The 72,089-nt window shown below is 36.1% G+C and overlaps 2 protein-coding genes across 3 annotated transcripts; both read right to left on the minus strand.

Annotated features, from left to right (window-relative positions):
- Nucleotides 1-3,266: 3,266 nt before the first annotated feature.
- On the minus strand, nucleotides 3,267-28,345 carry LOC124367518 (TLC domain-containing protein 2-like). Of its 2 annotated transcripts, XR_006922908.1 has the most exons (7): nucleotides 27,928-28,345; nucleotides 24,205-24,287; nucleotides 20,404-20,486; nucleotides 18,288-18,459; nucleotides 16,144-16,248; nucleotides 10,032-11,085; nucleotides 3,267-10,000 (listed from the first exon to the last, which is right to left on the minus strand). XR_006922908.1 is itself a non-coding variant. In XM_046824400.1 (6 exons), exons 1-6 carry the CDS (start codon nucleotides 28,143-28,145, stop codon nucleotides 10,964-10,966), a joined length of 783 nt encoding a protein of 260 aa, XP_046680356.1. In that variant the 5' UTR covers nucleotides 28,146-28,345; the 3' UTR covers nucleotides 3,267-10,963. The 2 variants fall into 2 exon arrangements, 1 of the variants encoding a protein (XP_046680356.1); XM_046824400.1 differs by having other exon boundaries at nucleotides 3,267-11,085.
- An 18,719-nt stretch (nucleotides 28,346-47,064) lies between these two features.
- Nucleotides 47,065-63,852, minus strand: LOC124367519 (neurogenic locus notch homolog protein 1-like). Its single transcript, XM_046824401.1, has 15 exons — nucleotides 63,827-63,852; nucleotides 62,961-63,152; nucleotides 61,901-62,110; nucleotides 61,613-61,798; nucleotides 60,619-61,209; nucleotides 60,026-60,214; nucleotides 58,570-59,328; nucleotides 57,992-58,360; nucleotides 51,989-52,189; nucleotides 51,436-51,684; nucleotides 50,847-51,038; nucleotides 50,414-50,649; nucleotides 49,758-50,028; nucleotides 49,180-49,602; nucleotides 47,065-48,422 (listed from the first exon to the last, which is right to left on the minus strand). The coding sequence occupies exons 5-15, from the start codon at nucleotides 61,169-61,171 to the stop codon at nucleotides 48,184-48,186; spliced, it is 3,681 nt and encodes a 1,226-aa protein (XP_046680357.1). The 5' UTR covers nucleotides 61,172-61,209; nucleotides 61,613-61,798; nucleotides 61,901-62,110; nucleotides 62,961-63,152; nucleotides 63,827-63,852; the 3' UTR covers nucleotides 47,065-48,183.
- Nucleotides 63,853-72,089: the final 8,237 nt, after the last annotated feature.

Here is a 72,089-nt window from a genome sequence, read left to right on the forward strand (position 1 = left end):
ATTTACCATCATAAAGTGAAACAAGAATAAGACATCCAGAAAATCTTGTTTTCTTTACAGTCCTTGAACGAACCCATCAATAACGAACTTTAAAATAAACTGTACATATACATATGTGTATTCTAATTCACTACTGTATCTAGTGTTATTGCATTTAGCAGTGCATTTTACTTTGGAGTCTCAAGGAAATTTATTTTTTTTTATAACATTTCAATAGCTCCTTTGTTTAAAGTTCATAGTTAAAGCACAACAGGTTCGAAGATAACTGATATCACTGTTACAAAAAATCTGAATCAGGCATTTAGCAGGTATCTGTTCCTATCTTCAGTGCACAACAGTCAAGAAGATATTGCTGAACCTGCATAAGTTAATTTTAAAGGCAGAAAACCCAAATGGAAGAAAGGAAATAACGAACATACAACACTTAGAGTAATTCACGTGTGCAGACAAGGAACGACTGAATAGAAGTTCCATCACTTAAGAATGAAACAGATTCTCTCAACTGACAAAACCGGAGTGGCAAGGGTAGTAGAATGCTCCCAGCGTTACTTTTTATTCCATTCTCTTGTAGTTGATGTTAAGACCACTGTACGAGTTCTACGTTCTATAAAAAAATTATTACCTCTTTAAAAATACCTATCTAAAAGATATTGTTCTAAAAAAATGACAGAACAGAGCGGGAGCAAAAGGCAATTCGAGGGTGCAGCTCTTACTATTGCATATTGGAAGAGTCATCAAATACAATTTTGAACAAATAGGATTTTCTGAAAATCTATGATGACCTTTGGTTGATTTCATGGATTAAAATTAAGTTTTACGGCCAAGGAGGGATTTTTGTTATGTTAATCGTTCAAATCGTATGAACAATTAGGTCTATACAATGTAGATGGCTAATCCTTACCAACTACTTAATAAATAAACAAACACTCATTCTAACTTCCCTAATGCTGATTTGTCAATCTTTCTTTTGCCATTGTTTATTAGTCATCAATATTCAGTCAATATTTCACTTCACAACTAGTCACATCCTTCAAAATCCAGTCATATTTACCTCAAAAATTATACAAGAAAAACACATGTTAATGTTCATTTGCACACTTAAAATTTTCAAAATTTACTGGTTCGATGCCGTTGGGAGCAGTCGTGGGTTTGGGAGGTGAAATATTAGTTTGAACAAATCTTTATATAATAATACATGATTTCAAACAATTGCTAACCCATTTATAGTTAGTTGATAGCTGAAACAAAAACTAATTTTATCCAAATTCCAGCATGGGAATTTTATGTGGGCATTTCATTATGTTACCACTTCTAGTACTTAAACATCTTATTTAAGTAATTTTCATGGTGCTATTCGATGTATAAAACATATATTCCTATGAAGGAAATATGCTAAAACAATATTCCAGCAGCTTTTACGGTTTATGATGTTTCATTTTTTATGGTTTGTTAGACAGTGGGGTTAATTAAGATCACAAAATGCTTTAACTGAAATTTTAACACGTGAAATACAACTAAAATGAAAAGTAATTAACATATTGAGCTTGACTAACATATACATTAGAATGGTGCAACCGATTTAGGGTTTGAAAAATAATTGTGTTTTTTATAAATTTATAGTTCCTGAAACTGTCATCTATACTATTATATAAAAATCTAATGGTGTCTGTCTGTGTGTTACTCAATCACATAAAAAACTGCTGTACCGATTGTACTGAAATTTTACATGGAAATTCTTAGGGTCCCTGGTTAAAATCTAGGCCTATTCTTATTTTGAAAATCTCTTCAGACTACGCCCCACTGGTGTCTAAAAGTTGCAAAAAATCCCATCTTGTTCTCTAAGGTTCCTGGATTACAGCAAACAAATACAAATTGAAAGAGCCTGTAAACGTAATCAACTTTATTTTTCAACATTGTTTTATAACAGCACAACCATATGTTGTCCACGATGATGGCTTATTTTCGGACTTAATTTGCTATCAAACTTTTTAAATAGTAATAGCAAAAAATCGTAATCTTTTTTAATGTTTAACGTTATAGTATAACAAGAAATGTATGTAGGCTTCGCAATTTTGGACACAATAAATTATTTCAATATATTTTAAATGTTTTTCCGAGTACCCCAATTAGTACAAAAAAATTACCTTAAAATTACGCAATTGTGCACCCGACAAGGCACACGATAGTCTAAAGTATTAATTTATTATTAAGCATGGGATCACTTTTAACAAACCACCATGACAGGCAAACAATAAAAATGCAATAATAAAATGCATATCAACATGTACCACATCGTGCACACGGCGCACTTTACGAAAGCCGGGTGTGTACCTGATGGCAGGTGTGAAAGATCGCTTATATCCGATGGGATACAAGTCGTTGTGAAAGTGTTATTTTAATCACTATTTGTTTATATTTAGTCTTGAAAGCATAGAGTAAACTTGATAGTAACAACCCTTCTCATTTCAACCTTTTCTGCAAAAGTTGTTGAGCACAAAGGAAGAAAATAAAAGTTTGAGTACAAATATAATTTTAGCTGTACAATTTAGCAAATCAATTTAGCAAATATTAAGTATGCAGTGGTTGGTAAGTACTGTGATGCAAATATCAAAAAAGGTACTACCTAACTTTTACTATAAATTTAAAAACTGTTTTAAAACCCATCTTAGTTGTCTTTTGTCAGAAGTAGGCTTTTCAGACTTATTTATATATATATATATATATATATATATATATATATATATTTTGTTTTTGATCAGGGAAACAACACAAAATCAACTATGGCACAAAAAATACTGAAGAGTAAATTACAATGGTCATAAATAGACACTTTTCGACACATTTTCTTGATCTTGAAAACAAGGCAAACTCAACATTGGCGTCAGAGATATAATTCACTCGAACCAGAAGTGCAAAGCCATGTGTGCTAGAATATATTTAATTAAAAAGTATAATTACCTTCAGTAATAAATTTTAAAAAAGTCACTCCCTAAAGCTTTAAAAATTCAAAATTTTATCTTTAGCTGTTTTAATTTGGTCTTGATTAGAAATTCTCAACTTTAAATGTCTGTAATTTCGTGTGGAGTGATCAAAAAGCTTTTTTCTACTTTCTCTGTATTCAGGGAAATTATCAAACGAAACGTAAAAAAATATTTTTCAAACCCAAAATTGATGTTTTTCCCACTTGATCTACACTGAACACTGCTCACACTACGATTTGTAAGATCTATCTACAAATGAGGAGGAAGTGTTAATAAAAGACAACACAGGTGGAAAAAGAACTTTACTGATGGAAATAAAAAGAACTTGTATAGTACAGAATGCAGCTAAGTGCTTGTTATCACAGCTTAACATGACGAGGGCACTTGGCGAGAGGTTACTATACTATGGCACTACAAACATGTTCACACAGTGGTTACGGACAAGCTTTTTAATGGGGTTTGTTTATACAAAAATAATTAAATTAATTACATAAGGATTGAAACTATTCTTATTGGTTCACAACCTATAATTATAAATGTAAGGACAACAACATCTTATTTTGTGAACAAACAGGATTACAGAAATTCAACACAGAGAAAACGTAAATTTATTCTGAAGTGGAAGGTTAGTATTTGTATCCGATTTATAAATTTTTCTTTAATTTGAAACAAAAACATTTTAATAATCTAGTGACCTAATCCAATTAAAATTTCATGTTATAAAAATCAATGCACAGCCTCTTGTCCAAGTGGAATGTAATTACGTATGGTATTCACTACCTATAGTATTTTTTTACGTATTCAATTCACAAAGTTAGTATTTTTTTACGTGTTCAATTCACAAAGTTATTTTTTTATTTAAGGTTCATTGATTGTGAGGTTCCAACAAACATGAGCTTCTTCAAAATGGAGCAAACCATTATATATAGTAGGAGGTAGTTTCTTGAAATAGAACCACAATACGTAGACAACACAGAGTACAAACGTATTGTGAAAAAGTCTGATGGAAGCACTAATGCTTAATAGAGAGCACCAAGATAAAACACTCAAATACGAGGCACGTCCAGAAAGTAAGTGTACTGGTACTCTCACAGCTGTAGGGAATACTTTTTCGACATGTTGGCAACACTGCCGCGTAGTGACGGCGCGAATTTCGCACTAGGCGAGAAATACGATTGACATTTTTCGCGAGAGATGCTACTGCGTCAAGAGTTTTTAACACACTAACCTCGGATTGGTCTCATTTTGAAGGGGAGGATTCTAGCTACGCCGCAGTGTTGCCAACATGTCAAAAAAGTATTCTCTACAGCTGTGAGAGTACCAGTACATTTACTTTCTGGACGTGCCTCGTAGAATACAGATTATTTGAGTGATTATTATTGTGAGCACAAATACAATTGATTGGTTGAGAGATTGATTTATCGAGAGCACAACAAATAGCACACTACGACATGGATCATTAATTATTTGAAAGGAGTGATGACTTTGTTTAGGCTGAGTGCCAAGTAACATTCCTTTCTTTACTTCAAAAGTTATAAAAAGGTTGGTTTGAAGTTGTGATTTGCTCCGACACGGAATATGCAGCCATGCTTTACAGTGAAACTTGGTTTACTCAAACTTTTGAAATACTGAATAATTTTAAATCTCTAATGTGAAAAACTGGACGATTCTAACTTTTAAAACATAAAATATACAATAATTTTTTGTATTTACTTTAAAAATCTGTCAACAAATTTGGAGCATCACAGTTCACAAATGTATTTGATCAAGATGTGGCATGAAAGGAATAGGGATCCTGCTTAAAATAAACTGACAATGTGAATGCCAACATTTTTCTTGGGAATGTAGTAACATTTGTTAAAGAATATTTCTTCTGAAACATTTTTGTTGTGATCGGCTGATTTTTCATTAATAGGAAATACATATAACAACTTTTAGAGAAAAAAAATTAACCGCCCCTAGTAAATTGACTTTCCAATCTTTTTCACCTTATCTAAAAATAAAAATGAGGGTTTGATCGTGTTCACGAATATTTAAGAAGAAAGTACAAATTTTAAGAATAGCAAAAATGACAACACCCAAGACAATAGCATAACGCTGTTCTAAAAAGTAGATAAAGCAGTTTCAACTTTTGCACATTTGAGAAACAAGTTATTTCTATTTACTGTGTTAACACAATGAATGTATAAAATTAATACATATAGAAATGAATACAGAAGGTAAATATTTGTCATACAAAACTTTACTGAACACAACATTAACTAAATATGTATAAATAGGAAACATAAAATAACAATAATAATACATGAATACTAATATAAGATAAGTAGTATTATAAATCTACACCACAGACAGAATTTCAATATTCCAAACCGTTTTATCTTCTTATACCTGTAATAAAGTTCACCACTTACTTAATTTAGATGAAAAGTCTTAGCGACAGAAAAGTGTTCAATATCAGAATATGTTTGCCTCTATCCTTCTAAATGTAAATAAAGTGGAACCTTGATATGAGGACAGTTTGATAAGTCAGTGACTTTTTGAATTTCCCGCGCAGTAACTTTAAAGTAACTGCTACGATTACTCACACTCCACCATAAACACAACCATGTGACCACTTCAAAAGAGTGTTTATCGATGTTCAGTGGTAATCCAGATGAGTTTTGGCGCCGATTTGTAACTGTGGATGAAACGTGGATCCATCACAACATGCCAGAGACAAGGGACAATCAAAACAGTTGCTCGGGGTAAATGTGGACCAAAGAAAGCCAATGTGAGTCTGTCAGTCAACAAGGTCATGGTCGCAGTTTTTTTAGGTGCACGGGGTGTCATTCACATTGATTACCTTGAGAAGGGTAAAACGATCACCTGCGAATATTATTCAGAACTTTTGAAAAGATTCAACATTGATTTGAAACAAAAACAGCCGCATTTGGCAAAGAAGTGCTGTTCAAGACAATGCATGTGTACACTTGTCTAGGCACAATGGCAAAAATCCATGAATTCAGCTTTTGAATTTTCAAACCTCTTTTATAAAATATTTTCCTTTCAAATATCACATTAGTTTTTAGACTGTAACTCCACTAACAGACAGACGTTACACGTACCCGGTTAAAAATGCAAAGTAGGATTGTATGATAAACAAACTATAACTTTTTTCTTTTAAATAAAAAATTTGTGATGATTTTTTCAATTTCAATTTCTAAAATTTCAGTTTTGTCCAATTTCACTAGGACTAATAGTACATAATTTGCAGTATGAGCAGTCCTCCCAAAATAAGCTTTATTTGTTATCACCTGTTATTACTCTTAAGTACTTTCTGTCAACAACATAAACGCAGACTGCTATGACGGATTCCTCGTTGTGTTGATGTTGTACAGAACCTTTTTATTGGCTTTGTGTTACGTAAAAAAACATAGCTTGTAACATTTTCCCAATGGGTAAAATTGGCAAGCACAGTGTGCCAAAGCGCCTCCAAGTCAAAATTTTAACAGGATTAACATATTTGTTAGTTAAATACTTTATAAAATTATGCAAAACAAAGAATGTAACCTCTTGCAGGCTTTCTCCAAACTTCTAGCACATTGACCTTGACACTCCACTAAGGAAAGTAAATTTTAAAGTCTGCTTAAATAAGACTCATCCTCATATAATGTGTTCACTTAAACCTAGTTCGTAATTTAAATGTCAGGTTTGTTACATGAGTAAAAGATCAGATTGAAGATCTCAAAACGTTGTATGTGTTTAACAATACAAAATGTCCAAAGGATTTACCAGCTTTTATAACAGACCTGATTTTATTTTCATACATCTTAGGAGTGCCGATGGCCGAGCGGTCTATGACGTCAGACTTTGGATCTGATTTAGAGATAGCGCAGGTTCAAATCTTGTCTGCTATTGTAGCACTTTTTATCAGTACCATCAACCTTATACTGTATCAACTCTTCTCCTTATTCTGCCTGATTGCACAGGCCAATGGCCCATGAGGACAAGAAGAATAAGGCTTAAAGAGGATAGACCTCTTCTTAAAATATATATATATATATATATATATATATATACATTCGTACACACAATTTTCTAGTGGTCTCACTGATAGTTTTCTGATTTTTATAGTTTTTTTTTAATTTGCCAGTCTATCAATATGAATATGCAACATGGTCGTTCCACCTATGGATATTTTGTTACTTACTTAAATCTTACTACAGCTTCTCTTTATCAATAAACTACACTTAAAACATTTTTATCTAAAAACTTGTATAATCTCTGAAACATCTTATTCAATTTCAGCAGTTCTGGAGTTTAATACACCAGTGTGTACATAAGTTCACAAAAGTAGACATTAAAATCCTCTTGTTTTAGGCTATTGAGTGAAATGTGCAGATTTTGTGATAATGTATTATGTTAATTGAACAAACAATAATTTCTTTCCAGTTTTCAAACACCTGTGAGATGAATAGCCTGAAATGTCTACTTTTATGCAATCCGAATATAGCAGATTGTTATTTAAATAACAAAAGGATTTAAAGCAAAGCAAAAAAATAATTAATTTCACTTAAAGGAAATATTTATAGCATTTAATTAAGCATAAAATTGTACTCTTACAACAAACAATTTTAACCTCTAATAGGCATATAAAATTTATATCTAAACTCATCTCGTATTTAACAAATAAAATAAAATACTAATAGTTTTCTATAAAATATACAAATATCTAGTTATTTTCAATGTAAAAATTCTTTGGTATTGAACAAATATATTGCTGCTAAATAAAAATAATTTGTTACATTAAAAAATACAACTCATAAATAGGAGCTTCTGTAACTCTATAGTTTATACAATTTGTCATTTACATTTGATTTGAACTCTTGTGCATGATCAGCTTAATTGTGCTTAATTCCACAACATTTATTCCTAGTACCCTAATCCTCATCAAAAACAAACATAAAGCATGCAATTTTGATTGTGTAAACTAGTGTTTTGTTATTTTTGCATTCACATCAAATCATCTGATGTATATGATTTGCGTTAATCAAATCAAAAACCTATAATATTTTTACTACTGTAGTTAAATCAGAAATAACATTTATTTACAGCACATAAATTTAGAAATTTGCCAAATTTGTAGATAGGAGTATGTAATACTCTTGCATATCCAATAGTACTTACAATACACATATTTATGCTGATTTTAATTTTTCACTGGGTTTTTTATTTCTAAATTGATGAACTTTTAGGCCTAGCGTGCAGGCGTCATAGCAATAAAAAAATTAATATAATAGGACCTAATGTACTTGGACTGGATGGACAGCACTGGACAACTACAGTAGGGGTCATGAAAGAATGCACTTGGCTGTGACCAATAGAATGGACAGGCTTGTGCGACAACTCATCAACTGCCGCCTGGCACGGTGCAGCAGGGGACAAATTTGGCAACGTTGTTCAGTCCTCGTTGGCTACTCCAAGGTCACGTGCCAAATAGGCTCCTCCCTCAACTGCACTTTCTGGTGGTCCCTACTGTAGTACCTATGTCTCAATAACAGAGATGATAAACTTCAAGCATTTATGGACGATAATGTTTATTGTTATTTTTTATTGTTCAAAGATTTCAACAGTCTTTAGTTTTAGTTAAAAAGTACACAGAAATTACAAAGAGATAAAGGAGAAGAGTCATAAATGTTGTCTGTGACAGTGTCATATTTCAGATGCTGCATTTAGTGGAAGATGAAATGGAGCTGAACTTATATAAAAATAGTGTTTTCAAAATACAATATTTCTTAACAACAAAAGATCTTTTCTAAAAAGTGGTCAAAGCAAATATACACGATTAACCACAAAGCTCAGCTCCCACAGTCCCTGCTTTATGAAAGTGTGTGTATTTCGTATGCTCATTCCAGCCTAGTGTGCGTATTATCAAAATTGCATCTGTTCATTCTGTCCATCCAATCTTCACCTAGGAATAATGACATCCCATATTGATTTTTGATTTGCCACAGTGCATACACAAGAAAACACCTTTTTCCTTGGTTGACAAGGGTAAATATGGATAGAAAATAAAAAGTTAAACACAAATCAATGTTATTTCATTAAAGATCGAAAACATAATCAACTTGTGAAATTATCAGTTTCACTTAGCCTCTATAAATAGGTGGGACGTGTTTATCAAATAATGTAACTAGCAATAATTTTGTTTGTGTAGTATCACACATCTGTCTTCATTTCCTACAGCAAACAAGAAATGAGCATTTTCACCTGCAGGTAATATATATGATGATAATGAGAATCATGAACTAACTATGATTGAACAAAACATGTTGCAAGAGAGCAAAACATAATAAATCTCGAGGGAGGTCTCTTCTAAAATCTAGAAGGCCAATTGTCTTAACACTTGGTAAGAGACACTTTTAGATTTCACATTTGTTTAGACACTTGCAAATTAATTAACCTACCTTAAAAATACTTAGAATGTAAATGTCACTGATAGTGCAAAAATGTATGAGGACAATTATTAATTATGTAAAGGGAACTCAACCGTTCTGACAGAGTCAACAGGCAAATGCACCCGTTTTAATTTATAATGCAAATAAAATAAAAAATAGCTTACTCAGTTTCTACTACTTACTTTTTTATATGGTTCCTTTCACAGCTTTTGAAAAAAAAGAAAAAGAACTGAAAAGACAGCTTGGAATCCTAATTCCTCAGTATTGATAATTGCATTATTACAATTTTTAATTGCACACAACAAATATTTGTACTAAGTGGTAAATTAGGAGGCAGTGTACACTGGTTTTTCTTAGAGTAAATATCCCAACACCTACCTCCTAATATACTTCTAATCTCAAATCTACTGATAAAAACGCAGAAAAATCAACAATTGGCAAATATGAAAACGAGTGTAAATTTATGGCAGTAATTTATCTCTAATTGAAAGTTTGGTTCAATTAGTTAGTTCTACGTTTTCTTTCAGGATTCTATTAATGAGAAGGGTGTGTTTATTAATTTTGAAGACATAAACTATACTCCAATTGCATATAGCTTAGCATTTGATACATCCAAAGTTGGGCTTATGCTTTAAATTATATTTTCCATTTTAAATATTAATACTGGTTCATGGATACATTCATAAGCACATTAATACTTTAGAAACCCAGAATTCTCATCACACTCTTCACTGCTTTATCATTAACTGTATAAATGAGTCAACAATAAATGAAATTATGATGTTTATTGTTGTTGTCAGACCAACTTAATAGATTAGCTGTGTATTTAGTTTTAGTAAGCCAAAAAGAGAACTTAAAGCTGTTTGGCAAATAAATAAATACTATATTGGTTTACTGATTTCACATAAAAAGCAACAACTTTATATACTATATACAGTGGTGAAAGCAACACTTCGTCACATAACAGTTGTTAGTCATCAATCACTTTGTATTATTTATGAACAACAAAACATTTACTCGGCTCTAATGTTATAAACAAACAAGCAAACGTTCTAAGGACAACTCTAAAATGAATACAAACTAATCCAATCATCTATTGGATCACTTAAAAAATATTCCTACAAATTTGCTCTTGACGTCTAGTAATACTATAACATTTTTGTGTCAGTTTTTGTAAAAAATCTTTATTGCGAGATTTAATTTTAGAAATATCTACAAATCTCATCAGGCCTCGACACACAATAGGGGTGAAACAAAACTATCGGTGGCTGAGGCTATCACGCCCGTGATCACTATTCTAATATGCAAAAATACGATTGTGTATCTATTCTAGATGATCGTAGTGTCAAATTTACCAATAAGGTATTGAACGCTTAAAACACTAGTGAGTTTGCACCATTAAATTACAAGGAAGGCCAATATTGTGCAACGCCTTTTTTCTAAATCACTAGGACTACAGTGTTTTAGAGAGTTTCCGAAACGAGATTCACTTGCTGAACCCGTACTCGGAACTCTGCGAGATCACGGCGAGAGTGGTGGGGCTTAACTAGCCTTGGTGTGCAGCACCTGGAGGTCTGGGTTGTGCTGGGTCGGCCGCTGTTGGTAGTCAGACTTCAGCACCCTCAGCAGCAAAACAATATTCATCACCATTATCACGGCCAGAGCTGTCAACATCACATTCAGAAACGTCACAACTGTTTGGTGCTGTTGTATTATTAATATATTAATAAATAAATTCAGGAAAGTTAGTATACACACACACACACACACACACATTTAAAAATTGTATAGAACTTTTAAAATGACTGGAGGACACACATTTTCCATCTTCCATTGCCATGGTGGAAGTCTAGTACCATAAAGGATTTTAGGGCTAAGGTGATCAATCCTAAAAACTTATAATATCCTTGATAATACTGATGTCATTAAAAACCACACAACCTTTAAGTACTAACATTTAGATATCTAAATTAAATTTACTTTAATTTTCCTGAATTTGTACACCATTATTATGAGAGCATGAGACAGCTTTTTTGTAAACTTAATGTGTAAACTGTCGAACCACACAGTTTGAACATATGCCAATAGTTCAGTTTAGAAGTTACTCGCATCTAACTGACCTCCACCTCTGTTTGTGCTTTTATCTCTTTGAAGTTTATTTTGAGCACACTCCAACAGCCGCTTAGTTTCAACTCCATACACTTTCTGTTTACATGAATGTTAATTGCATCGGCTTAGCACCTGACGATCTGTTGTTTAACCTTTACTACTGGCCCTTATTATTTTCCCAATATTATTCAGGATTTCTTAGAAATGAATAATTAGTTCAAAGCAAATGGTCTTTTACTCAACACTGGACAAACTCAGGACAGTCATTTTTCACCCTAATTATAGCAATAGTTCTAAATCTGACATCTTCCTTGATGCAACATTTGACGTAACAAAAACTACAACTTTTTAGGAGTTCACATTGATGGGAATCAACAAATTGACATGTCATCTACCATAAGGTAATTAATTACTTAGGTAATTAATTACTGTACACACAATTTTTGTTATGTGACACAACATAAAAAATAAATAAATATTCTGTCACAAGAGTGATTGCATCAGGTAGAATTGTATAAAATCCATCTGTTACAAATATGTTGTTGTTAAAATCCTCAAGTTTGCACCTCAAATTTCTTAATACATCTACAGAAACATTACTGTAAAAAAGATAGTCCAGTTCCTTTAACCCGGATCACTCGCGCCCTTCAAAATCACGTCATCACTCGCGCGTTTAGATTTTTTTTTAACAAATGATATTGTGGGTTTTTTTCAAAATAAAAACGCAGTATATTTGTTCTAAATCTGATATATATTGAAACAAACTATTTTGAAGCAATTAAATAGGCACTTTACTATTTTAAAAATGTTTAAATATAATGCTTATTTAACTAATAAAAATACATATTCTATACAATTTTAAATTATTCCTATTTTACATTGTTAAAGAATATATGTTCCCTATTCCATGTTGTCTTCCCTTTCCCTGCATTGCTGGCAAGTAAGTGTTGTCCTTGCAGTGTGCTCCTTGCAGATGGCAGACGTACAGGACGTGACACTGGTGTTGGGTAAACCGGTTCTTCCGCAAGGGACAAAAGGCACAGCGCCGTTTAGTGTTGTCTTGGTTCTGTCTAGGTGGTGGCGGCGGCGGTGGAAATTGGCCCACTCGCTGGATCTTTTGCCTAAGTCCAATAGAAAGGTTGGTTAGGGAGACTCTCCTTTCAAGGTGTGGCATCGCTAGAGACCTGGCGAGCTGGAGTCAGGTAGAAACGTCTTGTTAAGTTCTCCTGTGTATTTGCTTTGTATATAATTTTGAGAGTTTATTCCTCCCTATATTCAACAAAGCGAAGAATAGTGTCAACGGCCACCTGTTGCTTATTCGAGAGACATTGTACTCACTTTTGAGTCGATCCACAACATCAACGCCTCCTTTAGTGTAATTATAAAAGGTAATTAACTTCAGGCTTGCTGCTGGTTTCATCAATTGTATCGTCTTTTGTGCATTGTTGAAAGCATAAGCACATTTTTACCCTTTTTTGGCACATATGATGCCCAGAAGACATTTGTTGGGTGGTTTCCCAAATGCAAAAAACTGAACTACCTATTGGACGCCCTTCAATGGATGTTAGCTCTGTTGGAAGTTGAGGTTTGTTTTTTCTTATAGTGCCGACTATGGTCAATCTATGATTCATAAACAAGTTGTTGGCTAACGGTACACTGGTAAAGAAATTATCCATAGTGACATTCCGCGCCTGTTCTGTCAATGGGCTCTATAAGGCGCATTACAACACTATGAGCATCATTTGGTACAAAAAAAACGGTCCATGAGGTTGCGTTTGCCAAATAAACCTCTAGCTTTGCTGTGTAAAATGTTCTGGCATCACAAAGTGCGTACACTTTGATGCCATATTTAGCAGGTTTATTTGGTATATATTAGACCAGTACTGGAAGAAAACAGGAAGAGAGGAGCAATGTGGTTTTAGGAAAGGTAGGTCAACGGTGGATGCTATTTTTGTGATGAGACAAGTGTTAGAAAAGAGGTGGGAATACGGAAAAGATACAATGGTAGCGTTTATAGACCTACAGAAGGCATATGATAAGGTACTGAGAGAAAGGATATGGGAGAGTATGAGAAAGAGAGGATTGCGTGAGGGAATAGTAGAAAGAAAGAATAAAGAACCTGTACGGCATATGTAAAAACAGGGTAAGAATTGAAGAAAAAATATACAGATACTTTTAAAACAGAGAGAGGAGTAAGGCAGGGGAAGCATATTGTCACCTTTCCTTTTCAATATTATAATGGATGAAATTATTCTAGAAGTACAAGGAAACAGAGGAGCAGAAGAACTTAAGACAATAGCATATGCGGATGACATAAATGATATGGGAAAATAGGGAAGAAGAGTTAGAACGAGAGTTAAACAAATGGGCAAAAGTGGCGAAGAAATATGGTTTAGAGATGAACATACAAAAATGTAAAGTAATGAAAGTAGAGAGAAGGGATGGAAATAACAAAGACGTGTTAGTTGAAGGAAAAAGACTTGAAAAGGTGAAGGAATTCTGTTATTTAGGAAGTATCATAACAGATAGGGGCACAATAAGAGAAGAGATAGGAAACAGAATATGGAAGAGTGGAAGTTTTTCAATATGGTAAAGAAGATTGTGTGGAGTTGGAACATTGGGAAAGAATCAAAAGTATTGATGTATAAATCTTATTTCCAACCAATTTTATTATATGGAGCAGAGACGTGGACGTGGACTAAAAATGATTTTAAGCAGATTGCAAGCTGCAGAAATGAGATTTTTTAAGAGGGATAGAGAAGACTACAAGAAGAGATAGAATAAGGAACGAAATAACCAGAGAAAGATTGAAGGTAGTTTCACTGCAAGAGACATGGAAGGAAGAAGAATACAGTGGATGGGGCATGTGAAGAGGATGGGAGATAACAGAATGCCTAGAATAGCACTGGAGAAGGAGGAAGGAGGAAGAAGACACAAGAGGAAGACCGAGAGGAAGATGGGAGGACCAAGTGTGGAAAGACATAGAGAGAAGGGGACTACAGAAAATACAGGTGGATGAAGAGGAGACATGGAAACGATAGACTAAAGTGGAGGAGGCTGTGTACGACGACCCGTGAGAACGGAAACGTCTAACGATGATGATGATGATGATGATGATTTGGTATATAAACCCTAAATTTGCAACTACCCCGAAAAGCCTCCAGCATCTCGTCTACCGTTGCATACTCGCTTATAGTGTATGCATCTGTACATTTTTGAACAAATGTCTCAAAAACTTTACGAATTGGGGCTAAATTGTCCTCTGCTTTTCGAGCAACCCTGGTAGTTTTGTCATCAAATCTTAAGGCTTGAACTATTATTTGGAACCGCCTTTTTGAAATTACGGCTGAAAAAAATTCTGGGGTGGTGCCATCATCTTTTCCACAGCTCATCTATATTGATATGATTCCCTTTCTTCACTCCCGCCATGTAGAGAACGCCAAAAAATGCTTTCATCTCAATGATGTCTGTTTGGGAAATATCTCTCACTCCACGGCTATATGACTGGCTCATAAACTGTATGATGTTGGTTTGTATAGAGCACTATTTCTTCAATCAAATTATCAGGGAAATAAAATCCCCAGCAATCTACAGCATTATTCAAGCCTTTGGTTACATTTTTCACTCCAGGCAACCTAGTTACAATGTTTTCTCTAGGTGTCTTAGTACTCATTGACACTGGTTTGTGTACATACCAAGTAGTAAATCTATCTTTACCAGTGTAAACACTAGCATTTAAATTTGGATTTCTTAGGGGTAGACCTACTTGTTGAACACGCTGGTCTTCAGGCAGCAACTCTTGGACTAGTTCTTCGCCCGACTGCTCAGAATTAGGGTGCAACTCTTGGGCTAGTTCTTCCCCTGAGTGCTCAGAATCAGTGCTCGGAGGTTGATATTCTGGCTCCAAATCTGTGTCCGATAACACCTCTGGTGGCAGTTCATCGTCCTGTTCACTTATGTCATTCTCTTCTTCCAGCCAAGCCAGAATTCGAAATTCACGTACACCTTCCATAATTTCAAAGTCCACAGAACTAAACTATCAATATAACAATAAGTGAACACTAAAAATCACCATAGTTCGAATACAACAATTGTGCAAACACTCGCGTCGTTAGAAAAAAATTTAACAACGGCAGTTACGCGCCCGCTGCGTGTTAGATTCACACTGACAGGCGTGCACCCCCCACTTTCACTTCCTATTGTGACCCCCCCCACCACCGCTTACCCTCACAGTGGTACCAACTCTTAATCGGAAAAGTCCCACAAAGGCAAAGAAGATTTTATAATGGTGTACATAGATAATTACCAATGTTGTACTTAAAAATGTTTAAAACCGTTAGAATTTATCTAACGCGCGAGTGATCCCGGGTTAAAGGGTCTCTTGATCTACACTTACATAGAGTTTGCTTTTTCATGTCCAAACTGGCCCAGAGTGACCTGTATATTTTTCTTTGACGTTTATTAATTATTGCAGACGGAAAGTAGGGGAACAATGTTCTCGAGTCTTCTATGTTGTCAAATTTGCACTGATCATTACTTTAAACGTTCAGTTAATACCAACTTCTGAAAAATTATAAAAACGTTCAACATATAACTGTAACTGTAGAACTTACATATGCCTGCGAGGTTGAATGCAAATGGAGTCAGATCGTAACGATGCTGGATCAACCAACGAGTCATCCATCCCATGGTGAGGATACGGAATACAACAAAAGTACCTGTGAAATTAAACTATTTAAAGAAATTAAATTAAAGTATTCACCGTGTTGGCCTGGTAATGCATGTTATAATACCTACATTATAGTTAAAACCAGCTTAAAACTTAAAAATTGAAATTAATAACCCATTTTTGTTAATTTGATATCTATCAGATAAAGTGGTATTGATTTAATTATTGTATCAATACAAAAAGGTATAAAATTAAAAATATACATTAATACACTACAAAAACTACCCACTCTTATACCTACTTTACTGTATTGTGAGATAAGCCCTAAATGATAAAAACTTAACATGTTTTACATAACTAAGATTAACTATTTTTAACTTGCACCATTGGTGCACTAATTTTATGCACCAATTTAATAATGGAACTAGACTATGCACTCATGAAGATATTACAGTAATGAGTAAACACAGTAGAAAAAAATGGCTGGGAATGCCTAAATATTTTTTTTAAACTTAGTAGATAACAATTACAAACTTTTCACAATGTTGTACGGCTATCTTAACTACTTTTTGATGCAATAACCATCCTATTCCTAGATTGAGAGGACAGCTTGTGGGGCTGATGAAAATTGTAAATACAAGCCTATGTCAATATGCATATTATTTTTAAAGTATTTAAGATTAAACATAACGCCGCATAACAAACTACATAACGCCGCATAACAAACTACAAAACAGCAGCTGTTGAAATTAGATAAATATTAAACCTTTAATCGCCCGTCATTTTTTTATATAATAAATATTATAGGAATCACTGTATCAGAAAATGGAGCTAAGTATTGAAAGTATTGAATTTTGTAAACATTTTTAATGTAATTATATAAAAGTTTTTAACATTTATATAATTGACTGGGTGCCACCAGTACACTTTTGTGTTTTTTGCATTTTGCTCTATTTCTGTAAATTTATGCTATTTTGCTACTAGTTGTGGATTTGAGAATTTCTAATTGCCATACAATGGCTGCATCACCTCTAAAAAGTTGTTATTTATCGTTTTGATAATCTTAACTTAATAGTTGAAATTATATTTTTATGAAGTTTGTTGTATCTCCTTGTATGATCGAATATTGATAATATTTATATCCTTCACCACTATTTTTCCCATACACATTCCTCCGTTTTTACACTGACTATTGCAACTATTGTTTCCCTTGCTTCTCAGCTGTATTAATGTTGATTGTATATATTTGTATTGCATGTAAGACACTAGTAATTAAGCTGATTAATGATGATAATTTTTCTGTTTTATTTATTACTTTATAGTATTGTCGGACATTGCACAATTTAAAATTAAAATCAGATGATTACATGTTTTATCAATCATTATCTTTAGAAATATAATAGATTTTATTCTTGCTAATCATTATATTTTATCTAATTAATTTTTTACAAATTTTCATAACTTTTTCAATATTTGATCTGGTGTTAGTATTCATACATAAAGGGTTTGAAAATACAAATATATCAGGTACTCTAATATTATTTGGAGGCCACCCTGTGCCTATCAATTTGTTCTTAGGTTATATAAGTAGGCAAATACATATGTATTTATTATAAATAAAAATGTTATGTTAACATTTAAGAACAATCATGTGATCTGAGCTTGAATTTAGGTACTATATCGAGGAATGCTTTTCTTTTTACCACCATAACTATGAAAATGAATCGCACACTGATGGCCAAGAGCATTTCCAATTGGTACTTTTCTAAACACATTTCACGTCTCAAATCGTTTAACTTTTCCAATGTCAGATTACGTTGTACAATCTGGCACGTGACTTAAAGTCGGGAAGTACAGATCAGAAATGCCTCTGGCCATCAGTGCGGGCTTCAGTGGTAATCCTGCACCACCCAAAAAAAAGACCCCAGAAGGCGAAAAAAGAAAAACATCCCTCGAGATAGTACCCCAGTTCAAACGCAGATCACATGAACACTGAGCAGTGATTGCATGGTATTAAACCGCTATATTTAAGGGCTTCATTCGGTTTATAAAAGCCTCACATATAATCACCAGTACCCCCAAACTTACCAAGATTTAGAGAGCTGTTGAGGCGGTAGGAAAGGGTCTTACGATTCCAGTTCTGAATGATCATCAACTGTCGGATGTGAAGGAACACGCTGTTAACTTCCACTAACAAGGCCATTATAGCGTAGCCTTCATAGTTGTACGTAGTAATGGCAGTGGTGAAGCAGCTTATAACCTAATTCACACAGACACGTTATTTAGTTGTCTTAAAAAAAAAACTTATCAGGCCTACAGAAAATGAAGGATGAACATTTGGATCCATGTATAAAAACAAAAGTAGCCAGAATGCAGGCTATTATGAGTACATTAATTCGGATCTTGTATATTTGTATCATTTCTGACATTCTCAGTGATTAATTATAGGTTATGATTAATTATTATATTCATTATAATGAAAAAATTAATCTTTATAATGTCATTGATATGAATACCCAGAAAGAGTTTCTGGGTATTCATATTCATATTCATATTCAAGTTTAGACTTAATCTCCATGCCATTGATGTAGCCTCCCACGAATTACATTTTAAGTTAATTAAATACAATAGTATACTTTACTTTTACCGTTATACTTTTTTTCACAATAGTATAACGGTAACTGTTGCACAAACATTGAAATTATGTGTCTTTTAATCACATACTTTCCAATAATTATGAGTGAAAAGGTTTTATTTTTCTTCCAGATTCAAACAAAGTGCATCTTTTGACTACATTCGATGGTACTTCTCACGAGCACCATAATCATTTCCACACACCCCCCTCCAACACTCCAGTCATTCTGTCCTTTTAGTCCTTTGACAGTAAATTTTAGGCCCAATATTTGTATGTTTTATCGTTTTAACAAATTATCTGTACATTTAATTTTGATATGTATATAAATACATTTTGAGTCAACCCAATTTTTTTTACATTACTTACATTGTAAGCCTATAGGTCATGTGTACTGTTGTTTAGCAGTTCAGACAGCTGGAAGTGCTGAATGTACCTTCTTCCTTTCTGCTCGATGTATTAATGCATGTTCAAAATAACTTACAAGATTTAACTGTTTCACTAATAGTTCTATACAAAGTAATTTTACCAGAAACCGTTGTAAACTTACAGTTAATCACTGTATTATCAGTCCACAAAAAATAGCTTTGTAGAGATGGGCATTCAAATCATACAATGTTACCAAATCATATGGAAATACTTTGATCCAAATAATTGTAAGAAATTTGTTATAAATATGTTGGTAAATCTACCGGAATACAATGGGAATTAATTTTTGGGCCACAATTTTTAGACCACATAAAGTTATGTAGTTGTTACTATTTTCAGATTACTGTACTGCCTTGATTGTGATGATGAATATATTGCATATATTTTATAACAGCAATAAAAAAATATATTGAAAACAGTATTATATCAGTTCTCACATACTTTGTATGAACACAGAATGTAAGCTATCTGATAAGATAAATTACTCACGATAACGTAGTTGAAAAATAACTAATATGAGCATCCTAATTCAAATTGTTATAAATAAAGATTCCCAATTTTTATTGTTATTTCAGAGATTGCTTTGAGATTTTTAATTTACAGATTTTCTTAAAGAAACAAAACATTTTCAATTCTACATTAATTTAAATGGCAATCATTGCATTAAACCAGCTTGAAGCATCCAACACAATATTTTGTGTTATGATGTTCAGTCTCTCAGTGCTTTTTTTGTATTTAAAAATACAGAATTATCTGTATAAAAGATTGTTGTGGCAGACTGATGATGGACACTGATTTGGCAATTAATACAGGCCAAAAATAACTGGGCCTGACAGACTCTTACAACTCTATCAAAGACTCTTAAAAACAAACTGAAAATTTCACACTATTTTTGTGGGAGTAATTTAATATTAGAAGTGTATTCATTGTACTTGAATTATAAAACTGATATTAATCAAATACACTTTCCAAATTCTAAGTTGCTAAATTGGTTCAGTTGAATGGCAATTATAATATAATTAAATATAATCTACAACAGAAACTACCTTTAAGAAATGACCATTCGTTTTTACATTATTTTGTAAAAATCTATTGCCTATTTTATAAATTTAAAACTTTGTCAGTAAAAAATTGTGAATTTACCAGCATATGATGTACTAGAAGTTCAAAGGTTTTTGACTTAGGGTCGTTGAGAAGCATGTCAAACATGTCATATATAAAGTAACCTGAAAAATCAAATAAATATAATAACACGAACACTGCACTTATAAAAATACATCATAAGAACATTGATACTGATATACTCTTAAAATATTTAAGTAGGCATTTAAGTAGTACAGAAAAAATATTATAGTCAATACAAAACATTAGGCTACTGGTAAAGTTTTCACATGAAATATTGTTGTGTGATATAATTTTTTTTTTTTTTTTTTTTTTTTTTTTTTTTTTTTTTCCTTTGGGATATTGGGGTGGATTCATAGATCCTCACACGTCAACCTGAGCTTATTGTGTGCCCCTTTGATGTTAGAGGGGTAAGCCTATCTTCGTGCCCTTTATTAGGCTAAGAAGCTTTTCCCCGATACTAGCATCTGGTTCGTCGCCTGGTTGTTTATCACCGAAAAGAGCCCTTCTCCTTGCTCCCAGTCTCTCACAGTCCAGTATTATGTGTTTTGCAGTCTCTTCAGACTTATTGCAGAGTCTACACTCCGAGTCCTCATTTCGTAAACCTAGAGTGTTTAGGTGTTTCCTGAAGTGGCCGTGTCCAGTGATCAAAGCAATCACTTGCTTAACCCGATCCCTGCCCAGCCCCATCAGCCATCTGGTGAATCCGGAGCTAGAATCGGCAAGCAGTCTTTTGCCGAGTGCTTGTCCTTGGTGACTCTGCCACCGCAAGCGGTGTGTCTTCCTGGACCATTTGTTTATACTTTGGTAAGCGGCTGACTTGCTTATACCACAACTCGGTTCTGGACCGGTGTATGGCATGCTTGCTCCGCTTTTGGCAAGCCTGTCGGCGCATTCGTTGCCACCTATGCCTGTGTGGCCCGGTACCCAACCAAGACGCACACAGTTGCGTGATCCAAGCTTGCAGAGAGTGTTAAAGCACTCCCACACAAGCCTGGATGAAATGCTGTTGGAGTCAAGAGCTTTAAGAGCTGCCTGACTGTCTGACATTATACAGATGTTTATTCCCTGGTACCTTCTGGTGAGGCCTAGGTTGGCACAGGCTAGGATACCATAGATTTCGGCTTGAAATATGGAGCAGTTCCGACCCAAACTGCCGCTAAGGGCAGTTCTAGGGGATTGACTAAACACTCCATATCCAGTTCTACCCTTAATAAGCGAGCCATCCGTGTACCAGACAAAGCTCTTTCTTATTGTTGGGATGTTATCTTGCGATTTCCACTCATCTCTGGAGTAGAAGTCAACAGAGAATGGCTTATTGAATACGAACTCCGTTCTCATTGTGTCGGAGACCATTTCGAGAATAGCGCTTGGGTTTACAGCTTCAGTGATGGCGCCATGGCTCGCGTTAGACGCGCCATTCCTCCACAAGCCAGCAACCATCAGCCGATAAGCTGACTTACGCGCTTCAGCTTTTATATGGACATCAAGAGGTAGAAGTCCTAAAGCCACCTCGAGGGTCGCTGAGGGACTGCTCCTGAATGCTCCGGTTACAAAGATTGTGCCAAGCCTTTGTAAGCTTTCAAGCTTATGATATTCAGATTTTTTTCGAGGACATATAATGGAATAATTTGAGAATGTCACACTAAAAGGAGGGTAGAAGAAACTGAAATTATAGATTCGTTTCAAGGATGGTGTATGAGTAGATTATCTATGAAAAATAGATGGTAGTGTATATAACTTTGGTTTGTACGAAACCAACACACTTATACATATCTGATTACAAAATCTCATCATCATTTAGCTTACAAGCTCGGTGTATTAAATGCATGAATTAATCATGCCTTCTACATGTCAGACACATGATAATTGAAATGCAAAGAGTATATTACAAAAGATAGTATGGTAATGGATAAATAATTACACACATCAATAAATCCTCTAAGAAACAAACTATGAATATTAGAAGTGTGCCATAATTAGACCAAAATGAAAATGAAGGACATTCAAAATTGGCCTATCTCCTTACACCCAAGGAAAAACTGAAAAAAAGCAGATACGATATGAAAAAAGAATATATAAAAGACATAATATCAAAATGGTAATCAAGTTGGCTATGACATTGAAGAACTGTTGATTTCAATAATAAAACAACTGTTGATTCTAATAATAAAACAACTGTTGATTCCTTTCATAGTCAGTCTGGAGTGGATGAAATTTCAGTGGCTGTCCGTATTGGGGAAACAAAATGTTTAATATTTACACGGGTTTAGTGAGTACTTGCAAAAATTCTATACCATTATCCAAAGATAATAAGCAAAATCATGGACATAGTCAAGAAAGAAACCAACTTAAAATAAGTCAAATAATAAAAACGCTGGTAGCCTGATTGTATACAAGCAATATCGATTGCTATTGGTCATATTAGTCATAGATTGATTAATCTACAGCCAATCGCAGTATAGCCTGTAGATGCATAAATGTGTTGTTGACAGTTTCAGTTTAACATCAGTTACTTGAAGATAGATCTCCGCAATCGAGCTGAAATATTTCAACAATTGAATTTTATTACCAAAATTCGACGTGGTGTGAACTTGAAAACTTAAACAAAAGCCTAAGATATAAGTATAACAATTGCTATTTGTTTTATTTACTTACATTATTGAAATAACAAGTTTAATGATATACCACTTGCACATCTTAATTTAGAAAGTTGTACAGGAACTATTCTAAATTAACGAAATAAAGCAACTGTCTTCCACGAAATAACTTGTTACAAAATAATATTTTTTATTTAACACTTTTAGTGCCGGAGCATGATAAAAGTGTTTGGCCGTAAAATGCCACGCCTATTTCAGTGATTTTGCAACATTTGACTAAAACATCCATAAAATCAAAACAGTTTTAGGTTGGGTTTAATTTTTATTTGATTTGATTTACAAATAAATTGAAAATTAAAACACATAAAACATGCATATAAGCTACTACTAGTTTATTATATAATAAAACACACATAAATGGTTCCTATCAAAATATGTTTGAACATTTTTCCAGCTTCATATGCAAAAGAGAACTTGAAAAAAATATTTCCTCAAAACAACTGATACTACTATGTACAACTAAAATTGTACACATTTACCAAGTTATTTTACTATCCACAAAACTGTATAGAATATAGATAATACTAATTGTTGTGTAACCTGTTTTCGCTTTTTCTTTTTCTAAACTCATGAGATTCAAACATAGTTTATAAAATACACAGGCATCACTGAGCTCTGAACAATGAAACTTCATTTAAGAAAAAGTTAGCAGAAAAATAATTTTCTTTCCAAAAATTTAAAAAAATCTTATATTTGAATGAAATTTACTTTTTTATAAAAAAAAAAAAAAAAAACATTTAAAGTATGTATTTTTTCAATTTCAGATGAAGATAGCACTTCGAAGAATCATTCCACTAAAACATAATAACAATTGAAAGTGAAAATTAAACCAAATACAGACATAAAAGTTTTGATTAATATTTTAAAAACTGTTTAAGTTATTTTGTTTTTAAGCTCAGTTTGATTGTTTATATACCAAAAAATGTACAATACGAAAAACAATTTTTGCAGTAGAAATTTTTATAGCGAATGTGGCCCCAGTTATAAAGGGTTAAATAAAGAATGATAAAAGGTATTAAATTTGGTAACAGACAGATTTTAAATTTCAAAATATAAGTAAAAGAACAGTTTGCAATTTTAAATATGGTTTGTAAAACAAAAAGTACCATTATGTGAGTGTTAAGAACTTTCACTAAGCAAGATTATAAAATTTCTAACTTACCTGTAGATATTGCGAGTAAACAATGACTTGAAATAGTCCATTTCGAAATCAAGTCTTTCCGAATCTCTGGACTCTGATAAAAGCTGAAACATACAGATTTTCTGTCACTTGAGGACTTTTTGTGAAAAATCTACACTGAATACAAATTATACACAATTAGTATTAACAGATAATCATATATATTACAATAAATTAGTATTGAGGCATAAAAAATTTAAGTTTATATATCGACAAATTTATGAATTTGAGAAAAACTCCTATTTATATTGCAATTTTAAACTTTAGTGTACTATGTTGAAGCCGACCAAACCCCAGATGTGCAACTGACAGCTAACTAGTGTTTTTTTTTAACTAACGTTTAATTCTGAAAAATGTTGGACTGAACATAATATAAAAAGTGTTATCATAGAATATGTTTGGCCCAAGATACAAAACTTTTAAATTTATATAAACATATGTTTACAAAAGGTTTATATTCTATTTTAGTATTTTCATATAAGTGAGTGACTACTTTGTGTAATAGAGTAAACTTAAGTCAATACCTTGCAATATGAATTAGTTATAAATCATCAAGTAAAACTCAGCAACATTAATGAAAATAAGGGTAAATAGGGAGCTAATGTGGGAAAATATATTTTACCTTGTAAGGAAATAGGGACCAAAAAAGGATTGGTATGTACATAATATTAATATTAATATATAAGGGACACCCATCCCCCAAAATTGCCACATAAGTTGGTTCCAACACTTTTCATTACAAAATTCCTTTAAATAATAAAACAAATAAGGTAAATTTATATTTATAAAATAATAAAAGGCTTACTAAAGAAAAGAAAATATCCTTTAGTTTGCTCATAAACCAAGCTGGAAAATTTTGTAGTGATTAGACTTGATTATATTTTAGTTTTTGAAAATATTTATTGTTCTTTTTCAAATTAATTTTATAAATTGATTCTAATCTGAGGGTTTTTTAATGCACCAAATGTGATTAGATGACTTGTTTCTTCTATTTATTTCCTTCACCTTAAAACATCTTGGTATAGACTATTACTATTCCAATATAGGCTACTATACCATTAACTACTGAACTGAAAGAGTTTAAAAGTAACTCACGGGATACCCGTGTACCACTTCAAATCATTTCAAAATGAATTAATAATATTACATTGCCAAAGAAAATCCATCAATGAATACTCGCTTGGATAGACCATCTATAATAATTGCTACTGTTTTCGTAATATTTAAATTGGTATTAAATCTGATTTTTAGCTTTATTTGTTTTTATTGTATTTGTATCTATATCAATTATGTTTTCTGTATTATTTAATAACCTACAAGTTATGTCAATCCATATAAAGTAATCCAATGATGGTTACTTGTTCATTTGTTTTTTATTTAATTTTTATATGCTTTTACCATATCTACTATATGAGGTTCAAAAATGATTTAAGAATTTTATCTTCGTAAAAGGTTAAAGATAAAATTCTTTAAAAATAATATTTAAACCTTTTGTGAGTATGATAAAAACACATAAAAGGATGAAAATATTTTTAAATGGTCATGCAACCAATTTAATTCGTTTTGTTCACTTCATATGGATTGACCCTGTTCTGTATTATAAATCTATATTTTGTGTTGTGGTTATATGTAAAATTATGCAACATTAATTGAATAAATAAATGATTCAATGAAATTACAATAAATTGTTAAGTGTTGAACAAATATTTATATACAGCACTTTTTTTTACAATTTTGATATAAATGCGTAATAATATTGTAAACCAAATTCAATTTACATAGAAACAGTTTATTATTCATGACCTTTAATGTCATTATGTAGAAAAGGTTAGTTTTGGATGAAATATATTTAATAGGAAATTATAAAACTTTAGTGGATGTTTTTATAACTGATCAGCTGATATTAACATGGGTACTGGATTGAGATACTACTTGAGCTCCACATCTGAGTTTTAGTAATCAGCTGTTTCAACAACTTCTATGCTTGTATCCTGTTTGCCAGTAAGGCAATGACATCTTTCCAACACTTAATTTTCATCAATTTATAAGAACTGCCTTGGGATAATCATACTAAAATATGAAATAAATTGAAGTTGCACAGAATATAATTTGTAATAATTGACGAGTCTTTGCCAAAGCATGGTGCTAGTACAAGGCGTGTGTGACAATTATATAAATAAATAAATAAAATAAATACTCATTACAATTCATTAGATATTGCTATTATCATTTTTGATGAGCAAGATGTGAATGATATGTTTTTAATAATATCAAATCTACGTTGATATTTGAACAAAACATGTCATGGTTTCTGTTTGATTATTTTAGCCCTGTTGATATATCATATGGTAATTTTAATTTGATATTCTAACGTTGTTTTGGTGGCTCAATAAAGAACTGCACCCAATGGAAGCTGACTCGTAGACACAATAAGGATCACTGTAGCACAATGTATGAGTAGATTGTTGTTCTATGTAGTTCAGTTGAATATAGCTCAGCAAAAATAGTTTTATCTGTAAAAGTCTAAAACTTTGTTATTTGTGACTTACAGAGCCTTGACCCTATGCCTATTTAGGTTTGCTAAATAGAACAAGTATAATATTAAGGTAAAAAGATAGTAAGTAATTATGGTTCTAAGGTAAATTTACAATATTTGTGTTTTATCGAATTGTGTTTCCTATAAAAGCAGTAATGGTCGGAGGCATTCATGACAGACCATTTAGAATTTTATTTGGGTAGGGTACGATAAGCGGACCCGGATTTTTATATCGAAGAATGTAACCATCGATACCTACTATTCGCATCTCAAATCCTAGACTATCAATCGATATAAAAGTATCTATAGTCCTAAATAACAATCATATGTTTTAAATTAAAATATGAATTTAATATTTACAGTGATCAAACAAATTATTATAACCAAAATTAGGAAAACTGAAGACGACCATATTTGCTCCTCTCACAGTTACAGTTGTTTCTTTCCCACTAATTTCACATAATGCGTTTATCGGTATGAGTCCAATGTTGAAGCCATGAAAAACACCAATGTGTTGTAGTTTTCTAAAATTGACTGCCATTTTTAATAATCAAATTTTACTTATGTAAAATTAAAATATTACCTTACGTGTATTATTTGAAAGTGTTTACAGCTGTTGATATAGATTGTTTAAGTTAATTGTTCAAAATAATTACTTAATTAGTATCGATTGATTATATCGATGGTTATGATTAAGTATTATCGTTCGCCAATTTCGATATAAACATTTTTACTGATAGCTACTGCCTAGAGGGATGTTTTTCATATAGACTAGGCTATGTTGCTATCTGCACAGCCTAACTTACGGTAGCAATAAAAATAACCAAACAATTTTGGGGGCCGCTTATTTACCCTATAACAATGATGTGATTTGTGCCTTCATCACTTAGGTAGGCCTATAAACTGCATAATGCAGTTACCTTATATTTTTGAGAAAACAAGAGACTTAATTAATTGCATTAATATCATTGGTATAATTTTGTGAGTACCTGCTTATTGAGTAGTAGTTATGTTGACAAATTGATTCAATGTCAAATATTTTCAGTATGAGTTTACACACTCCTAAAAGGTTTGATGATTTATTTCTCAATAATTTAACATAATGCAGAGTAAAAGTTAGGTTGTGGTTTCTAAAAATTGTTTCCATTAGGCTAGGTTGCTAAACTTACCAAACACAAGCTCCACAACCCGTAATCATTGAATGGATCAATGAATTTGCAATATTCCTCCACTTCCATTCTTGACGCTGTGAAGTCCTTGCACTAGTAGGAACTATAAGTTTTAAAATCCAAATGTTATTACAGAAAAATAGAATCATACTTAAAATTACAACTATGTAAGCATCATTAACACCAGGCAAAATGTTGCTCATTTCAATTACTGACATTATCACAGCTCTTATAATGGAAACACAAAGAAATTAAGTAAAAATTTTCAGTTATACTTAAAAGTGAAATACTAAAACACTACGATACATAAAAATATTATTATTTCGATATGAATTCAGACGCTGAATTACAAGTAAACACCCAACCAGCAGCCACAGCCCTTCCCTTCCACAATCCACAAATCACAACACTAGATACAAACAAAACAAGGATCGGGTGATCAAGTGAGATGACTCACTATCTTTTTTGTCAACATGGTAGAACCTATGAATAAAGCTGGATGTTTGGATTAACGTAATGGTCTATCTCACAAAGTAAGAAGCAAATCGTAACAGTGAAATTATAAAAATAATCTTGTGATAAAAGTTATTTCTAATCTATAAAAATTACATAATACACAAACAAACAAAATCAAGAGTTTCCTTGCGCATAGATGCTAATAAAATAACAATAGTAAATAGTTTTGTTGTGAAGACATGGTTAACATTTGTAACAAGCGTTCTGTTATTATATTTTCCATTTACATAACTATTCAAAATTAACATCCAATTTGGCACACATACATACATATTCATTCATTAGCCAAGTTTCGCAAGATCCGGAGTTAATCTCCTGATTGGCTGGTTTCCCAGTTGTATGCCAAAAACTCGGTTACATTATAAAATGCTTGCGACTCTACAAGGAGTTTTAGGCGAGTGTTAAGGGCTTTTGCTGCAGTGACAATTTTTCTCTTTTAGCAATTTAACTGGACAACTTGTTGATGAAATTAATGTTCGGTCATGTGGCTCCCAGTTCGGTAATTTATCCTGACTCTAGTCTCATACGATTATACATCCCAGCCACAATCATACCACATTTAATCATACAATACAGATTAAAATGTAAAAACCCAGCAGAGTCAACAATTGTAAATGTTTGAATGTTTCTCTGCAAGACTATCTGAAATTTAAATGAGTGGTTATAAAAATAGCTCATTTTTTGTAATTTTAAATAGCTCATTTTGTAATGGGGTCGCGTCATTTGTTACATGCACAGACCCCCTACAATGCAACTCCATAGGAGAGGTAGGAGTAAAGTAGTCCATAAACGCCGTCATCAAAACGTGATTAGGGCAATATTTTGCTAACAAAATAAAAACATAAATACCGTAGGATAATATTGCGCAAACATTGTCATTGTGACAATTCCATGTTAACCAACGAGCAAAGTGTATTTACATCCAAACTTAAATGCAGTAGGGTAGTGTTGAGCAAATATGGCCATTGTAACTATTTCTTGTCAACCCAAGGTGTATTCCAAGGAATTTTGAAATGTCGACTTCTTCTGGTATGGAGTATGCCAAGCAAATCAAATCAAATCTGTTTTTTTGCTGAGACAATAATTACATCGTATGGCAAACGTCAATTAACGAGGATATCCTAAAATTTCTGTAATTCATACTATAATACAAACACATACAGACATACAATCTTTACAATCACACCTCTTTCATTCAACGCCAATGCAACCCATTTCGAACAGCGGGGTCAGTCTTCTAATTGGGCGGCCTCCCAGTTGAAAGCCAAAAACTCACCTGCATTATAAAATGCTTGAGACACCAAGAAGCGTTTTAGGCGAGTCTTAAACGCCTTTGGCGTTGGAGCATCTTTGATTGAATTGGGCAGTTTGTTGAGGGATTGAACACCCACTTGTGAGAGCAAGCGTTCATAAACCATCGTTCTGTTTCTACCAGTTCGGTAGTTTGCTCTGCCACGTGTCTCATACACGTGTATGTCTTGGCCTCTGGTTAAGGTACATTTATTTATACAAAACATAGTTGTTTTCAATATGTAAAGACATGGCAGAGTCAACAGCTGCAATTTCTTAAAAACTTACCTGCACGACTCTCTGAATTTGATTTTTGTGATGATTCGAATTGCTTTTTTTAGTATAAAAGCTCTTTAGAACTGAGTGTTAGCCCAATCTCCCCACAGGTTCACTCCATAGGCCAGATGGGGGCATATCAAGCCATAATACGCCGTAATCAGTACCTAACTCGGGCAGTATTTTGCCAAAGACAAAAATGCCTGAGCAGATTTTGGCGCAAACATGATCAATGTGAACATTCCATGTCAGTCCTCGATCAAGGTTCATTCCAAGGAATTTTGAAGAGCAGACTTCGTCCAGTGTAGAGTCAGCCATCAAGATGGCAGGTCCACACTGGTTGCCCGCAGTGGGCAAAGAAAATTTAAAAAAGGTTGTTTTTGAAGAGTTTATTGTGAGGTTGAGGCTGTTGAAGTATTGAACACAGTTGTCGATGTCAACAAAAGTCTGTTGTTCCAAAATTTCGCTTGGTCGTGCATTGAAAAAAGAGTCGTATCATCTGCAAACTGCACTGTTCTTCCATGCAGAAGCGATGATTCTATTTCGTTGACATAAAGCAGGAAAAGCACAGGACTGAGACTGAAAGACTCCTGGGGGACTCCATAGCTAAGATCTATTGGCTTGGATGATTTATTTGATATCTGAACAACTTGCGATCTGTGGCTTGCGAGAATTGAGCTAAACCATTTAAAAGACACGCCTCGAATGCCGTGGGACTCAAGTTTGTCGAGCAGTATATTGTCGTCAACGCAGTCGAATGCTTAGGACAAATTCAGAAACACACTCATTGTGTGGTTCCGATATTCAATCCCCTCTACAATCATATCGACAAGACAAACGACTGCGTCGGTTGTCGATTTACACTTTCTGAACCCAAACTGTTCATTTGAGAGCTGATTGTATTTGTCCAAAAAGTGGAGCATTTTTATAAAAAAAGCTTTTCAAAAATTTTGCTGAATACTGGCAAAATTGAGGTAGATAGTAGTTATTTATAGAAGCTGGGGAGTCTTTCTTTGAAATTGGGACAACTTTTGCAATGTTAAGGAGAGAGGGAAACATTCCTGTTTGGAATCAATAATTTACTAATTGAGTTAAGGGTCTTACTAAATGCTTGCAGTATTTAGGGTCAGATGGCCGAGGACCTAGCCCGTCAGCAACGTATGCGAACAACTCATTAAACCTACTGGCAATCTCAGTCTCAACATCCACAAGCCTATCCACAAGTTTAATTTTTATTTGTTTGTGTGCTTTTGTTTTATTTTTTATAATAATCCAAGTTGTTTTCGAAACGTTTTTGAAGAGAGAATTGATTTGGAGACATCGAGTGCTTTCGCAGCTTGGATCACTTTCTTATATAGGCTATTTTTGTATAGTTCCTGAAAAATATTTTGAACTATTCATTTGAAGTGTTTTTATAAATTTTGGACATAAATTTCAGTTTCTCTCTAGAAACTAAAATTCCTGGTGTGATCCATTTTTTTGAATTTTTTCACAGACATTAATCGTTTTTGTAGGGCAGCAGGTGTTAACGTGGAAATTTAGAGTGTTGGTAAACAATTTCATCTGTTGCTCTACGGGTTGAGATGAATTTAGAAAATTCAATCTTTCTTTAGAAAGGGAAGTGTTGAGATGAGCGATGTTTTCTGGCTTTATGTCTCTTATTGTTTGTTTAATTTTGGGCTCACTTTTAAGTTGTATCCCACTAATGACGGCCTCTTGGCCGTAGTGTTCAGATATAGCTGTATTCACCACAGACACTGCGACACTTGGGTGATTGGTGATGATGTTGTCAATTGCAGTTTTTGTTGTAGCCGTCACTCTCGTTGGAGATTTGACTAGCAAATCAAGCTCAAATGACCTAAGTAAATCGACCAATCGAAAATCCCCCATAACAACAAAATGCTGACGTTGTTTAGGCAGACATGTCAGTAATTTTTCGAATTTTGAAAAGAAAAGAAGAAACGAAGTGGTCTTCGTTTCCACTGGGAGATATGTAAATTCCGATCACGATGAATTTTGATGTTTTTGTTTGATCCCGACTGTTTTGAAATTTTTTTCGATTGAATTATGGATCGGTAAGGAGGCGGACGAGAAAGTTTGTTTCTGAAAAATTTCAACTCCTCCTCCTCTGGAGTGGGATCGGCAATACGCGGAAGCCAATTTATAATTTTGAATTTTACACAGTGCGATGTTATCCTTGTTGCAACCGTTTTCCGTTATTACAAAGAGATCTGCTTTCAGATCCTCGCACATGAGTTGGATTTGCTCTAATTTGTTGGTTGCAAATTGGGAATTTTGATGAAACAGTCTTACTCCAAATGATACCAATTTCTCAAACAGAGTATTGCGGTCAACACAGTCAAATACCTTAGACAGGTCATAGAGAAAAACACCTGAGGTGAAATTTATATTTTCTTATCCCACTAAACTACAACCATGTAGATTAAACTCACAACAGCGCCAATTTGTATTTCCTGAATTCAAATTTGTTCTTCAGAAAGTTGGTCATGTGTATTCAACATTGGAAGGATTTTTTAAACAGTTTTTCAAATATTTTACTCATGGTAAGATAATATTGATACAGGTTGATAGTTATTTGTTGAGCATGAACTGTCCTTTTTATAGATAATAATAAATTCTGTGGTTTTTATGAGAGAGGGTAAGACGCCTTGTTGAAAAGACAGCTGCTTGATGATTTCGATCGATCTCTTCTTCAGTAACAGGTGTCAGTGCCAGTGACACCATTTATCTCAGATTGACAAAGTTCTCATAGTGCCGAACGAATTTATAGGTTGGCAATCCTAAAGCATAGAAAGAAATTAGTATGGTTCCTGCTTTGTCGAATTAAGAATGGATAAGCAAAATACGATTCAAGTGGAAGAGAGTTGAATCGACAATACAGTTCAACTGCGTGTTTTTCATGTCCAACACCAACAAACCTTGAGTACTGATCAAGGTAAGTTAGAACATTCAAGTTGTGGACCCGGACTGTAAAATTCGAATTTATTTATTTAATTTAAGAAGATATATACATTCATTTTTGGTGAAAACAATGTTTTCGTTTATTTTTTCTGAACAATATTGTGAAGAGTTTAATAAACACATAGCACTAAAAAAGCTAATATGTGTGAAACTGTATAAAGTTAGTCAACACTACAGTTTATTCATTGTGCCACACTAAATGAGCTTTTAGAGCATATAAAAGAACTGTTTCTATTGTTGTTGACATGAATCTAAGCACTGTAGCAACAATTTCACTTTAGATAAACTTGAGTGTGTTGGGCTATCTAAAAAGGATAGAATGTTGGATGAGATAATTATGGAGTGTCATGAAGGAAAAAAGTTAAGTGACGGCTAAAGTATTGGAGTGAAAAGGATAGGTTAACGGATAACGTTTTGTTGTTTTCAAAACCACAAAAGACAAGCAATTAGAAGAAAAAAAATGGCTAGGAAAACATAAAGAAGGATGTCATAACCACTTGCTTTCACACGGCCTGAACCAACGACAAACCTTAACACGGCCTTGGTGCTAGTATACACAATCTTTAGAATACAATGAAACTTACTTTCATAAAAAGCACTTGATTACGCTGTAGTATACGTTATTAAAACAAAAAATTAGAACTTAGCTCAACCTGAGTTTATGAAGAAATGCCTCCACGGAAACACTCAGAACATATTTGTTTTAACACGTTGAGCGCCATGAGGACCACCGGTGCTCTCACTCTGTTGTTCAGCTGACGCCACGAGGGCCACCGGAGGCTCTCACTCAGTTATTCAGCTGACGCAACGAGGGCCACCGGAGGCTCTCACTCTGTTGTCGAGTTGACGGCATGAGGGCCACCGGGGGCTCTCACTACATTTTCATCTGGGACCAAGGGGTTCAGTTTGGATTTTCTTGAGCAACCAATTATTGGTTATACATTCCATGTGATCGAATATGGTGTACCTAGTATTATAATCAATGAAATTCGATTCGATGGCAATTCTGAATGAAGTTACAGCTGCTGAGAAATTCCGGTGGTTCCCATGGTGTGGCCAAGTGTTTTTATGCCTCTATGCTTTTTATTATTATATCAGCGGTTTTACAACAAATAAATTTTGCTACTGCAGTTTATTTTAGCATTGCCAATGTTTTTTTTTGTTTTCAGGATCACCAGTGGCTTTCACGACGCATACAAGTCACTTCAGTTCTAGTTTTCCGCTAATTTAAGTGCTGTCTTGTTTGCCTATTTTACGATCCACAGTTATGTGTGTGTGTGTCAAACTATAAAAATGAGTGCAAAACGTCTCAGAGATGATGAAGAAGATGTAAATGATTTTGTACACAGAATTCTTGAGGAAGCTTTGAGCACGGATCGAATGCATGGAAGTAATGAATGGCAAGATGAGGAAGATTTTGAAAACAGTGTTAGTGCAGTTTCCAGTGAATTATTTGGAGACTATGACTCAGACATGGATCCAAAATATCTTCCGTCAGGGAACAGCAGTGAATATAGTGACGATAGCAGCATAATAGATCAAGATCAACTAAATCAGCAAGTCCAACTACCTAACATACTTAAGGAGCCTGAAAATGCAATCCATCCGGTAAATCAAAACATTCAAACTAACAAATTGGGATTGATCTGGAAAAATACAAATCAAGATAATGTATTATCTTTTCAATTCAATACATCACCTCTTCTATAACAAAAGAGATAAGGGGCACTATCGAGGGCGCTTTTCCATTTGAAGTTTACAATAAAGTCTTTGTTGAGGACTCTCTCTCTCTTCAACAAAATCGCAGAGCAAACAAACTTATATGTTCAGCTGATCATTGAATCTGCTAAACCCTCTGAAAAGTCAAGGCTCACATCCTGGCTTCCCACATATAAAAATGAAATAAAACGATTGTTTGGCCTCTTTATTATGGATTGGGCTGGTTCAAATGCCAAGCATAGATTGTTACTAGAGCAGAAACTCTATTTACAAAACCGAAATGTCAAAGACTATGCCCAGAAACAGATTTGAGCTGTTACTCTGGATGTTTCATTTCTGTGATAATAGGCCTGCTGATGAAACAAACAAGCTCTACAAAATACAAGATGTACTTGATTCACTACATGAAAAATTCAAATCTTCTCTGACACCCCAGAAAGACGTTTGCAATGACGAAAGTTTGTTGCCTTTTCATGGTAGAGTGAACTTTAAACAATACATCCCAGACAAAAAGTACGGTATCAAGGTTTTCAGATTATGCACTGGTAAAGGCTATACTTGGTCTTTCAAGGTCTAGAAAGGAAAATCAGAGGGAGAGAGAGAGTTGGTGTTGCACAGGCTGTTGTGATGGAATTGATGGCTCCTTTACTTGATGCTGGCCGAACACTCTTCGTTGATAACTGATACAGTAGAGTAGCTCTAGCCCATAGCCTAAATCAACTTACTACTCATTTAATTGGAACGCTAAGAAAGAACAGAAAAGGAACCCCAGTTTATGTTGCAAGTGCAAAACTAAAAAAGGGAGATGTTTTGGGGAAACAGAGTAATACCAATGTTGTCGTCCTTAAGTGGAAGGATAGAGGGGACGCAATGATAATTAGATACAACTAAAATTAAATGTGTTAAAATTTGTACAACTGATGAATGTGTTAATGTTCCCCAAAGGAGAGGAACCAAAACAAAACCGACATGTGTAGTGGAAAAAACAAGGTTGTCTTTCATTGATTTATCTGACCAACTTGGCTTCCTACTCAAGGCGTTTGCGTCGCAGTGTAAAGTGGTACAACAAATTTGTGTTTGAACTGCTTCTTAACATAGCAATGGTCAACTCCCTTTAACTGTTCAATCTTGTCAACGAACAACAAATGCAAATCAATCAATTTACAGAAAAAATTGCAGTTTCTCACATGGAGTCCAAAGGCGTACAAGATGACGTGCCTCAAGGTGCAAGAACTCCAAATCATAAGCTCAGCAAGATCCAAGACCCTAAACGTTCAGAACGTCAACGGTGTAGTTTATGCTACAAGACTATCAAAGTCCAATACTCAAAATCACTGCAAAAGAGTTACTAAAAATGTGACATGTGTAATGCCTTTTTTACCTAGATTGTTTCAATGCAGCTCTTAAAAGCACATTCATTTGTTTGAAGATTGTATTGTTTGAAGCTATGATTTATGATTTAAAATGAACTTTGATTTTATATATATGATCATATATATATATATATATATATATATATATATATATACATATTTTATATATATACTACCATTAGCATTTGTTAGCCAGTTAACGTGAAGGATTTCACATATCACTATAATACAAGGATGAGATCAACTTCGAATTTTAAAACTTTAATTGTATAAAACAACTTCCTTATTAGAATTGACGATAAATGTATCAATACAACAAAGTATTCGTTCATCATCATCGTGTGTGCGCGCGCGCGCGCAATGATAGTAATGCTGGAAAGCCTCAAAAGCTTAAAGTTTTGTATCATTTAGGAAATAGTGTTTTTATATCAGTGAAAGTGTTATAACCTAACACAGTTTGATCTTTCAATTCATTTTGTAGTAAAATGAAACTACAATACTCTTGGGTTTTATTACCTAACGTTATTAATATAGGCCAGTATAAAAATAAATGGATATATAATCAACTTTCATACCTACTTTTTGAGAGTTTCAAAGGCAGTATTCATTTACCATATGACCTTTTTTCTCTTTAACTAATGTAGGCCTACTTTCAGGAAACATCAAGATATTTGCTAAAAGAATTAATTTGAAGTCATTAAAAAAAGAACAAGACGTATAGCTACCAGATGTTCTCATAGGTCCTTATGGCGCTCAGAGGAAGGTCAAACAGTTAGTCCATGGCTTCCAGATACAGCAAAATATATACCTCGGTAGCAGTCAATGTGTTAAGTCTGTCATGGTCTCGAATGCCAAATACAAAAATTGCTTTCCAAAATATACTGAAATGTCGAAACTTAGGTGCTATGTTAACATACAATGATAGTAATGCTGGAAAGCCTTATGTAAAGCTTAAAGTTTTGTATCATTTAGGAAAGAATGCTGATAAGAACTGTCTAAAATGGTGGCATCAGTCCCTACAAAATAACATTTATAAATATAGGGACTTACGTATTTTCTTGGTATTTTTAAATTTTATTAGTAGTCTTTTAACATTCTAAATTTTAAATATATAACAAATATAATTATATAAACAATTACTGATGGCGAGAGAAAAGAAGAGACCTGGATTATGGCCTATCTGAAAATTGCAGGCGCTACTACTAGTATGTTGCCGCGCCTAGTTTCGTAATTCCATTATTGTTACTCTGTTTTGATTGATTTGCGGCCTAATTGTTATGTTTTATAAGATAATTTAAATGACGGTACCTACTGTTTTGATCAATTAAAATTGAGCAAAATTTATGTTTGTAATAAATTCTAATAATTAGGCTCTACAGTGGTTGTAAACAAACAATAATTAAAGGAATGAATTGCTGAAATTGAAGATTTTTTTATTGTTAATATAACAATTACTAATGTTCATATATGTATAATGTAAATGTAGTGCTTTTATGTATATAAAATTTAACATTAATACCTTACTGACTAACACAATATTGAATATTGCCACATTACTGAAAACAAATAACTCTATTGCTAGGATAAACAATTCACAGGGTTGGCTGTGGGGCGAAGCGCCTGAAATTACCTCGCGGCAACACACTAGTACACAGCTGTGCGCCGGCACGGGCCAGGTCTCTTCTTTTCTCTCGCCATCAGTAAATAAGATGACAATTTGTATCAATAAATACAAAATTTGCTCTGGAAGGTCTAAATTTTAACATGAGTTAATTTCATGTCAACCCTCCTTCAAGTATTTTAAGTACTGGCAAGCCCATTTGGCTAATTTGTAATTGTTTTTCAAACTTATAAAATGTGTATGCTATATTTAAATGTACCACCCTAATGCTTTGCACGCTATTTCCTATGGGATAATGGCTTTATGTACTACTGAAAATGACTGATGGCAATTGAAAGATATTCCAGTTTCCTGATCCACTATAGAATAATTAGACTTTAAGTTAGTGGTTTTGGGTCCTGAAGTCTTTTGAGAATGAAAAAGTTTTTATGAGCTCCAATGAAAGACTTTCTATGCAACATTAAATGAATAGCAACTACAATTAATTTCAGTAACACTTCAAATATTTTATAGCAAAAATTGAAGGATTACTACGTGCATTATAGTAATATTAGTGAAAGCTTACTATTTCCTACTTATAGGCTATATTGAATTGTCTATTAAAGTGGAACTGCCTTAATTAAATAATTGTATTATATTATTCTTGATAATTACTGTAATATATTTGAGTTTTCTTTAATAAATAAGGGAATCATGTGTTTTTTATATAAGGTAAAATATAGTATATCCACTAATAATCTAGTAAATTTGTTTTACAATAAATTGTACATGTTTAGTGGTTAAGAAGTGTTGTCAAAGAACAAACATTAAAGTTTCTGTTGTGTACGGGTTACGGGGAATCGGAATAAAAGACTGAATTAGTTTACATCATCGACTGTGCTCGGTTAAGGTTGGAGGGTAACTGAGAGAGAGACAAGGGCAGGACACTGGAAGTGGTAGTGGTGGTATGATCTGGTGGCGTGATGAGAACAGCCAATGGCATTTATTCAAACTGATCACCCCATATGACGTCACAACATCATACGATCATACAGTTGGTCTTTGGCTGTGGCTTTAACTTGCCAGTAACAATTTATAATATGTATAATAATTATTATTATAATTATTATTGTAATTCAATACATTACAGTTTCAATGAAGACCTCTGTGTTATAGAGTCCTCTATAAATGGCCTTCAAGCCTCTAGCATTAGGCCAAGACTGTTAGAAAGTCTAACTCTAGCCCTTTAGTGATGGAGTTGTAACTCCACTGAACCCGCTTAAAGAATTAATCAGAACTTCCGATGCTTTTGACTCAGGTAAAAGAACTACTCACGTGGCGATTGGATTTGATTAAATAAGTTTACTTTCGAATCTTTACTCACTAATACAATCGGTCTTTAAATTCATGCTATAAAATAATACAAGAAATACTTTAGAAGCAAACTAAATTTAGAAGATGATTTTAACCAATGTTACATTAACTACAGAGGGAGAGAGGACGCGGACCGAGATGTTAACTACCTATAATTTTGAACGTTACTGATGATCACCGGCTCAGCAGGTCAAGCGGCGGTCATCGCCTCAGCGGCTGTGGCCGATCAAAAAGGACTAGGGCTTGTGTGAGAGGCTAGCTAGCCCTGGAGTCAGCAATTTGTATCAGCAGTGCACGAGGCTAGCTGCACAATTCCAGCTCCATAACTTTGTTCTATTTCTATTGTAATAATATTCGATTCCAGTTTCTGGGCTCAAACCTTAAATTACTTAGTTGGTGACGGGTCAAATTAACTATTAATATTTAGAAAATGAGTATCTTTTAAAATGGAGAAATCAGGTGACCAATAAATATATACTATATTAATTCTGAAATCATAGTTAACATATATTTTGTCTGTCGGTAACGATTTACCAACGGGCGTTACACAGTAAAACAGGTCATATCCCTTGAGTATGTTCAAAAGCAATCAACAAACTGTTCAGCCTGGATACACTATTTTCAGTGAAAGTTATTTTTCAACATTACATCAGATTGTAGAATTATTGTAACTCAATCAAGATCCATATCGCAGGTAGATTCTAAGTTTGTGAATTTTGAAATTTCCAAACTACTAGTCCCAAACAATAAATAAACTCACCTTGTTAGACGCCTACCCCTATTAAAAAATTGACACCCTAACCATACAATTTCACATCTTTTCCACAATTGATTTACAAGCAGCTTAATACCAGATCTCTATTTAAATAAATAGGATCCCAAATGGGGGGAGAAGGTTTACAGCTTTTGAAGCTTGTTGAAAACTGTATGAGTTCACCAGAATCACAGAATCGCCTTTTGGTGTGAAAAATAGTGTTCCTTGTTTTCAACGCACCATCAACTCTATTAATGACAAAGAGAACATGCAAGCACCAACATCCATTTGCTAATAACCATAGTTCAAATAATTTGTTAATAGTACTCCTTAAACACGGTTTTATATTTAAATGCCCATTACTAGTGTCTTTGCGTCCTTTGTACTAGAAACAACACACAGTAGTGTGTGGGTATTCTGAAACTAACTGACCCATATAAAAAATTTAGTAATTAATGGCCCAATTGTAACTAAATTATACTGTGTCTATATATATATGTTGTATAAGTATTGGTTCATGAAACGATGATGATGAACGAATACTTTGTTGTATTGATACGTTTATCGTCAATTCTAATAAGGAAGTTTTTTTATACAATTAAAGTTTCAAAATTCGAAGTCGATCTCATCCTTGTATTATAGTGATATGTGAAATCCTTCACGTTAACTGGCTAACAAGTGCTAATGGCAGTAGGCTTGGCATTGACAGAATTCTCAGAAGGAACTTTCTCCATCATCTTTCTTCTGCACTACTTGGCCAGTATTAGTGATGGGAGAATCGATTACGGAACATTCAAAAGCACCTTAGTTTTTGAATACTTTTTTTAACAGACAAGTCTTACTTCCTTCCCGTACTCCATTGTTTCTTGGTTATTTGGAATTGCCCTGGCAAAAAGGTGGGGAAAATCTTTGCCTTTTTGTGCCACCTGCACACATGTCATACCCATGATTTATGAACTCCAGAAAAAACAAAAAATTCCAGCAGATTATTTTTGTTTACCTGCTATTTCAGTACGGTGTGAAAGATTCTTTTCTACTGCAGGTTTTGTCACCAATGATCATAGAAATAGATTGAAGCCAAAAACCTCAATCATATTTTGTTATTACATAACAACATGAAATAAACATTCATTTTTGTCTTTATTGTTTACAAATGTATTTATTAATTGAATATTTGTACAATAAATTATACATTTTGTCAAGTTTGAACATTTTTACTTGCTTATTCCAAATTATGGAACTTCCCTTACATGCAGACAACATCTCAACATGGCTGACTGACTACAGTCACAGTAAAGTGAACTCCAAGAAAAGTGTGTATTTAAGTGGTAATAATCCAACAAAATATTATTTACTTGTGCACAATACTTACCTTGGATCTCATGTAAGTTAAAAAACAAATATTTTTCTTTCATGGAAGCTTCAGAACTTTATCAAGAAACTTGAATTAAATACTGAACACTAACAAGCAAGTAAACTATCAAGATTAAGCCAAGTTAAAGACTCAATAATCAAGCATAACACTTCACAGAACTATATTATTCACTCCAAACTTATATAGCCTTTTAAGATTTAAAATAATATGAAATATAATTTGTGTAATTACTCATCTATGAAATAACTAAACAACAGTGACGTCACTGCCAAGTCACAATCTAACAGTGATATTCCACATCATACAGCGTTGGCACACAGCTGCTTGGCCACCCTGTAACTAGACCAGTGACCCAGACACTGTGTCAGCATTGTCAGCGCTGACCTACAGCAATACAGCCAGCTGCTGTACTCATACTATTGACACGGCACTTGATTGCCATTTAATCAAGAGTTTTTTAGGTATAATGTGTTTTTGACAAACTTCTCTCATTATTTATTTCACTATCTGACAAAGCAGTTTGAATAGCACATCTAAATCAAATATAATATGCACATTTTTTTATCATTGACAAGAATTAATTATAAACTTCACCTGTATTTTATTCCACAAACTAGGAAATACCGAAACACACTGTTTTGACAGCTTTTTAAAAAATTCATACTGTTCCTGACCATGTCTAGACACCCCTGTGGAATTTGTGAGTAAAATACCAGGCTATATGCTGCACTGGACCCTGCAATATGTGGTATCATTCCAGTGCTTAACCTGGTCTGACAAAAAATTTAAAAAACTTACTTCATTTCATCATGGGTATGTGATAAGTGTAAAGAAGGCCTGGAAACCACTAAAACAGATATTGGCAATCTTGAAACCAAAATACAAAACCTCTCACTGTCTGATAGCTTGGACCATGACACATCCCTAATCCTTAGCAGCAGAAGTTGGAAATGCACTGCTTAGTGAGAATTTACAACTCAAAGAGAAACTCCACATGGAAAAAGTTAAAAAATCTGAGTACCATCTAGAACTAGAAGACAAAATAGTAGCTAAAGAAGAACTTATCAAGGTCCTTACAGTTGAAAATAATAAACTTCAAGTTGAACTCAGGCATTTGAAGAATAAATTGGACACCGAACACAAGCTCAAAAATGATTTGATTGAGCAAGCTGAATCTGAAAAATCCCAATTCTCAAAGCAGGTGAATGATCTCTTATCATGCAATTCAACTCTTAGGGAAAAAATTAAACAAATTGAAGGGCAAATAAAATTGAAAACACAAAAGTTTGACTCTCTAAATAAACAAAATGATATGATGTTAGGTAGCATGAAAAACCCTTGAGGATAGAAGAAGTAAAAAATAAAAAACGATCTGGTAAACCAAATGACTTCAAATTGTGAAAAACCTGTCTGATAAACTGAGTGAGCAAGCAAGAACGGCAAGAGAACACCTTGAGGCTCTCTTTAAAGCCTCTAAGCCAATCCTTAATGCTGTGCGCTCATACAAGGCAGAAAATGGCTTTACAAACAATACCGTTCTGTCAGACACACTGACGTTTTGTCTGACCGGGAGAACCAGCCAAACTCCAACACAAAAAACTGAGCCTTGAATCAACTGGGAGAAACAGCCAAACTCCAACAAAAAAAACTGAGTCTTGAATCAACAGGGAGAGCCAGCCAAACTCCAACACAAAAACTGAGCCTTGTAATCAACTGGGAGAATCAGCCAAACTCTCCGACAAAAAAACTGAATCATAAACCTGACCAACAGTAAATACAGAAAATTGTACAAAAACTTCTCCTCAAAGAGGAGTGAGAGAACAAATTTTTTTCAGTGTATATCCCTCCAAGTCTCAAAAAAAGCAGCAAAATCCAATTTGAGAGAACACACTTTGTCTGCCAAATCAGATGTAAACCAGATACTCAAGGGAAAAACTAAAACTAAAAAACCACCCATGTATGCAAAAGAAAAGCCACAAAATCAAAGTGTAGAAGAAATTTTTACTGAAAACATTGAATATTACCTCAAAAATTATAACCAAAAAAACAGGACCATGCAGCTATGCATCAGCCACTATCACACGCAGCGGATCCCATCCCTTTTGAAAACTCCACAGCAAGAGACCCCATGGGCAGGAGATACTTCTGACTCACACCAGACTGTATCCCCACACCTCGTACAAGAATCAGGGAAACAGATCTTAACACAGGCCGACATTCACCACTCTGATTCTTTTTTTTAGACCACATAAACCTGATGAACAGCAAGATAAAAAACTCTCTTCATAACTCAAGAATGTGCGCTCATTAGGCCCAAAGCGAACATAATTATTGGTCACCAAAATGTTAACTGGCTAACCAACAAACTGGATAGAGTAACACACTATTTAAATGAAGAAAACCCAGACTTATTTATTGTCACAGAACATGGTCTCAACCAGGAAAACCTGCAAAACACCAGGATAACAAACTACTCCTTAGTTGGCGGTTTCTGTAGACAACTTCATACAAAGGGAGGTGTAGCTGCATTTGCTAGAGAGTGTATTGAAAATCATGTCAGGCTATTAAAAACAAGCAGCCCAGATTCTGAACTCATATGTGAGTCAGCATTATATGAAATTAGAAGGAAGAAAGGGCCATTTTTAGTATTAGGAGTTTACCGACCACCTAGTTCAAATCTTGATGCAGCACTGAACCAACTCTCAAGTATGATAAATGATGGCCTAACCTCAGAGAAACCAATAGTGATAGTGGGAGACATAAATGTAGACATCCTGAAAGAAATAATTATAGTAAAAAGATCACAGAGCTGTTAGCATGCTATAACATTACCAGACATAAACTTCCGGCACAAGAACAACACCAACCTCATCAACATCAATTGACTGGGTATGTACTAATCTGCAGCAAAATGAATTATTACTAAGGTAGTTTCAAACAGGCCTCTCAGACCATACCGCTCAAATAATAACCCTAATTTCCCAAAACATCTCTAAGCCAACACCCAAAGAAAAAAAGAGAGTTTTTAGTGAACAATCTGTACATCAACTCCAGTTACTCTTAAGCAATGAAGACTGGACAGAAAATTCAAACAATACACAATGTTGACGCAGCCTATGACTCTTTTTTGCAATATACTTCAATATTCTCTAGATATTGCCTGTCCACATGTCACTTCAAACAAAAAACGTAAACCAACAAAGTACGTCTGGAATGAGGAAAGCAAGCTGTTAAGGAAAATATATATAGAAGCAAATGAACAGTAACCTGTGCTTCTGGGCTACCAGAAGACAAAAGCAGAAGTTGCAAGAAGGAAAAAGGACTATGACCTAAAGCTCAAAAAACTTCGTAAAGACCAAAAATGCAGCTTTCATTGACCAAGCGGACAACAAATCAAAAGCATTATGGCAGGTCATAAACCAAGAAAGAAAGGAAAAAAATGGAAAACTAACCGAAATGGTACTACAGGTGAATGGTAGGGATGTGAGAGAACCAAAAGATATTGCAAATAACTTCAATCAGTTTTTTTTCAAACACTGCAGAAAGAACATTGAATGAAAATAACCAAAAAAACAACCCTGCCTCAAATTTCCAAATTTTACAACCAAACATCCTTGAAACACTCTCATTGTATCCCTGCTACTCCTGAAGAAGTCAAGAAAAACTATAGATTCCCTCAAACCAAAAACATCAACTGGAATTGATGAAATTTCAGCCAAACTGGCCAAGAGCTGTAAAGAAGAGATAGCCATTCCATTGACAACCATAATAAACAAATCATTTCAACAAGGCATCTTTCCATCAAAACTAAAAATTGCAAAGTCTACCCGAAATTCAAAAATGGGCCAACTACAGAGATTAACAGCTACCGCCCCATTTCTCTACTACCGACTTTCTCAAAAATTATTGAAAAAATTGCCTTAACCAGATTACTACTACAACCTGGAACAAAACAATCTACTAACTAATTACCAACATGGCTATTTGAAAGGCAGATCAACTATTACAGCGCTAATACAGCTGATTGAAAATATAATTGACAAACTGGAAGAGGGCTCTAAGGTGACAAGTCTATATTTGGACTTCAGCAAGGCTTTTGACTGCTTAAATCATAACTGCTTACTTGATAAGTTAAATACTCTTGGAGTCACGGGAACAGCACTAGCCTGGTTTTGACAGCTATTTAAGGAGCAGACAACAAATGGTGGAAGTTGGAATGCCTCTCTAATAATACTCTGAAGAAAGCACAATCAACTCTAACTCCAATGCAGAGAGGTGTGCCTCAGGGATCAGTGTTGGGCCCCGGTCCTACTCCTGCTACTAACAAATGAACCTACCAGACCAACTTAAAGATGCTTGCCAGACTGTTATGTTTGCAGACGACACTGTCATTACAGTAGCAGAAAAAATCAAATGAACAACTTGACATCAACGCCTACATAGCCTTTAATATGACAAAACAATATTGCTACTCAAACAAATGACCTTGTGTTGAACGAGAAAAAGACTCTGCAGATGATCTATAACATTCGGAAAAAGGAAATCGAGGCTGGACTACCTGAACTGAAGAGAGAAGAAAACACAAAGTATCTCGGAATAGTGATAGATGAGAATCTGACCTGGCGAACTCATATAGACCAACTCTGTAAAAAAACTCAGCTCAGGAACATATGTAATCAGACGAAACCAAACAAACAAGTGGGATAAAAAACATCAAAAAATTGCATATTTTGCACTTTTTGAATCACATCTAAGGTATGGCCTGGCAATATGGGGTGGAACAACAAGCTCAAATCTGGAAAGAGTGCTTATACAACAGAAACGAGCGATTAGGAGCCTTGCAGGGTTAAACTACCAAGATAGCTGTCGAGAATCTTTCAAAGAACTTAAAATATTAACTGTAATAGCACTGTACATAAGAGAAATCATCCTGTATGCAGTAAAAACCAACCAAGACAGACACAGAGACCTACATCAACATAACACCAGAAACGCAATAGATTTCTCACTCCCAACTCACCACTTGAGTCTTTATGAAAGAAAGCCAAGCTACAGAGGAGCCTGTTCTACAACAATATGCCTGGACACCTCAAGAAAGTATCTGGACAACGACTGAGTAGACAACTAACAGCGTGGCTGGAAGACAGACCCTTCTACTCTCAAGTGAAAGAATTCCTGGAGAGAGCCCTTGACTAAATGAAGACCACATAATGAATTTACAAACACTGACTATTACACTCATTTATAACATTAACACTTCTTCTTGACCTTTGTTCTGTTCTCTAAGAATATGTACAATAAAGAAAATGAAAATGAAAATGAAAAAAAATGAAAATATTCTTTTCAGAGTCCAGGTGTGGTACATATATTCGTCTTAAACCCCCTAATGAATACATGTATATGAATATGAATACAGCTCTTGAATATTTCAATTGAATACTATTAGGCCAAACGAATGAATACTATAGGTTTGAATTAAATTTTTCAAGAAAAATCATATTAATTTCAAAAATATTCAAAAATTAATTTTAAGGTATTTCCTATATGAATACTCTGGTTGCTGTTCAATTATGTATTCAATTCTCCCATCACTAACTAGTAGTAAGAACTAGAAATTTTGGACATAGTTCCAATCATTGATTTGCCATTAAATTAGTGTTTTAGCTCCAAAATCTAAACGTTTAATAGACTTAAAATACCACAGATTCAACGAAAATTCCTTTTCTCTCAATATATATAAAAAGTAAAATCTGTGGTGAAAACTTATAAATTTAGGTGAGAGATAACAGATTTAAATAAAGTTAAAAGTTCAACCCTTACAATAAAATCAGTAGCTTATTTCATACAAGAAATAAGGGAAAAGAAATAAACAAACAAATTAAATAAATATTATTATAATTTTATTATGCAAATTATTATCACATTTTATAAACATTTAAAAACTATAATCGTTATTGCTAAATTTAGACAGAAGTTGTTAAAAGGACTATAAACTTCTTGGTTCATGTTTCAACAGTGAAAGAAGGAAATAGGCTAAGTTGTAAAAATTGCACCAAAACTACGTATACGAACACCAAACTAACCTAAACAACACATCAGAGCTCATTTCCTTGTTTACAACTGTTGATTCATTTAAATAAATTACTTTGATTTTTAAAAGTTGCTAACAACATTATAGCTCTAAGCTTAAAGTAATTAATATTAAATATAAAATGCTTGGCAGTCTTATACTGTAACCGATTTAATGTTGTTTATAAATAAATTTTACAAGTATGAAAACTAAACTCTTTTAATACAGTCTAGTTTAAGTAAAATCGATCACAGTACGTATAATAAAATTAACAATTAATTAACTATTAACTCAGATTCATACACCTTTCACTTTGTATATAAGTAATTAGAACTGAAACAAAAAATTAACAAAGTCAATCCTAACTAAAAATATACCCCATTCATACATATAAACAAAAACCGCTTTGACTATAATACATGACATTAGGAATTATTTATAGTATATATATTATTTATAAAATCATAACTAACTAAAACAAATCCTCCGATGGCTAAAAAACGAAAAGGTTGAAAAAGAGCACAAAGTATTAATTACAAAATAAGTTAATCAGAATAAGTTGCAGATAACAAAATGTAAGTGAATTACAAAGCAACAGTGAAAGAGTTACCTATTTACAAATCAGCCTTCACCTAAGTCAAAGAAATGAAAGTCACCCCTTTGTAGCTTGCCTTTGTTAAAAGTTATTAAGCCAACGGAGGAGATGTCAATTACAACAGAAAAATACATCTCAGATCGACTTGTAAAGAGTCGTTGTTCGTTTCGTTCGTTCAATCTGATATGTATTTTTGTTGGCCGCGGCATCAGTCGAGTTTAACTAAACTAGAGAGATGAGGTGGCCATGTAGCATGATTTGGGAAAGAATCGCCCTTTCAAAAATCATCTTCGGCTGGCTCGATTTGGTATATGCGACGAGACGAAAGTAGGTTAGGAGAGGTAGTCTGGGGATGGTTCTGCTAGCGGTTCTGGCGTCGTGAACAGAGGGTTAGGGAACTCAGGCGGATGTGGCAATGGGCCCGAGACCTTGGGTCGCCGGCGGTATGCGATGAGCCAGCATGACACTGCCACCGCCACCGCTACTAGTGCTAGCAGCGCTGTCATGATTAGGGCGATGATGAAGCCAATCATGGACACGCAGATGTCCTCTACTTGCTGTATGTCTGGGGCTGAAATAGACGAGTTAAGTTAGATTTTTCTCTGCTAATTTGTAAACCACCAAGTTATTTAAGCCATAGACAAAAATAAATTGTTGTGAAAAAATAAAAATCGAAATAGTACATCAAAATAAAATAACACATTAAAAATGTTATAAGGAGATATTTGTATATTGCACTACAAAGCCATTTGGTATGTATTTTACAAAGTGTGTGACACTAAGTATTGAGCTATGCGTGATTATATATTACCACTAGTTAACTTTTCATTTATTCAAATATAAACATCCAATCAATACTTTATCAATGTATGATCTCTAAAAAATGCCAATGCAAGATAGCATGAAAATCATAAATTATGGGATATTTTGTACACTGATTATGCTGGTTGGCACAAGTGTGTACATAATAATAAGAAATAACTCTAGAAAATAAAATTATGTATACATGCCTGAATATAAAGACAAATTTTAAAATAAGGGATTCAAAATGTCTGTACATCAAATAGGAGCACTATCCCACAAAATTTACTTTTTCCGTTTAAACAAATCTGTGTAATAAATAGTCCAATTACATTACGTGTCCAAAAATTAGGCAACATTTCTCACCGTAAATATTGTTATAGAAATTGATTTGTTTGTTGACACTTGTAGAAGAAGCAAATCAATTAAAAGTAAGAATAGTTTAAATAAAGTATTATTTGACTGAACTGAGTAAATATAATACCATATTTCAAAATGCAAATAATTATTTTTTCTTTTATTCATACCTTCTGTGGGACTGGTGTAACGTTCCTCTCTCCTCTCAAAAGTGAGAATGGCATTGGACAAGAGAGTGATCTCTTCTCGTAGCTGTCCTTCAGTGACAGCCTCTGCAACCTCGACGGCCGTGTTGTTGCGGCTGTCGATAGCTCGTCGTCTTCTGCCGTAAGCGTTATAGCCCCGACAGTTCACCGGCTGACACTTTCCAAAGCAGACTCTGATGTTGCACTGGAATCTGATGTTATCGCTGCTCGGGAACTTGAAGGCGTTAAAGCCTGCCAGCAGTGACTGTGTCTCCGGGTTGTAGTCCCACTCACCGAATATTGAGGGGTCGGTTGCACAGCCGTTCTCGTCAGTCACAATATATTCATTCTCAACACTGTCTTCCATGGTCTTGGCCACACAGCTTCTTGCGAATCCTCCATAAATACCTAAAAGTCGTGCAGAAGAATGTGTTATTAGAAATTCAAACAAAGCCAGGAGATCATGTAACTTTAACTGTAACAAGTTGAACTGAATCGTAAAAACAACAAAATTAACCTTTCCAAAATAAAAAAGCAAGGATTACTCTCACAACGCTACTTACTTGACGGCTGCACATCGACTTGCAACATGAGGTTATCTCCAATCTCTGCTGAATTGATTTCTTGTCCAGTGTGTGTGACAATACGCATGGAGCATGTTGGCGGTGGGCCGGTATTGGCGATTGTACCTGCCGTTGTCAACATTGACACGTTGAACCCGAGTGTTACGTTCTGTTCTCCCGTCGTGTACACACACTTTATGTGATAAGCTTGTGCTTTGTATGTCACCAGTTTTGGATGTTTCTGGATAACCAGCACGAAACTTGCTTGACCCTGTTGAGAAATTACAATATTAATAATTTTCCAAATTAAATATACATCTTAACACTTAAACTAAATTATTAACCTTTGAATGTGAGAGTTTGTTAACTTAAAAGAATCTTAATATGTATCTAATGTGAAAGATAAATTCAACATAACCAGCAAATTCATTTGAAATTTGGGTTGAATGTGTAAGGTCAATTTCAAAACATCAACAGTATTTCTAAAATGCTCCATTTAGGAATTAATATATTAGGTATGTTAAGTTTTTAAACAATTTAAACTGTTTGTGTTTATAACCAACCATATGAATTCACAAATTAAGGTATTGCAGCTATGTATGTGATATTCCATTTTCACTATCGCAATTAACTTTTTGTTTCTGAAATTAACTCACATTGACATGTATAAGTCCACAGGAGCCAAAGTTGACTTTGAAAATCTCTGTTCTGGGAAGTGAGTCTGAGGGCAGGGTGACAACACGACGACACTGCTCGTCCTTGCTGTGTCCCTTAACGTACAACACTCCATTGAATCCCTTCTCAGTGATGTGTATCTCGACTTGCACTCCATCTGAGAGGCAACTGACCACCATGTCAGGTCTTGGGAAGTCTGTCCTGAAGTGCGTTGTGTCTGCAAGCAACGTTAAATTAGTATAGATCTATGGGAAGTAATAAATTAGGGTGAAAATTACTTGTATTTTAAAAAGCATTAGACATTTTTCTCTATACAATTAGTGTATTAGTTGATTAATACTTCTGTTCAAAAATACATCTTTACTATAGTAAACATTAGAAGAGGTTAGTCGAATGGCATACTTGATGACTCACTGCAAGCAACTTCAGGATCGCCAAAGGCATCATGGATGCACTGGCAGATGGCACGGTGTCTGGTGGCATTACAGAAGGCATTGATGCCACACACCTTTGTGAGGCAGGGATCATCACAAGTCTTGGTGTTGAGGTTACAGTAGCGGTGATCAGCGCAGTCATCGTCTGTCTCGCACTCGGGCGGGCCTTCACCTGAATAACGATGTTTACATTAGATTTATTAAGGAACTAACTAAGATGGTAGATAATAATCAATTATTTCCTCGAAATTCCCTGAAATAATAGACCATGGAGTAAGACTGTTAAAAAACACTTAATGGCTGAGTAAAACACTTGGGCCATTAAAGTATTGTGGAGTTAAAAAAACTAAATCTACATAATACATTAGTTCACTTTCAAATAACATAATTCTTTTTGAACACCAGTAGATGATCTATTGCTCGCACATTACAGGCGAAAAGGACCAAGTGGGCATTCTATCACCCATATTCATTTATTTGAAAAGGATTGAGCAATTCATTTTGGACCTTGGTTTTTTTAGCAATACCTAATCTGCTTGCCATGAAACATTAAAACCACAAGTACTGACCTGGCACACAGTTTCCATTTGCGTCAAGCTTGTAACCGAACTCTGTTGGGCAGACACAGTTGCCACGTTCATCGATGATCATTCCTCGTTCAAGAGCACAAACACAACGACCTCGCTCATCCACTTTCTGTCCTCGTTCCGGCAGACATCGCACACACTCATCATTGGCGTTCAGAGCTGTACCAGGTGGACACACACAGTTGCCAGCTTCGTCTATTATGTAGCCTTTGTCCACCGCACATATCGGCACTGAAAATCAATACAGTGGTTTAAGTTTAATACTGAGAAACTTTGATTCACACCTAGCAGGACAAAGGTAATGTTTAGTTGGAATGAGTACCTGGAGGAAAATTTTACACTAGTACAGAAACACCCTGTGTAAAGTGCCACTGTTCTGGAAGTTTCTACCACATACACGTGAGTGTAAGCAATGCAATTTGTTTGGTTTTTAACCGATCTAGAATTTTGTGGTGACACATCCAAATGTACAAGTTCCATCAAATAAATTAATATATATACCAAATCCATTATCATATCCAATAGAAACACTCACCGAGGTCACATCGGACAGCAGCATTGCCCTGGTAACCAGGCAGACACTCGCACACCATGGTGCGCCACACCGGAGTGTCGAACACTTGGCACCGCGTGTTAACGCCACAAGGTTCCGTAGCATTGCAAGGATTGACACATTCAGAGTTGATGCAGGCTGTCTGTGATGGACAGTCACTGTCGCTCACACATGTTATTTCCACTGAAACAAGAATAATTTTCAGTAATTTTGTTCATTTATGATAAGAAAGACTATAATTATCCCCGGCATGGTTCTGGCTGGTATTTTAGCTATGAATGAACAGCAAAGGCTAACATTACGAATGTCTGTTACTCTTTAATTGGGAAACATAAAATCAGACAAAAGCAACATCGTCAAGTACAGTGTTTTCAAAACTAATGTCATCCAACACCAATTAAAGCATAATGTTTTCCAATGATGTACTGCTCTAATATCCATTGTTGAATACAAATATAAAAAATATTGTTTCAATGAAAACTGGAGTTCATAAACAGTCTATTTTTACATTTACTAAGTCATAAGTCATAAGTCATATATTTGGCCATTAAATACATATTTGTACAATAGGCTACGTCATACAGATACATACAAATAAAAGCAATTAACATATACAGTTAAAACTACCTACAGACTAACTTTGGAAGACTAGACTAGATATATCACTTTTAAAGAACTCGTCAATTTTGTAAAAAAGGATTGTTCAACAGCCAATCGTATAAAATATTTCTAAAACTTTGAAGCTACTATAATGAGCAGAAATGTGCAGTCTATTAAATAACCTTATGCTAACAATTTCATAAGATAATTTAGTTTTTACTTAACCTAGCAAAAGGTACATGAATTTGGTGAGGAATTCCTAGTAGCATAAGAGTGAACATGCTCCATTGAGGACATAATTATTAACATTATTTTTTGCAAAAAGTAGACAAGATAAAATGTATAGATTTATAACAGTTAGTATTTTACTGCAAATAAAGAAGGGTCTACAGTGCTCAAGACAATGGGGCGTTGTTGAGAATTCTGAACTGCTTTCTTTTGAATAATCAATACTTCATTTATACTGCTACAATTACCACCATAATAATAGTCCATATGTGATTACACCTTGAAAAAGGGCAAAGTAAACCATTCTAAGATAGTGTTTGTCTACACAGTGCCTCAAATGGTACAAGAGATATATGACCCTGCTCAATTTTTTACATACATTATTTATATGAGAATGCCAGGTCAACTTTGAATCCAGAGTGATACCTAGTAAATTAAACCACATTATCATTACAATCAGCTTGGACCTCTTAAGGAGAAAACCATATTTTGAGTTTTTTCTAAATTCAAACAACAGAACATTTGATTTATACCATTTCATCTGCTTCATCGATCATACATCTTAGTTTAAGCTCTCTTTCATTTTGATTATTTTACTGTTGTAAAAAAAGTGACATCATCAGCAAAACATTACTGATTTATAACTCACATTGTACTCAAGATCGTTAACCATAATTAGAAATAAAGTAGGGCCCAGAACTGATCCCTGTGGCACGCCAAACTTTACCTCAGAAGATTTAGAAAGATTGCCATTAGTAAAAAATGTTTTTGTTGCCGATAACTGAGGTAGGATTTAAACAAAGAATTTTGAATGCCTGTTACACCATAGAATTTAAGTTTTCTCAACAGGATGTCGTGATCGACACAGTCGAAGGCCTTGGAGAGGTCCGCATAAAACTGCACAGGTGTCAAAGCCTGCATCGAAACCAGCCAAGACGCCCGAAACAAGTCCCCCAACTGCATCGGTTGTCGACATCCCGGCTCTAAAACCAAACTGACTACAACTAAAGAGATTATTTGTTTCAAAATATAAGTTAACCTGGGTTTTAATGATGGCTTCAAAGACTTTAGAAAAAACTGGTACCAGAGAGATAGGCCTGTACGATTTAACACTCCTATGATCACCCTTCTTAAAGATTGGCACAACCTTTGACACTTTTAATTTACTAGGAAAGATTCCCTCTTTAAGCATCGCATTTAGACACATGGTGAGAGGGATATTCACTCCACTGCACACCAATTTCACTAAATTATTTGAAACATTATAAATATCACAGCTTTTGGAACTTTTTAACTTTTAAAATTACTTTCACAATATCACTATACTCTATAGGCTGCCAGGCGAAAGACTGATGTAAAGGTAAGTGTTGCACCTCTAGGAGCTCATCTGGCTTTGTATTTGCTGCGGGGATTTTCTCTCGGATTTCATCCACTACCGAAATGAAGTATTCGTTGAAAGAATCAGCATCCGGAGTAGCATGTTGTTGTTGTTTCGGTTGAGTCTCATGTTTTATAATTTGCCACGCAGCTTTGCAAGTGTTGCTTGAGGACTGAATAAATTCTTGGTTAGCATGAAAATTTAGGCTTGTTTTAGAGCACTCTTGTAATTGATCTTGGCCAATTTATAATTTTTAGCATCCCCTGGGATCTTCAGTCGCTTGTGAAATATTAAAAAGTGACATAACCATTTCTTTCATTTTTGCCAACTGAGGAGTGTACCAGTTGCGCAGACCTTTAGGTTTATGGTAATTCTTGAAGTTATTTGTTCTTGAGTTTCCTCATTGGCAAATAAAATATTCATCCAGCCTATAAACACATTGTGAAACTTATTATACATTTCTTCAGCACTTAATCCTTTAAGAGTTACACCCCAGTCAATATTCTGTAGACAAAGTTTAAAATCTTCAAACTGCAGGCCCAGGTAATGGTCTGAAAGGTCTTTCAAGTCGTTGAACCTGTGTAACTTCTTTTGAAGCTGCCATTAGCCGGTCATAAATGTTAAAGGATAAAAAACTGTGGTCAGATATTAAAAGATCAAGAACATTAACGTTGTAGTCTGATGGTCTAATGTTTGTTATTGTGTAGTCAATGCAGGCTAAGCCTCTTGTTGGGCCTAAAATTGGAACAATAAAGGCCAGCAGTTCTCAAGAGATTATGAAGCTTTACAGTTGTTAGTATTGTTCCCATTTGCTTCTATATTCAGGTCGCCACTCAGCACTATGTCAATCTTAAATTTAATCAAATAATCCAGTAGATTTTCCAATTTTTCAAAAAAAATGTTATTGTTTCCACCACTGGGCCTATACAAGGGATACTATTAATAACTTTTTGGTCACTGAGTTTGACTGCAGAAACTTCGAATTGCATCTCGACACAAAATTCTTTAACAATCAAACTTCTTTTACTTTTAGATCTTCTTTTACATAAATACCAGAACCTCCGTGACTACTGGAGACTCTGTAAAATATTGTAGCGAGTTTGTAACCTGTGAAGTTAAAAGAGTTCAAAATTGTCTTCTAACTAAGCCAATGCTCCACTATGCACAGTACCGAGTAATTTATTTCTTTTAAACACATTTCTATTTCTAGGACTTTGTTAGTCAAGCATTGAACATTTCCAAATAAGATATTAAATGAATTTCTTGAGATCTTGTCATTATTTGGGGGTGCTAATATTAAATTGTGAACATCATTACTTAAAGTTCTTACATAGGTTGAATTGGCCGAGTTTAGGTTTCTTTCATCTTGTTGGCTATAGTTTCTAAAAAAAGTTGTGGTGTACTCGCTGTAATGACTGGACTGGTGGATGATGGTAGGGGTGATGGTGTAGGTGCTTCTCTGAGAACCTCTTCAATAGTCACTGGGCTGCTGCTAATAGGTGTTGAAATTTCCTCATGTACTTCCACAACAGCGTCACAAATTTGCTTGGCTAGCCATTTTTTCCCCTTTGAGTTTAGATGTAATCCATGACGAGTGTGCAGCTGTCTCATTGCTTTGCTTACTTCCACAATAGATACATTATCATATTTACTGCATAGCTCTTTTATTGCAATATTAGTTTTTCTTTGCAGTTTGTTAACACTTGACCACAGCGGCGAGGTCGTATCTAATTGGCAAGTCAACCAGAATAATTTTATTGTTCCCAGTTTTTTTTATTGTACTCTCCATACTATCTATTGCAACATCAGCCTCATTTTTAGAGATGTCATTAGAGCCACAAATAATCACCAGGACATCATTCTTGGTTTTTAACTCATTTGTAATATTTCTGTGATTTTAGAATTTTCACTGCTCCTACCACCTGGCCTCACAAACCCAACAGCAGTTCGGGTTCTTTGATTCTTGTTAATGTACCAAGCCAAATCTCTCCCATGACTGTCAGAACAAATCAAAATATTTACTTTGGTCATTCATACTAACTCTATTTAGTGTATTGTCAATATTTGCTTGATAGTTACTATCAGTGCACTTCCTCGAGGGTACTTTGTTTTCCCTTGTACTTTTGTTTGAAGAGAGGATGTCTCTTGCCTCTCTTTCGCAGGCACCACAGTATTTTTTATGCCCTTGTGTTTGGAAGCTACTGCCCTGATAACATTTGGGATTAGATTATTTCGTTGCGGCTTTCTGGAGATGAACTTAGGGTTTGTAGAGGAGGGAAATCACTTTCTTGATAATCAGCTGACTTACACATATCCGTATTTTTCACCAAGCAACTGAAAACTGTTACTCAAAGGTAAGATAAATTCCGATGGCTGAGTAATGTTCTGTTTCAAGGAAACCTTGTTTTTATTAATTAAACTTTCTAACTTAATTATTTCTTCCTCTCTTTTAATAGCAAATTTTCCCAGTGTAACTTTTTCTATTTGAAGGTTTTGTACTTTTTGAAAGGCCTCTTCCAAATCACAGTTAAGGGTTTACTACAACCTTATTTAAACTCTCTACCTCTTTTAACAATGTATTAGTTATATCATGTGATAAAATTGCTTCTTGTTCTTCTTCATTTGGTTCTAAACAATTTTCACAAACCCCAATTTTTTGATTTTGAGAATTTGTTGTATTCTTCTAAGTTTAGATTAGAACATTTAAAAATGAGTCTCATTTGGAACAGTTTCTGCTACATAACAAAGCCTTTGCTACACTTACTGACATTTTTTACTACATATGCTACAAGGATATTTTTTATTTGGACATTTTTAACCATTTTATTAATTGTATGACAATAAATCCTATTAATGTACAACTTATAAATATTCAAACGAAACTGTAATTAGTTTAAGAAAATGGTATGCTGAGCTGTCTGTTTGTTTATAAACAAAGCAGAAGGACAGTTTAATATCCTGCACAAGATGATCTGTTGAGTTTTTACCAGTTGACTTTGACCAGGTTAGACAAGCCCTATATGAGTCTTTTATCTGATCTACACATCAATGTCAAAGTAATATCAAGACAAGCATAAAATGAGTCCTGGTCAAATATTGCCAGGTTAAAGAGTCCTGAGAAATAATATTTCTAGAGTTCAATAATCAGTAATCAGTAGAGATATCTTATCTGAGACAGAGTCCAAGGTCCAACTCAGGGTCACCTGCTGGCTGTGCTAACTCAGAGTTTATCATTTATTCAATCTCCTCTTGATATCAAATAAAACATGAATAAAACATTTAAAACAATCAATAAAATAATTATCACCAATAAAAAATGTTAAAACTGTATTTTGTATAAAAGATAAAGTGTGTTCTTTATATTGATATAAAATGTTAATTAATATCTTTAAAATTTTACCACTAAATTTCACCAAACTTTGAGGAACACTAAACACAAGGTCTGATCCATAAGCTGATGAAAAATACAATCTACACTATAGGTTGGGAATAGTGAGTCTGGGGATATTTAAAGATCCTTTTGATCATCAGGGTTCTTCTGCCAAAAAAGGAGTGAATGCCTTGGGAGAATGAGACTGGTCTGAAGGGTAAGACAAAAACCAGAAAGACTTGGAGAGTAATTGATTGGCCCATTGCTAAGATTGACAACTGAATGGTTCATAATTTCAATGAGCAATCTGCAAGTAACGAGTTCAGGACATGCAGCAATTAATGCTAAGCTAACACTTATCCCAAAATACAAATAACACTAAACAAATATTAGAATAGTTCTAGTATACCTCTCTGACAGCCTCGACCCAAGTCTCCGACGAAGCCGGGAGGACAGGAACAGTCAACCTTGTGGTCGTAGACAACGCACTCGGCCGGCTGTTGACATGGGTTACTCTCTGCGCAGGGAGAAACGCACAAACTGTTGATGCAGGCTCGGTCTGAGGGACATTCGGAATCTGAACGGCAGCCAACCACCACACAGGCGATGTTGGCATTACCGATGAGACCGGGCTGGCACTGGCACACGGGACGGTGGTTAGCTCCATAGCAAATGGCACTGGTTCCACAGGAACTGCCATCAGCGGCACAGGCCGGCACGCACATACGGTTCACACAGCTATGTGTCCCAGAACAATCTGAGTCGCTGTAGCATTCGGCTGGAGAAAGAGCACACAGTTATAAGTCATGGTGAACAGAGATGTGACAATTGTTAACTTTCATACTTTAAATACAAAACTATAAAAATATTTAGATTAGTTAAATTTTTTCAGTTATATAAGAACTGCGTGTTAATGTAACTGTGTAAAAGTGGATTGGTTGTGTTAATTTGTCCAGTATTCAATCAACATTACAGAATACCACTTACTTTTAATACAGTTCAGTTCAGGGTTTCCATCGTATCCTTGTAAACAAGAGCAGACAGGCTTGTGATCTCTGACTCGGCAGTCAGCGTTGGGACCACAGCGGCACGGGTCACGACACAATCCGTTGAGACAAGCCTTATCCTGCGGGCACTCTGAGTCAGCTGAGCAGCCGCCAACATCTGTCTGCTGCACAGGTTTGCAGGTCCCGGAGCCACTGGAGATGAAGCCATCGGGACAGACACAGATCATGGTGCGGACGGGTAGAGAATTGGTGGCTTGGCAAACGGAAGGACGGTTGCACGGCTGCAGCACTCCACAGGGCTCCTTGCACTTTCCGTTGAAACAGGCCATTACCGATGGACAATCTCCGTCGGTCGTACACTCGGCGACGATCTCCGGCCGACAAGTTGTGTAGGGATTACCGACCATGCCTTGTGGGCAGCGGCACAGAGCGAGATGGTTCTGCACCAGACACTCCGCTTGGCTGGCACAAGGATGTTCGTAGACACAAGGGTTTATACACTGGCCGTTGATGCAAGCACGGTCGTTAGGACAGTCACTGTTGCTGCGGCAACCAACGACAAAGCATCTCTCACGAGGGTTACCCCGGTAGCCGGAGAGACAGCGACACTCTGCTCTGCTGCCAACTGGGTAGCATTCTGCATTGATACCACAAGGATCGCTCACCACGCAGGGGTTCAGACAGATGCCATTCACACATGCCTTTCCTGATTCACATTCTGAGTCCGAACGGCAACCCACTGGAAAAACAATATTGAAATTAAAAACCAGAATTTAATTATTTAAAATCTCAGTCAATAATTGAGTAATTCACTTTTGAATTTTGTAAGAATAAGGGTACACTCCAACCCGCTTTGTAAGTCAGATTAACTTCCTGTGCTCACCAATTTTTCTGCCTTCGACATTGAAAAGTTTATTACTTAAAGACTGGTATAAAACTTTTATTTTGAAATATAATAAATATCTAAAATAAGAGTAATTTCTACCTAAGCCATAAGAATCCCAATTTGTCCAGTTAGTTGTTATATGAGTAAATATAATGCTAAAATATAAACATTTTTGCTATCCTTTATAATGGGTGGACTTATGAATGCATATATGTATACCATACAGTGTTGTCTGTATATAATATGCTCTTCAAATCATACTGACCAACACGGTGATGTGAACATTGTTATGGTAAGTGTTCCATATGCCTCATTGAGGGTCCTAGGCATGAGCCTTGGAGTTTTAGGACAGATAAAGGAGTTGATATTCTTCCTAACGCCTACAACTAATTAATCAGGAAGTTTGGGGACCTCTCACTGTCACTGAATGTGTCCTTCACTCAGGTTCCAGTCCTTGTATAGAGGAAGGTATCAGGTGAGGACTGAGATTAGGCCTCCATACCATGTTAACAAAAATCCTTGACAAAATGCTATACCATGTCCAACTCACCTGCTCTACAAGTCACATACGGATTGCCTTCGAAGCCCTCCATACATGAGCAGATCGGTCGGTGGTTCTGCACGAGACAGTTGGTATTGGTTCCGCAGTTGCAGGGGTTCCTGCACATACGGTTGATACATGTCTCATTGGTGGGGCAGTCCGTGTCCGCAGTACATCCAGGTGGCATTGGAACGACCACTGAAAAATAAAATTGAAAAACCATATGTAATTGCGTAACAAATCAAAGTTCAGACAAAGTTTAAGAAAACTCTGCATCCAAATATAATATATTTATTTTTTACACAGATATTTTAAACAAGTATAGTCAAAATATTTAAAGTTTTAAATATATTAAGTAAAAATAATATTATTTCTTATGTCTTACTTGTGAGTTAATTTGATTTTTGTATAGATATTCAATGTTGTGTCATAAAGTTTTTAAACTCTGAGGAAATCTAAACTAATAAAATGAGCAATGTAATTAATTAGAATATTAATATTTAGAATTGATCTACACTGCATAGTGATAGATTCCATTTGAGTTGTTAACAATGGTTGTCATTTAATTTACTTACAAATATTGCAACTGTTACATTACTGACCTGGCCTACACTCTCCTTCGTTGTTGGGCACCCAACCGTCCGGGCATGTGCATATCATTGTGCGAACAGGCATAGTGTCCAGGACACTGCAGCGTGAGGAGGTGGCACACGGTGACAAGGCTACACAAGGGTTGACACATGTGTTGCGTATACAGGCCAGTTGGCTTGGGCAATCCGGATCGTGACGACACTCTGGCTCAGCGAGGGGTGGTGGGGTGCGCTCACAGTACGCCATCGGGTTGCCCATTGGCAGGTGGTCAGGACAGCGGCACGAGGCCACATGGTTCCTTACGTAGCAGAGAGCGTTAGCTGCGCACACGGGGTTGAGGGGGTTGTCACAAGGGTTGACACAGTGTTGGTTGATGCACGCTCGGTCCTGGGGACAGTCAGCGTCGATCCTGCACTGTACACGAGCGCACTGTACCAGTGGGTTGCCCTCGTAGCCTGGTCGGCACCTGCAGGTGGCTCGATGGTCTGAGCCGTAACATTCAGCGTTCATTGCACAAGGATCTCCCAGGATACAGGGGCTGATGCACTCACTGTTGTAGCACATCTTGTCTAAACTGCACTGATCGTCGGATTCACAACCCACTGAAAAACCCAAAATATTATTATTTTTAACATATGAAATATACAACTATAATAATATACAATTTTACTACAAAAATGTTTTTAATGAATCTGACAAGTTGTGCAGATCTCCTTGTTTAAGAAATAAAAAAAAATAAACATGTAAAGTTTTACAGTCAAAAATATTATTAAAATTAAAATAAACATGGTTTAAATAATTATTTAATATAATTTATAATTGAAACATTAAAATAGCAAATTTTTTAGACAATTTGTAAAAATCGAGATCTTGCACAACAATGACATAACTGAAGGAAATAAAGAAAGCTGCACAAGTGTTGAGGTATAAGAATATTTTTTAAATCTCTATAAATATTTCTCATTACCGTATTTGATTAAATTATGTTTTAAAATTAAGACTCACATTTGACGCAGCCAATTTGAGGATTGCCTGAGTAACCAGGCTTGCAGAAGCATATGGCGTAGTGATTGGTAACACGGCATTCAGCGTTGGGGCCACAGTTACAAGGACTGATACACAATCGGTTGACACAGGATTCCTTCAAGCTGCACTCTGAGTTGGAGGTACAGCCCACTGTGGCATCCGCAGCTGGAATACAGAAATGATATTAACGTTGAGAATGTCACAATGACAAACTATCAAAACAAGTTGTTAATGGTATAAAATATTTAAAAACTTGTTGATACTTACGAGGCCTACACTCGACAAGCGGATCTCCTTGGAAGCCCGCAGGACAGCGGCAAATGGCTCTATGGTTCTCAACGTGACAGAACGCGCCTCTGGCACAGTTGTCTGCAGTGCATGGGTTGACACAACGCTGGTTCACGCAAGAGCGATCCCACGAGCACTCGTCATCCCGCACACACTCAGGTACAATCACAGGTGGTATGACCGATGGCACTGGTGGAAATAATAAAACTGTATCACTGAGATACTTGTTGAAAATTTCATACATGATGATAAAATACTAGAAATTGAAACTGTATTGGAGCTGAAGTCATCAGTGATTTATTCTTCATGTAGTTAATTGATAATTGGATCATATTTTTTAATCTGAGGGTAGAGTCTAGGACCCTGCACTTAGTCCTAAAAGGATCTTTCGACATCCCTGACTTATATTTATCCTTGAAATCTGAGGCTTCTGAAAAAACCAATTACATTTGTGGACTGTTCTCTAATACTTTTTGGGCTCAAGAAATAAGCCCCTAGGAACCTTATCCTGAAATGTTTCCGAAAAGGGCCATGTCCTGTTCAACGTACTACTATAGCAATGCCTCTATATTATTAGTAATCATTATTAGGCATTTGGCTAAAGAAAATATTTTGTACGAGGACAGTTTAAATGTAATATAAAAGCAATTTGCAACAGAGTAGAAGAATAAATTAAAAACATTTCTAACTTTTATATGTCTAACGGTGTTAGTAAAATGATTATTATAATTAATTATGTTAATTATGGAAATTTACCATAAAAACAAAGGTGTAAGCAAAATTCAAAACCTGTACTGAAATAATAAACAAAAAAGATACAAAAGCACAATCCTTATGTTTCCTTTGCACCAAGAGTAGAAAATATCTGACTTTAATTACAATTTAAGTACTATTGACGGCTACTTTAGAAAGCTAATGAAATGCCTTATGAATCAAGCAAAAACAATTTAAATAATTTTGAGATTTTTTCCAAACAACTTAAAAACACTGAAATTAGAAAAATGAAAATAAATATGTTATTATATGTGTTACTACATACCTATCGAACATTCAATATGTGGGTTGCCGATGAAGCCTGGAGGGCAGGTGCAGACCGCTGTGTGTGTTTGCGAGGCACAGATGGCATTCAGGCCACATGGATCCACGCGGCACGCCTCCACACAACTGCCACGCACGCAACGCTCCACCGTCTGGCAGTCTGAATCCACTCGGCACTGAGGTACTGGCTGGGCTGTAACACGTGTTACAAAATGTTGCATGAATGTTCAAATTTGATCTCATTTGTTGCATCCAAATATTAAGACAAATTACAAATAGATGTTTATTTTGTGATCTTTGAACAAGCAAGGAAATCAATAAATTGCCATAAAGTTTGTTGAGCACAAAAGACACTATTTCACAATGTCTTGGGCCGTAAAGAAGTATTCTTCAAGAGAAGAAACTGTTTCTTAGAACTTTTCTCATAATTTTCATATTTCCTTAACAATACAAAAAAAGCAGTTTCTAAATTACTCAAAAAATATAGGCCGATATAAATTTGTAGTAATCAATTCAACAATTAAGTGATAATTACCTCAAAGATTAGAGTTACAATTATTTTTGAAACACTGGCCAACTGTACTAGTGCACATATAAGTTACATACCATATATACAGTTCAATAACACAGTCCAACCCAGACAAAAATATCAAATACTTTAGCAGAGATCAATAAAATGACGTAATGCATAACAGGTCTTATTTTGTCATTCTCGGATAACACTTACATTACAAATTACAACATACAGTATTTACAGAATTAAACATATCTGGGGAGAAATGTTTTCTTAAGGAACTTTTGCATACATCAGTTAAATAGCTATTAGGCAGTTATTATAATCCAGTAAGTATACAAGAGATAACTTACCAATAAGCTTACAGCGACCGTCATAGTCAGCCCCCCCCCCCCCCCACCCCCCCCCCCCCCCACCCCCCCCCCCCCCCACCCCCCCCCCCCCCCACCCCCCCCCCCCCCCACCCCCCCCCCCCCCCACCCACACTCCTGAAGCAGCGCTAAGGTCCTTTTAGAACTAAGTAAAATTTCTCAGTTTATAGTCCTAAGAAAAACTCTGCATGAATTTAATCTGATATGTGTGTCAGTTACCACAATATATCTTCATATTCTTATCTAACGGAGCTCTGCGCCTTCGATAAGGCTCTGCGCTCTGGCGATGTTTGAACTATCCTGTTCCTGAAAGAAGATTATTTGCTAGTGATGTTCGAAAATCATCTTCATATCGTTGGTTTTCCGGTTAAATGTTATAGAAGAACTCTCAGCAGGTAAGACGTTATTAGACGGCCTGACCTGATAAAAAACCATACATAAAATTTCAATTATATCTGGTATGTTGGTAAAGTCTAATTTAAAACCAATCTCTATTTGCACAAGTTTGATATTTCGTCAACGATATTAAAAGTAGTTATATTTAGGTTTTTTTGTATTGTTCAATTTTATTTTGAACTTGTTATTACAGTAGACAACAGAAAACATCTAGTTAGCTATATACTGACAAGCTAAAATCAGTACTTTCAAAAAGTAATTTAAAAGGGCAGTTGACGATATTATACATGTTTATGATAGTTTGTGCACAAAGTAATAAAATGTAAAGACTTTTGGTTGGGTTAGTTTTTTAAATGTTAGAGACAAAGTTTTTATATAATTTTCGTAATGAAAGTATACAGAATGTTTTATTATCACTTGGAATTATAGGCATTAACGAAGGGATTATTACACAATATTGTGACCGAGCAATGCAGAATTGCAGAATATAGGGATTAATTATAGCACATTAAATTTGGTTTCATATCGGTTTTTAAATTAATAATACACACAACAAAATGATGTATACGTAGGGTTCTTATATTTGAATATACAAGCCTCATGCACAATTTAAGTCTACATATAGGTCAGTTCGTTTCCGAATATCGTACGGACAGACAGATAGACAGAAATTAAGTTTATCGAGCCCCATTCGCTAAAGCTCAGTCAATAACATATCTCTTCAGTCATATTCTGCAAAAAAACTTCGAAAAAACATACCCTTAAATTTCAGCAGTGTTTCTGTAAATCTGATTACAAGATGGCCAAAATAATTTCCTTAAATAGCTATTTTACCCCCTTTTTTAGACATTACTCTTGTCCTTAGGAAGGTATCTTAAGTCTGTAGTCATAACGAAATCTTTGAATACACACACATCAAAAATCACTAGGTAGGCAGACACATCATTTTTGTCTGCCCGGGGGAAGTATAAACTTCTTTTGTGCATGTTTATCTGTCCGTACGACTTCTCGAGAATGAAAAGAGCTAAAGACTTGAAATTTTTGATGCAACTACAGCAAAACTGTTACACGAGACGTGGTGTAGTGTACTTCTGCCTAGCATATTAAAAAGTATTAACTATTTATGATAGTCGATTTTATCTTCCAGAATTTTGAAACATGGCTTCAGATACACTTCTTATATGATGCAGTTCAAAACGTTTGTAGTTTTTTACACAATAGGAGTTTCTATTGGATAAATTTGGTACCTAATAAGTTTTAACTACCAATAAATCGTATATGGAGTCTAAATAATAATCTTAATTCCTTTTTTTATTAGTGATCAGTCTTGCAATTTGAATCAATAACGGTACATCGTTTTTTGAGTTGAGGATGAGGTTAACCTATGAAGCCTTCAGCAGCCTCTTTTTATACTGTCACTATGGTAGTTTCCTTGTCAAAACAACAGAAGTAAAGCGTCTGGTTTAGTGTGGGGACACAGATTTTCCACTTCGCATAATTAAACTAATTAAACTTAGTTAACCTAATTAAACTTAGCTTAAAGAGCCTTTTAAGCTAAGTTTACAATGACAAGAAATGAGCTAAACAGGAGAACGAGCTCTTGCAAGTGGTGTGCGATTAGTATCGGACAGTTGTTTTCGTGCACTGTCACTATAGTTTCGAACTGTAAAACAATTCCCTGTGTATACCGGTGTCGTGTTCTGTGTCGGACAACGGTTCGTGACAACTGGCGGGAGGTATTTGGACAGTTTTGTCAACTGACGCTAGAGTGTCGAACTGTAAAACAGTTCCCTGTGTATACCGGCGTCGTGTTCTGTGTCGGAGAGCTGTTCGTGACAACTGGCGGGAGGTATTGGACAGTTTTGTCAACTGTCGCTAGAGTGTCGAACTGTAAAACAGTTCCCTGTGTATACCGGCGTCGTGTTCTGTGTCGGAGAGCTGTTCGTGACAACTGGCGGGAGGTATTGGACAGTTTTGTCAACTGTCGCTAGAGTGTCGAACTGTAAAACAGTTCCCTGTGTATACCGGTGTCGTGTTCTGTGTCGGAGAGCTGTTCGTGACAACTGGCGGGAGGTATTGGACAGTTTTGTCAACTGTCGCTAGAGTGTCGAACTGTAAAACAGTTCCCTGTGTATACCGGCGTCGTGTTCTGTGTCGGAGAGCTGTTCGTGACAACTGGCGGGAGGTATTGGACAGTTTTGTCAACTGTCGCTAGAGTGTCGAACTGTAAAACAGTTCCCTGTGTATACCGGCGTCGTGTTCTGTGTCGGACAACGGTTCGTGACAACTGGCGGGAGGTATTGGACAGTTTTGTCAACTGTCGCTAGAGTGTCGAACTGTAAAACAGTTCCCTGTGTATACCGGCGTCGTGTGTTCTGTGTCGGAGACAACGGTTCGTGACAACTGGCGGGAGGTATTGGACAGTTTTGTCAACTGTCGCTAGAGTGTCGAACTGTAAAACAGTTCCCTGTGTATACCGGCGTCGTGTTCTGTGTCGGAGAGCTGTTCGTGACAACTGGCGGGAGGTATTGGACAGTTTTGTCAACTGTCGCTAGAGTGTCGAACTGTAAAACAGTTCCCTGTGTATACCGGCGTCGTGTTCTGTGTCGGAGAGCTGTTCGTGACAACTGGCGGGAGGTATTGGACAGTTTTGTCAACTGTCGCTAGAGTGTCGAACTGTAAAACAGTTCCCTGTGTATACCGGCGTCGTGTTCTGTGTCGGACAACGGTTCGTGACAACTGGCGGGAGGTATTGGACAGTTTTGTCAACTGTCGCTAGAGTGTCGAACTGTAAAACAGTTCCCTGTGTATACCGGCGTCGTGTTCTGTGTCGGACAACGGTTCGTGACAACTGGCGGGAGGTATTGGACAGTTTTGTCAACTGTCGCTAGAGTGTCGAACTGTAAAACAGTTCCCTGTGTATACCGGCGTCGTGTTCTGTGTCGGACAACGGTTCGTGACAACTGGCGGGAGGTATTGGACAGTTTTGTCAACTGTCGCTAGAGTGTCGAACTGTAAAACAGTTCCCTGTGTATACCGGTGTCGTGTTCTGTGTCGGAGAGCTGTTCGTGACAACTGGCGGGAGGTATTGGACAGTTTTTGTCAACTGTCGCTAGAGTGTCGAACTGTAAAACAGTTCCCTGTGTATACCGGCGTCGTGTTCTGTGTCGGAGAGCTGTTCGTGACAACTGGCGGGAGGTATTGGACAGTTTTGTCAACTGTCGCTAGAGTGTCGAACTGTAAAACAGTTCCCTGTGTATACCGGCGTCGTGTTCTGTGTCGGACAACGGTTCGTGACAACTGGCGGGAGGTATTGGACAGTTTTGTCAACTGTCGCTAGAGTGTCGAACTGTAAAACAGTTTTCCCTGTGTATACCGGCGTCGTGTTCTGTGTCGGAGAGCTGTTCGTGACAACTGGCGGGAGGTATTGGACAGTTTTGTCAACTGTCGCTAGAGTGTCGAACTGTAAAACAGTTCCCTGTGTATACCGGCGTCGTGTTCTGTGTCGGACAACGGTTCGTGACAACTGGCGGGAGGTATTGGACAGTTTTGTCAACTGTCGCTAGAGTGTCGAACTGTAAAACAGTTCCCTGTGTATACCGGCGTCGTGTTCTGTGTCGGAGAGCTGTTCGTGACAACTGGCGGGAGGTATTGGACAGTTTTGTCAACTGTCGCTAGAGTGTCGAACTGTAAAACAGTTCCCTGTGTATACCGGCGTCGTGTTCTGTGTCGGACAACGGTTCGTGACAACTGGCGGGAGGTATTGGACAGTTTTGTCAACTGTCGCTAGAGTGTCGAACTGTAAAACAGTTCCCTGTGTATACCGGCGTCGTGTTCTGTGTCGGACAACGGTTCGTGACAACTGGCGGGAGGTATTGGACAGTTTTGTCAACTGTCGCTAGAGTGTCGAACTGTAAAACAGTTCCCTGTGTATACCGGCGTCGTGTTCTGTGTCGGACAACGGTTCGTGACAACTGGCGGGAGGTATTGGACAGTTTTGTCAACTGTCGCTAGAGTGTCGAACTGTAAAACAGTTCCCTGTGTATACCGGCGTCGTGTTCTGTGTCGGAGAGCTGTTCGTGACAACTGGCGGGAGGTATTGGACAGTTTTGTCAACTGTCGCTAGAGTGTCGAACTGTAAAACAGTTCCCTGTGTATACCGGCGTCGTGTTCTGTGTCGGAGAGCTGTTCGTGACAACTGGCGGGAGGTATTGGACAGTTTTGTCAACTGTCGCTAGAGTGTCGAACTGTAAAACAGTTCCCTGTGTATACCGGTGTCGTGTTCTGTGTCGGAGAGCTGTTCGTGACAACTGGCGGGAGGTATTGGACAGTTTTGTCAACTGTCGCTAGAGTGTCGAACTGTAAAACAGTTCCCTGTGTATACCGGCGTCGTGTTCTGTGTCGGACAACGGTTCGTGACAACTGGCGGGAGGTATTGGACAGTTTTGTCAACTGTCGCTAGAGTGTCGAACTGTAAAACAGTTCCCTGTGTATACCGGTGTCGTGTTCTGTGTCGGAGAGCTGTTCGTGACAACTGGCGGGAGGTATTGGACAGTTTTTGTCAACTGTCGCTAGAGTGTCGAACTGTAAAACAGTTCCCTGTGTATACCGGCGTCGTGTTCTGTGTCGGACAACGGTTCGTGACAACTGGCGGGAGGTATTGGACAGTTTTGTCAACTGTCGCTAGAGTGTCGAACTGTAAAACAGTTCCCTGTGTATACCGGTGTCGTGTTCTGTGTCGGAGAGCTGTTCGTGACAACTGGCGGGAGGTATTGGACAGTTTTGTCAACTGTCGCTAGAGTGTCGAACTGTAAAACAGTTCCCTGTGTATACCGGCGTCGTGTTCTGTGTCGGAGAGCTGTTCGTGACAACTGGCGGGAGGTATTGGACAGTTTTGTCAACTGTCGCTAGAGTGTCGAACTGTAAAACAGTTCCCTGTGTATACCGGCGTCGTGTTCTGTGTCGGAGAGCTGTTCGTGACAACTGGCGGGAGGTATTGGACAGTTTTGTCAACTGTCGCTAGAGTGTCGAACTGTAAAACAGTTCCCTGTGTATACCGGCGTCGTGTTCTGTGTCGGACAACGGTTCGTGACAACTGGCGGGAGGTATTGGACAGTTTTGTCAACTGTCGCTAGAGTGTCGAACTGTAAAACAGTTTCCCTGTGTATACCGGCGTCGTGTTCTGTGTCGGAGAACGGTTCGTGACAACTGGCGGGAGGTATTGGACAGTTTTGTCAACTGTCGCTAGAGTGTCGAACTGTAAAACAGTTCCCTGTGTATACCGGCGTCGTGTTCTGTGTCGGACAACGGTTCGTGACAACTGGCGGGAGGTATTGGACAGTTTTGTCAACTGTCGCTAGAGTGTCGAACTGTAAAACAGTTCCCTGTGTATACCGGCGTCGTGTTCTGTGTCGGAGAGCTGTTCGTGACAACTGGCGGGAGGTATTGGACAGTTTTGTCAACTGTCGCTAGAGTGTCGAACTGTAAAACAGTTCCCTGTGTATACCGGCGTCGTGTTCTGTGTCGGACAACGGTTCGTGACAACTGGCGGGAGGTATTGGACAGTTTTGTCAACTGTCGCTAGAGTGTCGAACTGTAAAACAGTTCCCTGTGTATACCGGCGTCGTGTTCTGTGTCGGACAACGGTTCGTGACAACTGGCGGGAGGTATTGGACAGTTTTGTCAACTGTCGCTAGAGTGTCGAACTGTAAAACAGTTCCCTGTGTATACCGGCGTCGTGTTCTGTGTCGGAGAGCTGTTCGTGACAACTGGCGGGAGGTATTGGACAGTTTTGTCAACTGTCGCTAGAGTGTCGAACTGTAAAACAGTTCCCTGTGTATACCGGCGTCGTGTTCTGTGTCGGAGAGCTGTTCGTGACAACTGGCGGGAGGTATTGGACAGTTTTGTCAACTGTCGCTAGAGTGTCGAACTGTAAAACAATTCCCTGTGTATACCGGTGTCGTGTTCTGTGTCGGAGAGCTGTTCGTGACAACTGGCGGGAGGTATTGGACAGTTTTGTCAACTGTCGCTAGAGTGTCGAACTGTAAAACAATTCCCTGTGTATACCGGTGTTGTGTTCTGTGTCGGACAACGGTTCGTGACAACTGGCGGGAGGTATTGGACAGTTTTGTCAACTGTCGCTAGAGTGTCGAACTGTAAAACAGTTCCCTGTGTATACCGGTGTCGTGTTCTGTGTCGGACAACGGTTCGTGACAACTGGCGGGAGGTATTGGACAGTTTTGTCAACTGTCGCTAGAGTGTCGAACTGTAAAACAGTTCCCTGTGTATACCGGTGTCGTGTTCTGTGTCGGACAACGGTTCGTGACAACTGGCGGGAGGTATTGGACAGTTTTGTCAACTGTCGCTAGAGTGTCGAACTGTAAAACAGTTCCCTGTGTATACCGGTGTCGTGTTCTGTGTCGGACAACGGTTCGTGACAACTGGCGGGAGGTATTGGACAGTTTTGTCAACTGTCGCTAGAGTGTCGAACTGTAAAACAGTTCCCTGTGTATACCGGTGTCGTGTTCTGTGTCGGACAACGGTTCGTGACAACTGGCGGGAGGTATTGGACAGTTTTGTCAACTGTCGCTAGAGTGTCGAACTGTAAAACAGTTTCCTGTGTATACCGGCGTCGTGTTCTGTGTCGGAGAGCTGTTCGTGACAACTGGCGGGAGGTATTGGACAGTTTTGTCAACTGTCGCTAGAGTGTCGAACTGTAAAACAGTTCCCTGTGTATACCGGCGTCGTGTTCTGTGTCGGAGAGCTGTTCGTGACAACTGGCGGGAGGTATTGGACAGTTTTGTCAACTGTCGCTAGAGTGTCGAACTGTAAAACAGTTCCCTGTGTATACCGGCGTCGTGTTCTGTGTCGGACAACGGTTCGTGACAACTGGCGGGAGGTATTGGACAGTTTTGTCAACTGTCGCTAGAGTGTCGAACTGTAAAACAGTTCCCTGTGTATACCGGCGTCGTGTTCTGTGTCGGAGAGCTGTTCGTGACAACTGGCGGGAGGTATTGGACAGTTTTGTCAACTGTCGCTAGAGTGTCGAACTGTAAAACAATTCCCTGTGTATACCGGTGTCGTGTTCTGTGTCGGAGAGCTGTTCGTGACAACTGGCGGGAGGTATTGGACAGTTTTGTCAACTGTCGCTAGAGTGTCGAACTGTAAAACAGTTCCCTGTGTATACCGGCGTCGTGTTCTGTGTCGGACAACGGTTCGTGACAACTGGCGGGAGGTATTGGACAGTTTTGTCAACTGTCGCTAGAGTGTCGAACTGTAAAACAGTTCCCTGTGTATACCGGCGTCGTGTTCTGTGTCGGACAACGGTTCGTGACAACTGGCGGGAGGTATTGGACAGTTTTGTCAACTGTCGCTAGAGTGTCGAACTGTAAAACAGTTCCCTGTGTATACCGGCGTCGTGTTCTGTGTCGGAGAGCTGTTCGTGACAACTGGCGGGAGGTATTGGACAGTTTTGTCAACTGTCGCTAGAGTGTCGAACTGTAAAACAATTCCCTGTGTATACCGGTGTCGTGTTCTGTGTCGGAGAGCTGTTCGTGACAACTGGCGGGAGGTATTGGACAGTTTTGTCAACTGTCGCTAGAGTGTCGAACTGTAAAACAGTTCCCTGTGTATACCTGCGTCGTGTTCTGTGTCGGACAACGGTTCGTGACAACTGGCGGGAGGTATTGGACAGTTTTGTCAACTGTCGCTAGAGTGTCGAACTGTAAAACAGTTCCCTGTGTATACCGGCGTCGTGTTCTGTGTCGGAGAGCTGTTCGTGACAACTGGCGGGAGGTATTGGACAGTTTTGTCAACTGTCGCTAGAGTGTCGAACTGTAAAACAGTTCCC

Source organism: Homalodisca vitripennis, chromosome 8 (assembly GCF_021130785.1).
Source record: "Homalodisca vitripennis isolate AUS2020 chromosome 8, UT_GWSS_2.1, whole genome shotgun sequence".
Classification (NCBI taxonomy): Eukaryota; Metazoa; Arthropoda; class Insecta; order Hemiptera; family Cicadellidae; genus Homalodisca; species Homalodisca vitripennis.

What these genes read in the sequence shown, in the direction of transcription:
- LOC124367518 (XM_046824400.1), bottom strand. Translation starts at nt 28,145, where the DNA reads ATGTCAGTAATTGAAATGAGCAACATTTTGCCTGGTGTTAATGATGCT. An exon ending in TTCTAGTACATCATATGCTG is followed by an intron (nt 18,460 to 20,403) that starts GTAAATTCACAA and finishes TGTGTGAATTAG; the next exon opens with GTTATAAGCTGCTTCACCAC. An exon ending in ATTCAACCTCGCAGGCATAT is followed by an intron (nt 11,086 to 16,143) that starts GTAAGTTCTACA and finishes TGATGTTGACAG; the next exon opens with CTCTGGCCGTGATAATGGTG.
- LOC124367519 (XM_046824401.1), bottom strand. Translation starts at nt 61,171, where the DNA reads ATGTGCTACAACAGTGAGTGCATCAGCCCCTGTATCCTGGGAGATCCT. An exon ending in CGAAGGAGAGTGTAGGCCAG is followed by an intron (nt 60,215 to 60,618) that starts GTCAGTAATGTA and finishes TTTATTTTTCAG; the next exon opens with TGGTCGTTCCAATGCCACCT. An exon ending in CGATCCTGAAGTTGCTTGCA is followed by an intron (nt 50,650 to 50,846) that starts GTGAGTCATCAA and finishes CGTTGCTTGCAG; the next exon opens with ACACAACGCACTTCAGGACA.